The sequence below is a fragment of the Mesoplodon bidens genome, assembly GCF_964165515.1.
Source record: "Mesoplodon bidens genome assembly, chromosome: 1".
Taxonomy (NCBI): Eukaryota; Metazoa; Chordata; class Mammalia; order Artiodactyla; family Ziphiidae; genus Mesoplodon; species Mesoplodon bidens.
In genome coordinates this window covers 124,829,983-124,902,071 of record NC_138176.1, presented here as the reverse complement: position 1 = coordinate 124,902,071, position 72,089 = coordinate 124,829,983, and the positions used below count along the sequence as shown (strand labels likewise).

Sequence of the window (72,089 nt, the reverse complement as noted above, 5' to 3'; positions counted from 1 at the left end):
AGCAGCAGAAGTGAGAGGCATTTCACAGACATCTTGTTCATATGCAATACTTTTCAAAAATTACATTATCCTTTTGCCATTGCTCATGCTTATATCCAAGGAGAAATCAATCAGGATGTTAAATTATAACCCCTGTGCCTCAAATAACTACATTATATGAATAGTCACAGCTGTGGAAATCAAGTGAAAGGGCAAAGCATAGAACACTTCATGTTTATACTGGTGTTTAATATTATTTCAACAGTGCTATTATGCATCTAAAAGTTGATGACCTTGCACACGCAAATCAGTTATGTAAAAGAGAAAAATAGTGTAACAACAGTGGCAAGTGAGAGGCTTTTGTGTCTGTAGTCCCCTTGACACAGAATTAGAGATAATGTAACATCAACAGGATGGAGGGTTAGGAGGTCCCAACACTTGTATCGCCCACAAAAGCAACAAAAACAATAAATGAGCAACTACAAACCAATGTAAATTACTTTGGGAAAGCTCTGGATTACAATAAAGAAGCAGCAGAAACCCGGCCGATTGCAAAAACTGAGGATGGCCCTGTAAAAAGCTTGGGAAAGATTTTACCTCCATCACCTCATCCTCCAGTTCAGAGCAGCTTGGCACCCACAGAAATTCCTTCAAATGGATTTCACCCCATGGGGAGAAGAAGAGCAGGAGAATCTCAGCAAGCTTCACCATCATAGAGGTTTGCAGTATTTGCTACTGAGGACTTCCAGTCTTCACCAACACTGATTACAGCAGACACAGAGCTGCCCAGATTCCCTGCTTCTGTGTCTTTCCTGAGGCTGGAAATGTTGCTGTGGTGAGATCTGACACTTGGGGCCCCATCACTCCGGTACCTTGCTTTCCCTGGTTGAGTTGCTGCAATGCCTGACTATCTATGAGACTGGAGCTCCTGCTCTGTGCCCTGCCCAGAGGTATTAAGTCAGTACTTTGTCTTGCCATAACTGGGGCAATGCTGCTATTTCTTGGATTTCACTGTGTATTCCTAGTTGTGGCTTTGACTGGTCATTACCTAGGCTGAGCTGCTGAGTTACTCACCATTCCTGGAGCCTAAGTCACGGCTTTAACCTATCATTCCTGGGGCTAAAATGCTGCTACTTTGTACCTCACCCTGGGTCAGGGTCCTGATCCACAATTACCATGGCCACACTGCTGGGGCTCTGCACCCCAACCCATGGGTCCTGACTTGTGACTTTAACAGGCCATTGCTGGGCACACACTGCTGCTGCTCTGTGACTTCTACTAGGGCCAGAATTGGAATCTTGGCCCACCATTTCCAGGCTGTGCAGCTACAGGACCCTGGACCCCTGGACATAAACCATTGTAGAACCCTGTCATCTCAGGGCCTGTAACACTGCTGCATCCCATTCACCCCCCCAAATATATTAACTATATGTCAATGCCTAGGACTACAACTATATACATGTTTTACATGCTTGCTTTTTGTATTTATTAAGAGAAGAAAGAAGATATATGCATTTATACCGTCATATAATTACTTATCTCACCAGTTCTCTCTGTTTTATCATGGTGTTTAGAATTGCAATCTGGGTTTACTTCCTTCAGTTTGAAGACTTTCTTTTAGTTTTTCCTTTAAGGCTTATTTCCCAGCAATGAATTTTTTGGGGGAGAGTGGAGGGAGAGGAATATCTGTATTTTGCCCTCATTTTTGAAAGATAGTTTTGTTTGATATAGAACTTTTGGTTGACAGTTTTGTCTTTCAGCGCTTTGAATATGTCATCCCACTGCCATAGAGCTTCCACTGTTTCTGATGAGATTATAAGTGATGTCTTATTGGAGTTCCCTTGTATGGATAAATTACTCTTCTTTTAGTGCTTCAAGATTTTCTGTCTTTAGATTTCAACATTTCATTAGGTCTGTGTATGGCTCTCCTATGTTTATCGTACTTGGACTTGGTTGAAAAATTGGGGTACATAGGTTAATGCTTTTCATCATATATGGGATGTTTTCAGGCATTATTTTAAAAAATATTTTGCTCTGCTCCTTTTTCTCTGACACTCTCATTTTGTGTATGTTACTGTGCTTAATTATGTCCCACAATTCTCAACCCCTCAGTTCATTTTTCTTCATTCTTTTTTCTCTCTGTTCTTTGAGTTGTATTATCTTATTGATCTATCTTCAAGTTTGCAGGGGGTTTTTTGAATTTATTTTTGTCTGTGTTGGATCTTTGTTGCTGTGTGTGGGCTCTCTCTAGTTGCAGTCAGCAGGGGCTATTCTTCATTGTGGTGCACGGGCTTTTCACTGTGGTGGCTTCTGCTGTTGCAGAGCACAGGCTCTATATGCGTGGCTTCAGGAGTTGTGGTGTGCAGGCTCAGTAGTTGTCATGCACGGGCTTGTTGCTCCACAGCATGTGGGGTCTTCCTGGATCAGAGCTCAAACCCATGTCCCCTGTATTGGCAGGTGGATTCTTAACCACTGCACCACCAGGGAAGTCCCTTGCAGGCTTTTGTTTTGTTTTGTTTTTAAAGTTCAGCAAGATTTTTTTTTTTTGGATAGACATTGATGATCTGATTTTTAAATTCATATGGAAAGGAAAAGGACCTAGAATAGCCAAAGTTGTATATCAAACTTTAAAAAGGAAAACAAAGTTGAAGGACTAACATTACCTGATTTCAGGAGTTATTGTAAAGCTAAATAATCAAGAGAGTATGGTACTGGTGCAAAGACAGACAAATAGATCAGCAGAATAGAATAGCAAGTCCAGAAACTAACCCACACACATATGGCACACATATATGGACAATTGATTTTTGACAAAGGTGTAAAGACAATTTAGTGGAGAAAGGATAGCCTTTTCAACAAGTGGTGCTGGCATAACAGAATAGGCACGTGCCAAAAAAAACAAAAAAATAAACAAACCAAAAAAAGAACTTCAAATCATACCTTGTATCATATACAAAAATTAACTTAAAATGGATCATAAAATCAAATGCAAAATCTATAACTATAAAACTCCTGGGAGAAAACTTTCATGACCTTGAGTTGGGCAAAAATTTCTTAAATATGACACCAAAAGCATAGTTCAGAAAAGGCAAAACTGATCAACTGGACTTTATCAAAGTTAAAACTTCTCTTTGAAAGACACTTTTAAAAGAATGAGAGACAAGCCACAGACTGAGAGAAAATATTTGCAAATCATATGTCTGATAAAGGACTTGTATCAAGAATACATAAATAACTCTCTTAGCACTCAATTAGAAAACAAAAATATCATTTGTAAAAGAGGCAGAGGAGTTGAAAAAATACATCAGTAAGGAAGATATATGGTGGTAAATAAGGCACAAGAAAAGATGCTTAACATTATTAGTCATTAGGGAAATGCAAATTAAAACCATGAGGTACCACTATACACCTATTGTTTTTCTTTCGTAGTTACATGTTTTATTAATCACGTCTGAGAAAAGTCACTGATTTTCATTTTGTACAGCATTATCTTGTAAGGTCAAGATACAGTGAAAAATTCCAAGCTTTTTGCATATCAGAGCTGAAACTGAAAGCATCTCCATAATTGAATTTTCACTTCTTATTTGTAATAAGTTTATCCTTAGGAGGATACTACATAGTGTTTAATCACAGATGAGTTTGGGCATTGCTATCACTCAATAATTTAAGCATCTGTCAGGTTCTCTCCTATACTATATATTAATTTTTTCTCCGTTAAGCAAATATTTATTGGTGACCTGTGGGAATAAGATACATTTAGGTCCTCTTTCTTGGGTATATTCACAAAAGCCTCTGAAACTAAATTTCCAACTCAGGCTATACTAAGCCATGGCATAGTAAGTTTTCATCATTAACAGTTCTTTTTTTTTTTTAATTCAAACAGCAAGTCACAAAAATTATAATCATCCTCATCAGTTCATTCAGTCCCATGTAATTAATCTTTTTTTTAATATTGATCTTTTGTTAGCACTTTTATGAATTCATCAGTTTTCCATTAGAGTTCAGAAAATGCTTATTCATTCAGTTCAGCAGTATAGTCAGTTACCAGAAACCTGTGCTTGTCAGAGTCTTTTCCATGAATTCCTTGAAGATGAAACCCTTTTATAGGAACATTTTTGCAAAAGCATCAGAGTACACACAGAACTGTCTGTAAATGACAAAAGACTTAAAAATGATCACGGTTAAAGATTTGATGAAAGTTCATAATAATGCAATTGACAAGGAAATTTAGTTATTTCTGAGAAATACATTTTAAAATAATAAGTAGAATTATGACTTATAACATTATACCAGAATATATAAGATTTTTAGGAATTTCATGTAATGTCTGAAATATTTATATTAACATATTTCCATACAAATAACCCAAATGAAGTTTAGTATTAGTTGTTTTTTTGTTTTTAATTTTAGAATTTTATTTAATTTATTTTTTATACAGCAGGTTCTTATTAGTAATCAATTTTATACACATCAGTGTATACATGTCAATCCCAATCACCCAATTCATCACACCATCATCCCCACCCCGCTGCAGCTTTCCCCCCTTGGTGTCCATATGTTTGTTCTCTACATCTGTGTCTCAGCTTCTGCCCTGCAAACCGGTTCATCTATACCATTTTTCTAGGTTCCACATACATGTGTCAATATATGATATTTGTTTTTCTCTTTCTTACTTACTTCACTCTGTATGACAGTCTCTAGATCCATCCACGTCTCAACAAATGACCCAATTTTGTTCCTTTTTATGGCTGAGTAATATTCCATTTAATATATGTACCACAACTTCTTTATCCATTTGTCTGTTGATGGGCATCTAGGTTGCTTCCATGACCTGGCTATTGTAAATAGTGTCGCAATGAACATTGGGGTGCATGTGTCTTTTTGAATTATGGTTTTCTCTGGGTATATGCCCAGTAGTGAGATTGCTGGATCATATGGTAATTCTATTTTTAGTTTTTTAAGGAACCTCCATACTGTTCTCCATAGTGGCTCTATCAATTTACATTCCCACCAACAGTGCAAGAGGGTTCCTTTTCTCCACACCCTCTCCAGCACTTGTTGTTTGTACATTTTCTGATGATGCCCATTCTAACTGGTGTGAGGTGGTACCTCATTTTAGTTTTGATTTGCATTTCTCTAATAATTAGTGATGTTGAGCAGCTTTTCATGTGCTTCTTGGCCATGTGTATGTCTTCTTTGGAGAAATGTCTATTTAGGTCTTCTGCCCATTTTTGGATTGGGTTGTTTGTTTCTTTAATATTGAGCTGCATGAGCTGTTTATATATTTTGGAAATTAATCCTTTGTCCATTGATTAGTTTGCAAATATTTTCTCCCATTCTGAGGGTTGTCTTTTCATCTTGTTTATGGTTTCCTCTGTTGTGCAAAAGCTTTGAAGTTTCATTATGTCCCATTTGTTTATTTTTGTTTTTATTTCCATTACTCTAGGAGGTGGATCAAAAAGATCTTGCTGTGATTTATGTCAAAGAGCGTTCTTCCTATGTTTTCCTCCAAGAGATTTATAGTGTCCGGTCTTACACTTAGGTCTCTAATCCATTTAGAGTTTAGTTTTGTGTATGGTGTTTGGGAGTGTTCTAATTTCATTCTTTTCCATGTAGCTGTCCAGTTTTCCCAGAACCACTTATTGTATATCCTTGCTCCCTTTGTCATAGAGTAGTTGAGCATAGGTACGTGGGTTTATCTCTGGGCTTTTTATCCTGTACCATTGATCTATATTTCTGTTTTTGTGCCAGTACCATATTGTCTTGAGTACTGTAGCTTTGTAGTATAGTGTGAAGTCAGGGAGTCTGATTCCTCCATCTCCATTTTTTTCCCTCAAAACCACTTTGGCTATTCAGGTTCTTTTGTGTCTCCATACAAATTTTAAGATTTTTTGTTCTAGTTCCATAAAAAATGCCATTGGTAATTTGATAGGGATTGCATTGAATCTGTATATTGCTTTGGGTAGTATAGTCATTTTCACAATGTTGATTCTTCCAATCCAAGAACATGGTATATCTCTCCATCTGTTGGTATCATCTTTAATTTCTTTCATCAGTGTCTTATAGTTCTCTGCATATAGGTCTTTTGTCTACCTAGGTAGGTTTATTACTAGGTATTTTATTCTTTTTGTTGCAATGGTAAATGGGAGTGTTTCCTTAATTTCTCTTTCAGACTTTTCATTATTAGTGTATAGGAATGCAAGAGATTTCTGGGCATTAATTTTGTATCCTGCAACTTTACCAAATTCACTGATTAGCTCTAGTAGTTTTCTGGTGGCATTTTTAGGATTCTCTATGTATAGTATCATTTCCTCTGCAAACAGTGAGAGTTTTACTTCTTCTTTTCCAATTTGTATTCCTTTTATTTCTTTTTCTCCTCTGATTGCTGTGGCCAGGACTTCCAAAGCTATGTTGAATAATAGTGGTGAGAGTGGACATCCTTGTTTTCTTCCTGATCTTAGAGGAAATGCTTTCAGTTTTTCACCATTGAGAATGATGTTTGCTGTGGGTTTGTCATATATGGCCTTTATTATGCTGAGGTAGGGCTAAATCCCACTTGATCATGGTGTATGATCCTTTTAATGTGTTGTTGGATTCGGTTTGCTAGTATTTTATTGAGGATATTTGCATCTATATTCATCAGTGATACTGGTCTGTAATTTTCTTTTTTTTTTTGTAGTATCTTTGTCTGGTTTTGGTGTCAAGGTGATGGTGGCTTATAGAATGAGTTTGGGAGTGTTCCTTCCTCTGCAATTTTTTTGGAAGAGTTTGAGAAGGATGGGTGCTATCTCTTCTCTAAATGTTTGATAGAATTCACCTGTGAAGACATCTGGTCCTGGACTTTAGTTTGTTGGAAGATTTTTAATCACAGTTTCAATTTCATTACTTGTGATTGGTCTGTTCATATTTTCTGTTTCTTCCTGGTTCAGTCTTGGAAGGTTATACTTTTCTAAGAATTTGTCCATTTCTTCCAGGTTGTCCATTTTACTGGCATAGAGTTGCTTGTAGTAGTCTCTTAGGATGCCTTGTATTACTGCAGTGTCTGTTGTAACTTCTCCTTTTTCATTTCTAATTTTATTGATTTGAGTCCTCTCCCTCTTTTTCTTGATGAGTGTGGCTAATGGTTTATCAATTTTGTTCATCTTCTCAAAGAACCAGCTTTTAGTTTTATTGATCTTTGCTATTGTGTTCTTTGTTTTTATTTCATTTATTTCTGCTCTGATCTTGATGATTTCTTTCCTTCTGCTAACTTTGGGTTTTGTTTGTTCTTCTTTCTCTAGTTCCTTTAGGTGTAAGGTTAGATTGTTTATTCGAGACTTTTCTTGGTTCTGGAGGTAGGCTTGTATAGCTATAAACTTCCCTCTTAGGACTGTTTTTGCTGCATCACGTAGGTTTTGGATCATCATGTTTTCATTGTCATTTGTCTCCAGGTATTTTTTGATTTCCTCTTTTATTTCTTCAGTGATCTCTTGGTTATCTAGTAACATATTTTTTAGCCTCCATGTGTTTGTGTTTTTACGTTTTTATCCCTGTAATTCATTTCTAATATCATAGCATTGTGGTCAGAAAAGATGTTTGATATGATTTCAATTTTCTTAAATTTACTGAGGCTTCAGTTGTGACCCAATATGTGATCTACCCTGGAGAATTTTCTGTGCGTATTTGAGAAGAGAGTGTAATCTGATGTTTTTGGATGGAATGTCCTATAAATATCAATTAAATCTACATGGTCTATTGTGTCATTTAAAGCTTCTGTTTCCTTATTTATTTTCATTTTGGAAGATCTGTCCATTGGTGTAAGTGAGGTGTTAAAATCCCCCCCTCTTATTGTGTTACTGTAGATTTCTTCTTTTATAACTGTTAGCAGTTGCCTTATGTATTGAGGTGCTCCTATGTTGGGTGCATATATATTTATAATTGTTATATCTTCTTCTTGGATTGATCCCTTGATCATTATGTAGTGTCCTTCCTGTCTCTTATAACATTCTTAATTTTAAAGTCTATTTTATGTGATATGAGTATTGCTACTCCAGCTTTCTTTTGATTTCCATATGTATTGAATATCTTTTTCTGTCCCCTTACTTTCAGTCTGCATGCATCCCTAGGTCTGAAGAGTGTCTCTTTTAGACAGCATATATATGGGTCTTGTTTTTGTATCCACTCAGCATGCCTGTGTCTTTTGGTTGGAGCATTTAATCCATTCACATTTAAGGTAATTATCAATATGTATGTTCCTATTACCATTTTCTTAATTGTTTTGGGTTTGTTTTCATAGGTCCTTTTCTTCTCTTGTGTTTTCCACTTAGAGAAGTTCCTTTAGCATTTGTTGTAGAGCTGGTTTGGTGGTGCTGGATTCTCTTAGCTTTTGCTTGTCTGTAAAGCTTTTGATTTCTCCATTGAATCTGAATGAGATCATTACCAGGTAGAATAATCTTGGTTGTAGGTTCTTCCCTTTCATCACTTTAAGTATATCATGCCACTCCCTTCTGGCTTGTAGAGTTTCTGCTGAGAAATCAGCTGTTAACCTTATGGGAGTTCCCTTGTATATTATTTGTCATTTTTCCCTTGCTGCTTTCAATAATTTTTCTTTGTCTTTAATTTTTGCCAATATGGTTACTATGTGTCTCAGCATGTTTCTCCTTGGGTTTATCCTGTATGGGACTCACTGTGCTTCCTGGACTTGGGTGCCTATTTCCTTTCCCATGTTAGGGAACTTTTTGACTATAATCTATTCAAATATTTTCTCTGGTCCTTCCTCTCTCTCTCTTCTCCTTCTGGGACCTGTATAATTTGAATGTTGTTGCATTTAATGTTGTCTCAGAGGTCTCTTAGGCTGTCTTCATTTCTTTTCATTCTTTTTTCTTTGTTCTGCAGCAGTGAATTCCACTATTCTGTCTTCCAGGTCACTTATCTGTTTTTCTGCCTCAGTTATTCTGCTATTGATTCCTTCTAGTGTAGTTTTCATTTTAATTATTGTATTGTTCATCTCTGTTTGTTTGTTCTTTAATTCTTCTAGGTCTTTGTTAAACATTTCTTGCATCTTCTCTATCTTTGTCTCCATTCTTTTCCAGAGGTCCTGGATCATCTTTACTATCATTATTCTAAATTCTTTCTTTGGAAGGTTGCCTATCTCCACTTCATTTAATTGTTTTTTCTGGGGTTTTATCTTTTTCCTTCATCTGGTACATAGCCCTCTGCCCTTTCATCTTGTCTATCTTTCTGTGAATGTGGTTTTTATTCCACAGGCTGCAGTGTTGTAGTTCTTCTTGCTTCTGCTGTCTGCCCTCTGGTGGATGAGGCTATCTAAGAGGCTTGTGCAAGTTTCTTGATGGGAGGGACTGGTGGTAGGTAGAGTTGGCTGTTGCTCTGGTGGGCAGAGCTCAATAAAACTTTAATCCACTTGTCTGCTGATGGATGGGGCTGGGTTCCCTCCCTGTTCATTATTTGCCATGCAGTGACCCAACAATGGAGACTACCTGGCCTCTTTGGTGGGGCTAATGGCAGGCTCTGGGGAGCTCACACCAAGCAGTACTTCCCAGAACTTCTGCTGCCAGTGTCCTTGTCCTCACAGTGAGACACTGCCACTCACCACCTCTGCAGGACACCTTCCAACACTAACAGGTAGGTCTAGTTCAGTCTCCTATTGGGTTATTGCTCCTTCCTCTGGTTCCCAATGTGCACACTACTTTGTGTGTGTCCTCCAAGAGTGGAGTCTCTGTTTCCCGCAGTCCTGTCAAAGTCCTGCAATCAAATACAGCTAGCCTTCAAAGTCTGATTATCTAGGAATTCCTCCTTCTGTGGCCGGACCCCCAGGTTGGGAAGCCTAATGTGGGACTCAGAACTTACACTCCAGTGGGTGTACTTCTGTGGTATAAGTGCTCTCCAGTGTGAGTCACCTACTCAGCAGTTACGGGATTTGATTTTATTGAGACTGCACCCCTCCTACAATCTCATTGTGGCTTCTCCTTTGTCTTTGGATGTCGGGTATCTTTTTTGGTGAGTTCCAATGTCTTCCTGTCAATGATTGTTCAGCAGTAAGTTGTGATTCCAGTGCTCTCGTAAGAGGAGATGAGAACAAGTCCTTCTACTCTGTCATCTTGAACCAATCTCCTATAATCTTTTAAGTATGATTTTTTCAAGGTATTATCTCAGTTTTTTTTTCCCTTAAAGTTCCTAAGAGTGGAGTTATCCATGCACAGTTTTACACGTTTTTATAAAAAGCTAGGAACTGAAGAATAATACAAGTGATAAAATTTAAACAAAGACAATGTCACATTAATTTTCACTGACCATTATATGCTAAAATAGGCAAATTAGCAGTTTATGCTTTCAGGAGATCTAACTGCAGTTTATACAATGGAAAACACTAATTTAGAAAGTATCTAATATGCTATATCCAGCCCAAAGAATTCATGGATGCTGAAATTCTCACTTCTCAAAGGGATGAAATCCCAAGGAATCCTAGGTTAGTGGGGCAATTTTGTTTTTTAAGGCAGGTGACTGTCTATTACTTGTCAAGGCAGTTAGCCTGATTCCAGGCTGTAGAAGATAAAAAATGTGTGGGCTGTTTTGGGGCAGTTTAGATCATGCCTGAAGGTGGCAAGTAGTTCACAACTAGTGAGGGATCTCAGATGGATTTATACTGTCATAAAAATAACTATAGGATTTTACCAGAGAGCGCTTCTGTAATTTTCTCTGTGTTAACCCTGACTACCCCCATGCTTTCCAGTTTTTGCCTCTCCTCTTCCTCCCCACCTCTGAGAAAGTAGCTGTTAATCCAATTGGTCATAACCGTATGTTGATTAGGCCAAGTTGTTAATGGGCAGGACTAAGAGACCTTAAATTCAAAGCCTATGCCTCTTCCTGTCACCCTTTTCTGCTTTAACAGGAAACAAAGCGTGGCTCCCTGGGGTCTCTTTTGGTCTTTTACTCAACGACTGGGTTTAAGACACAGACCTACTAGAGAATGGACTTGAGGATACGGGGAGGGGGAAGGGTAAGCTGGGACAAAGTGAGAGAGTGGCATGGACATATATACACTACCAAACATAAAATAGCTAGCTAGTGGGAAGCAGCCGCATAGCACAGGGAGATCAGCTCAGTGCTGTGTGACCATCTAGAGGGGTGGGATAGGGAGGGTGGGATGGAGGGAGATTCAAGAGGGAAGAGATATGGGGACATATGTATATGTATAACTGATTCATTTTGTTATAAAGCAGAAACTAACACAGCATTGTAAAGCAATTATACTCCAATAAAGATGTTTTTAAAAAAATAGAAAGAAAAAAAAGATAGATGTTCTTTTCCTCTTGGGAAAAGAGAGAGCAGGAGCAGGAGGAAGGATTTGAATCTTTATGCTCCAACTCAGCCTTTTTCAAAATTCTATTTTGAATATTGAATATCGAGTGCAGCTACTAATTAGTACTGGATGTTCTAGCCAGAGCAATCAGGAAAGAAATAGATATAAAATCCATTCAAATTGAAAAGGAATAAATAAAATCTATTCATAGAAGGCATGGTCTTCTATGTGGAAAACGCTGAAGATTCCACAAAAACTGTTAGAACAAATCAACTGATTCAGTAAGTTTTCAGATTACAAAATCAATATAAAAATTGTTCCCTGGACTTCCCTGGTGGCACAATGGTTAAGAATCCACCTGCCAATGCAGGGAACATGGGAAGATCCCACATGTCATGGAGCAACTAAGCCCGTGAGCCACAGCTACTGAGCCTGTGCTCTAGAGCCCTCGAGCCACAACTACTGAGCCCACGTGCCACAACTGCTGAAGCCTGTGTGCCTAGACCCCGTGCTCTGCAGCAAGAGAAGCCACCGCAGTGAGAAGGCCGGGCACCACAACAAAGAGTGGCCCCCCACTCGCCGCAACTAGAGAAAAGCCCACACGTAAGTAACAACGAAGACCCAACGCAGCCAAAAGTAAGTAAATAAATACATTTAAAAAAATTGTTTCCTACACACTAACAATTAACTATCTGAAAAGGAAATTAAAAAAACAGTCCCATTTATAACAACATTGAAAGGAATATACTTAGCCAAATATACTTAGGCATAAACTTAGCCAAAGACGTGAAAGACCTGTATAGTTAAGACTACAAAACATTGATAAAGGAAATTAAAGAGGACACAGATAAGTGGAAAGACATCCTATGCTCATGCATTGGAAGTACTAACATTATTAAATGTCCATACTACCCTAAACGATCTACAGATTCAATGAAATCCTTGTCAAAATCCAAATGCAAATTTTTACAGAAATAGAAAAAAATTCTAAAATTGATTTGGAACCACAAAAGGCCCCAAATATCTAAAACAATTTTAAGAAAGAATTACAAAGCTGGAGGCATCACACTACCTGATTTCAAACATATTGCAAATAGTATGGTTTTGACTTAAAGACGGACATAAAGGCCAATGAAACAGAATAAAGAGTCCAAAAATAAACCCACACATATATGGTCAGCTGATTTTTGACAAGGCACCAAGAATACACGGTGGGGAAAGGATAGTGTCTTTAAAAAATAGTGTTGTGGAAACTGGATATATACATGCAAAAAAATGAGATTGGACTCTTATCTTACATCATGCACAAAGATTATCTCAAAATGCACTAAATTCTTAAATGTAAGACCTGAAATTGCAAACCCCCAAGAGGAAAACAGAGGAAAAGTTTCATGACATTGGTATTGACCATGATTTATTGGATACAACACCAAAAGCACAGGAAAAAAAAAGGCAAAAATAGGCAAGTAAGATTACATCTCACTAAAAACTTCTGCAAAACAAAGGAAACCATTAGAAGATTTAAAAGACAATTTAATGAAATGGAAAAATGATTTGCAAATCACATATCTGATAAGGAGTTAATATCCAAAATATATAAGGAACTCCTACAACTCAATAGCAAAATTCCCCACAAAACTTAATTACAAAATAGGCAAAAGACTTGAATAAATATTTCTGCAAAGATAATATACAAATGGTGAACATGTATGTGTATATGAAAAGATGTTCAACATCACTAATAATTAGGAAAATGCAAATAAAAACCAGTTTGATATCACCTCATACCTCTTAGGATGACGATTATAAAACAAACAAACAAACAGAAAATAACAAGTATTGGCAGGGATCTGCAGAAGTTGGAATCTTTATGCACTGTTGGTGAGAATGTAAAATGGTGTGTCCACTATTAGAAACAGTAAGGGGATTCCCCCAAACAGTAAAAATTGAATTACCATATGATGCAGCAATTTCTCTTCTGGGTATTTATCCAAAATAATTGAAATCACTATCTCAAAGAGATATCTGCACTTACATGTTCATTGCAGCATTATTCACAATAACTAAGATATAGAAGCAAACTAAATGTAAACCCACAGATGAATGGATAAGGAAAATGTGGTATATACATACAATGGAATATTATTCAGCATCAAAAATGAAGGAAATCCTGTCACATGCTACAACAGGGAAGAAACTTGAGGACATTATGCTAAGTGAAATAGGCCAGTCATAGAAGAATAAAATACTGTGTAATTCCATTTATATGAGGTATCTTAAATAATCAAACTCATAGAAGCAGAAAGTAGAGTGGTGGATGCCAGCAACTGGAGGGAAGGGACAATGGGAGTAGCTATTCAAGAAGTATGAGTTCAGTTCTGCAAGATGCACAAGTTTTAGAGATCTGTCTTACAACATTGTGCATATAGCTAACAATACTGTATTGTACATATAAAAACCTAAGAAGGTAGATATCATCTTTTTTCTACTACAATTAAAAAAAAAAAAGAATATCCAAGTGTACCTGCTGTGCTTATAGCAGATAGCAGAGAGTTAAATAAGCATTTGATAAGTGTCAGAAAAATAGAAGTCCTAGGATTCTGGAGCACTAATATGACCTATTTTTTCTGATGTCTCTTCTCCATTAGAAGAAACAGTCCCTGGCTTGTTATTGAGCTCTGGTTGAGAATGAATACCTGATCATGGGTACCAAAGTGACCATGTTACTTATGATGACTATTATTTTGCAATAACAAAAATATAACTGAACATTAGCAGCAACATTCTACAATTAAATAGATATAGTATATATGAGAACAGGCCAAAGCAGTTCCAGGAAAACAAGTAAATTGTCTCTGCAGGTGGCTTAGACTTTTGTGGAGCCTACTAATGCTTTTAAAACCTCTCTATAGTATTTCTGCCAGCATCACAAACCAGGGACATAGTCTTAATAAAAATCACGGTAATGGGCTTCCCTGGTGACGCAGTGGTTGAGAATCTGCCTGCTAATGCAGGGGACACGGGTTCGAGCCCTGGTCTGGGAGGATCTCACATGCCGCGAAGCAACTAGGCCCGTGAGCCACAACTACTGAGCCTGCGCGTCCGGAGCCTGTGCTCCGCAACAAGAGAGGCCGCGATAGTGAGAGGCCCGCGCACCGCGATGAATAGTGGCCCCCGCTTGCCACAACTAGAGAAAGCCCTCGTACAGAAACGAAGACCCAACACAGCAAAAATAAATAAATTAATTAATAAACTCCTATCCCCAACATCTTAAAAAAAATCATGGTAATGATATCAACATTGTGTATGAGCAGGAAACATATTTACAGCTGAGGAAATTCCACAAAGTCTAATATCCATGGAATTTGCTGATTTTACCAGGTACCGCATTAGGTAATGAAAGCTTTTCAGAGTTTTAGCTGGGGGCTAATACCTTGTATATTTTAGGTTCTGTCTTAAAGAAGGCAGTGTATGCTTTAAATTATGGCCTGATATACGATATATTCTGAATTGCAGTTTGAATACATGGGTTACGATATCAAGGGGTTGAAAGTGGGAATGGACCCTCTAACAAGTATGCTTCCCTATTTCCCTTAGACAAGTTTGTTTTTCATTACTACAACTTGGAGACAGGCAGTTTGGAGGTTGTATTTCTCAAGAGAGCAGTGATTCCACCCAGGCATATAGACATAATTTACTTAGATTGGAAGCATGCATACTTCTTAATTATTTTGAGCTCCTCTGCATCAGAATTCACTTAGAGAAGGGTTTACTCTCCTGGCTGTGGTAATTTATCCAAAATACCAAAGATAAACTAGGTTGCTGACACATGATAAGTGTAGGCAAAATTATGACCAGTATCCATCTCAATACTCTGATGTCCAATAGTAAAAGTCAGTGGAAAGCTGTGGTAAACCAGTCAGACAAGACATATTTTCACATTGATTTGGAGTGGAGAAAGATTTGGATCATCCTACCAGGTAAAGAACCCTGACAAGAGGATAAGTGGCATGCGGAATATTTATGAACAAAATAAGTAAAAATATTAAGTTCAGTCTCTTGGTCATAACTAAGGTATGAGAAAGTAAGATTTATGTAAAAGTACCTGGCTGATGGGACTTGGTTTCTGCCTTATTATCTTAGAATGAACAGTTTTATGAATGATTGCTAAGGAAAGTCTGTTCTTAACCTTTTTTTAAAAAATCCAAATATATGCTGCAGTTATTCTAGCTAATGCAGTTGGTATCACCCAGGAATTTTTGCCAGATGACTTCTGATGATCCTCAGGCAAGGGAAGAAACCTGTAGATGACCAGAGGGCAGAAAGGGAGAAATCAGGTGAGCAACAGCTATGGATCTGAAGTAAGTCAAACCAAATGGGTGCCTGCACTTGGACAGTGTTCAGGGCCAGGGATGGCCAGCCCACCTCTCATTAGATCTTAGCTGTTTGCTACATTCTAATTACCAAAAATAAATTGAGCATAGAACAAACACAAACAGCTCTTCTCGAAACATAATTGTAAAAGTCAAAACGTATCCGTATGAATCACTCTTTTAGAAAGAAAACATTTAACAAACACATTTTCAGCCTTCACAAAAAAATTTGTAGAATTTGTTTGCATATTCAGTTATGTACATATTCTAGAGGAAATACCTGTATGTTCTGGTGATACAATTATTTTTAAATTGGAAGTAATTTTTGATATACCATATTGAAATAAATAAGAATTTCAAAAAGTTCAGTAAGCTGATAGATGTCATTTATTTCTTCAATTATATATCAAATACTGAAATTAAAACTCTAATTAGACATGTCATTAAGTTTATGATGGGTAAAGAAAGTAAAATCTTTAATCTATTTGTTAAATTAATGCAAAACTGAATCCAATATGAACATTTTGCTTTAGTGCTTTGTTTGCATTGATGCATGTTTACTACAACATATCTTTGGTCAAACAGGTCTGCTAACATATCCTTGGCATAACAATTATTGATGAATTTAAATTTGTAGGAGATAGAGACTGAAAACTAACATAATAATTGTATCTTTCAGGTAAATATTTGTTTTTGACAGAAAACTACACCTTTGATTATAAATAGCAATTGTAGATTATGAGCATTAATGATTTTTAAATATAATGAATTGACATTTAACTTTAAGGTTATCAATTGTACTGTAAATTAAAATTTTCATAAAATTATTTTAAAATTTTCCTATATTCTAAAAATTATCTGTTCCCCCTTAAAATATTGCTTACATTCTCTGTCCCTGAGAAAAAAATCAATGATTCAATCGATCTCTTGTTTGAAGGCAGTGCTCAGTCTCTTGCACTAAAGGGCACACACGAATACTTGCTGACTAAAGGCAGGAATGTGGGTATGATTATCTATGTATTTAATGGAAATTTGTAGACCTTTCCTGGTGTGATGTGTCATCACAATGATTATCAATTCGTGCTCTGACCCCAGTAACACTGGGGAAGCAGAAAGACTTATTTTTATGACAAATGAAATCATTACTCTTATACTAGTCTCCTGTGATGGTTTCCTAATTTGTATGTTCTAGAGGAACTTGTGAATTTTTTCCTCTGTGGTCCTTGCATCTATCAACTTTGGCTTACCTTTTGTGTGTTCCCCAGGATTCAGCATATTGTCAGTCAGCATATCACTTAAGGTTAAAAGGAAAGAAAAAAATGATATTATTAATAGAATAAACATAAAATTATTAGTGAACCTTTGTCAGGAATGTTTGAGGAAGAGGGTAAAGCCACCTGGAAAAAGACAAAAGTAGAAGGGGACATGCCCACCAGTTAATGCTATTGTTGAATTCTAGACCTTATCTCTAGCTTAAGGCAGAGAGGAATGGGAATTTTGAAAACAGGATGAAGATGTTATGTTTTCATTAAGGCCATTGTGGCTAGAATGAACAGAATTGCCCATACAAACCTTTACCAAACTTAGAAAGATCTATTCTCTCTTTTTCTTCTTTCCTGTTTTAACAAATTTTAGACAAGAAAACAAATAACATTTTGTGACCAAGAATACAGCAGTTGCCACACAGGCCAGCAAGAACGCAATCACATCCAAAGAGTGGTACTGGAACCAGGTGAGGTCGTGGGCAGCTGGCCGCAGGTGCTTGGCTCCTTTGTGGCTCATGACAAACTCGATCCAGAAGACTGCTCGGTCCAGGGGCTTAACAGGCTGATCATGGTGAATCCGTGATAACCTCATAGCATTCTCTTTATAACTAGTAGGCAAAAACAAACAAAAACATAGAAATTATAGAGCTTTTGCTTTCATTAAAAGTAAGTATACAATACATGATATGTGCTATGCAAGCCAAAAACCATAGGTGTGTTGAGAAAAACATTTTAATTCTTGCTGTAACGTGAACTTTGCTGGTCACATAGCATGTTAAGAGTTGTGAAAGAGGGGTGTGGAAGAAATATATTCTTAACGGAGTGTGGTAAAATGCAAACATATAAAAAAGATGGAATAAGTCAGTTGTAAATGTATAGCCTCATTTTTCCAAGAAGGAATTTTGATATTGTGTGAATTATAGTTTCCAGGACAGTTCCAGACCAAGACTCTGAATAACCCTATTTTGAGAGAAAATACCCATTAGAGAGTCCATAAGCATGGCCTCTAATGTCAGACTAATTAATGATGACAGACACAGAAACTGATAGTCAACAGTAGTGAGACATTTTTGCAATGTCTGAGATCGACACTGTGATAATTCCTCCATTGCACACACCTGTGCTTTTATGATGCAAAAGACAGTGTCTATATATTGGCAGTGCCAAGATTGGATGAAGATACTAAGGTAATTTTAGAAATGGCAAGGACATGAGTTTTGAGCTTTTAAGATAAATAGAAATATCTCACTAGCATAAAGCCCATAATCAATGTGGCATCACAAGAGCAATAGTTAACAACTCTAATAGTCTCTCAAAAAACAATGGTTATAAGTATGTCTTCAAAAGACATGTTGTGTCTTCACTGGAGATTTCTTGGTGGCTGAGCCAGAATTAGTATGTTTATCTTTGGTTTTGCATTAGAGATAAAAGTTCCAACCTGCAGACATGAAGATGACAGAAGTTAGAGATGTGAAGAGATGTCCTGGTGCAAGTTGGACATTGTTGAGATCAGAGAAGAAGAAATGTAATCATCATTCACCAGTGAACGTGATACACAACATCCAGCAGCAAGAGGTAATTTACTTGTGTTCTTTTTTTGTGCACAGTGAGAAAGAATAGTCATACTCTCTTTTTGTTTTGTTTTTTTGTTTGCTTTGTTTTTTGTTGTTGTTTTCATACTCTCTTTCAACCGGATTGAAATAAAGGTAAAAGAGTAGTTACACAAGTTTCATCCTAATACATTTTAGGTAAACTACAGTGGTTATAAGAGACTACCTGTCCAAATCATATTTTTATTCAAGGTTTTCTCCATTTATAGATAGAGATTTAAAATTTGAAATATGCATATACTTGACAGACACACTTTACATGTGAATACAAATAAAAATACAGTAAGCTTTCCTACAAATGAGATAGGATAAAATATGACTATGCTCATTAAGATGATTACTTAATATTTGTTGTACACTGTTTTACGACTCTTATGTTAAAATATTATGAAATTGCTATGGTTTATGTATTTAAATGTAAACTTCATGTTCCTTAATTCCTTTAAGGAATAAGAAAATGGAATACAAATATATTATATATATACTCTACACTAAACACTTTTGTTCCCAGATAATTTCAGACTTAGAATTAAGTTTAGGGTTAAAGTTAAGGTATTTTTAAAGTAAATAATTTCAGGTATTTTCCTGGGAAATTCTAAGAGTATAATTTTTTCACATCAATAGTTTTCAAATCAACAAGAAAACTTAGTAAGCCTTCTATAAAATGAAGAAGAATTTTTAAAAATTACAGAATTTACCTACTCTGATATTTAGTAAAATGAACCAAATTATCAGCAATTATACCAATTATTAGGTAATAGCCTAATAGATTAGACATCAAGATAATCATTTATGAGAAACAAAAGATCAGAGTAAGCCTTGCTGAAACTCCTAACCTCCCTTTCCAGATCCTGATGATATCTATAATATTCTGAAATTTATGATTTGAATATGTATCTTAACAAAACTCTTTTGACTGCAATGTGAGTGGGAGGGAAAAACGGACCACAAGGGCTGACTTTTTAGGATGAGTTCAAGGCAGATATTGAGTGTCTTCCCTTTTGGAAATGAATACATTGACCACTTTGTCTAGAAAACCTTGCTGCCAGGGTTTTAACAGATGGTTTTTCATAGACTAGTTCCACTAAAAAAAGCTGCAAAAAATTCCATTTAAGTTGACCTTCTCTCCTACCTCCTAAATTTCAGGTTTCAGTAATGTGAATGGAATATTACAACTATCCTTCAAGTTTTGCCTCTGAATAAAAATAATTGAGTCTGAGATAAACTGGAAACAAATTTAAAAATAAGGTATCTATACAAATGTGGAGCAAATAGTGAAAGGAGGATGAAAAACATGACAGCAACTTACACAATATTGGGGAAAAAACATAAAAATGATAGACTTAGAATGTAATTAGGCATAATACATAATTCAAAAGAAGAGGAAAGTTTGAGTAGATTAAGAATGTGAGAGTTATGAACAAGATCTCCAGGATCAGATTATGAAACAAGAGGAGGTAACAAAAGACAAGGTGAGCTATTGAAATTAGTTGTTAAAAATAGGACTTTAAAGGATTAATAAGAAAATTACAAACTGTAAGCAATGTTCATGAAAAAGTGAATTTACTAATATATGGACTATTTGAAGGAATCTCAGTAAATTAAGAAAAGCAAAAAATGATTAGAACAATTAGAAAATAATAGAGAAAGAAAACAAACTCAAATATTTTAACATAGAGAATATTAAAATCTGATGTCCCTGAAATAGAGATAAAAAATGGAACTAAAAGACATTTTAATAAACAAAATAAATTAATTTCTGAAAAGAAAAATTGGATAATTTTCATCCTAGGTTAACAGTGGTAAAAGAACACACTATAATCCCAGGAAAATGTAGAAAACAAATGATAAGGATATGACATGTTTAAGTTTCTGAATTTAAAAAATACTATCTATTTCCAGGCTGAACAAGAAACTCTTAAAAAGTAATACTGATCAGAAAGTCCTCAGAACCCTACAGCAGTATTTAAAGCCAGAAGATCATAAGTAACCCTGCACAGTTCAAAAAGAAAGAAAGTGAGATCTAATTATGTTATATTCAGATAGGTGTCATTCTCCCATCAAGGCAATGAGCAAATATTGTAAACTGTGATTTCAGGGAGTCCATGACTCTTTTTTTTTTTTTTTTTTTTTTTTTTTTGCGGTACGTGGGCCTCTCACTGTTGTGGCCTCTCCCGTTGCGGAGCACAGGCTCCGGATGCACAGGCTCAGCGGCCATGGCTCACGGGCCCAGATGCTCCGCGGCATATGGGATCCTCCCGGACCGGGGCACGAACCCGTATCCCCTGCATCGGCAGGCGGACTCTCAACCACTGCGCCACCAGGGAGGCCCCATGACTCTTTGATGAAAGAAAATTCCATATGAAGCATTCAGTTAAGAATGAATTAAAAATATTTTGAAGAATCTCTGATTCAATGGTGAACATTGATTCTCTTAAAATATGTGAAAAGATTAAATTACTGTGAGGAAAATAAGTGCCATAAATATTGACAAATTAAAAATTTAAGTAACATATATTAGAGATGAAATAACTTCCAATTTCAACTATTAGTGGCTAAAATTAAAACACATTGTTAAAAATAAACACTGTGTATACATATATTAATTCTTAACCTTGGTGAGACCTTTCAGAGAAAAATATTAAGATATAATGATCTATATCTAAAGTTCATATAGTTTATAAATGTAGTTTACAAATTTATTTTATCTTTAGCTAAATCAGATAAAATTTAGTTTAAAAATATATATATAGTATCAATTGATATTTATACAAATATTAACTACTTTAACTACTCCCTGTATATATGCATATACTGATTAATGGTATACACCGAGTGTTAACAATGATTATTTTTGAATGATCAATATTGGGTGAATTATCACTTCCATTTTTGTACTTACTGAATGGTTATAATATTTAAATAAACATATATATTATTTATTAAAAAAGCAGATTATCCAGAAAAATATCTAAGAATTTATGTAATCACCATTATTTATTTTGAAAAAACATTAATATAATATTTGAAATCTTTGTTTTTTCATCTCAGATAATCACTTCAGGAATTTGGGAAATGAAATAATAAAATGGTTTTTAAATGGTCATGTTATAGTTGTTATTTGAAACTACACTAGTTAGAAATGCATGAAACATTGGACATTTTTGAGTATGATGGGTAGCATAATTAATGACAAGCCTTTAAAAGTAGTCGTACTTAGGAAGGTTCATTAATGACTGTTCTCAAGGCATTGAGCAAATCTCCACTTGTCATTGTGTTTATGTTCACCTCCACAGCCGCTCCTTTGGCCTTCATGTGAGCAATGTTGTCAGGCTGATCAGCAAACATGGGAACTCCCACCATAGGCACACCATGATAGATAGCTTCATAGATCCCATTGGTTCCACCATGAGTGATAAAACCTTTTGCTTTGGGATGACCTAGTTTGGGGATTGGATGAGAAGCAGGTGAGGATTTCATGATACATAATACATTAACAGAATTTCAGAGAGAGATGGGGAAAAAACTATTGGATAACTCAATGAAGAAGGTAGTGTTTTCTACAAAAACCAAGAACATGGGGAATTGCTATCTCAGAAAATTGTGATCCCTGAAAAAGGTGAAATTAACTTCCTCTGCATTGTCTAGAAAGACTTACTGAGGAGGCCATATCAGAACTGAAATTGAAACTTGGAGAGTGATGAGAGTCTTAACTGAAGATTCTCTTTTATGAACCAGAGTAAGCATCAATCTATAAAATTAATGGCCAATTCTTTAATTATAATCTTCTTTAAAACTGCAAGTAAAATGTGGAAATTTAAATATTTAAAATGTTTATTGAATTTACTTGCTGTTAAACAGTTACTTGCTCATCATCCAACTGTACAGCTTTTTTTTCTTGGTCTTACCAAGAAGATCATTCTGTGGTATCCAATCATAGAGCCGAGTATTAGCTCCTAATGTGGCTGGTTTCTTTCCTTTGTATCTCCATAAAACCTGTGGAAGACAATGCTTTAATTTTGCAAGTAAAAACACAAAATTAAGGCATTTTAAGGCCATAGAGTTATGTAGAAATCATATAGTCCATCTTAGGTTTTTTTTTTTTTTTGACTATTTGAAAGCCTGTGTTGAGGTATTACATGAAGTATACAGAAGTTCATAAAAAGTTCAAACAACTGATGTTCATGTATATCTGTTACAGCAGTTAACTTTAAGTCATAAACAAAAGAATATTGTGAAGAAAGTTTTTCAAGAAAAAGTATACTAAAATCTGAAAACAGCAAATACCACTTGATGTTCTGAAAGGATAAAAATTATAATTTGTAAGTTTTATTAATTTAAGAAACATAGATTGTGTTCTAAATAATTTGTTGGACATTCAAGATATAATGTATCATATTTAAATCTATAACCATTATTTTTTTTCAGATATTTTATAGCTGGTATGAGTGCAGATTACTTTTCTTGCATAAAAATATAATTGAATAGAGAGGATCATGAGCACAATGTTCTTCCTTATTTCTTTGTATTTTGAGAGGAATTGATAAATGAGAGAAAAGTGCAGTTTGCTTCCCTCCCTGACAAGTTCCAAGGCATGACAGTTGTATTCCACATGCTTCAAATAGCTCCTGCTTTCTTGGAATCAACTCTGGGCCTCAATTCCCAAATGGAGACAAGTCCAAACATTTTTCACTTTCATCTTCTGTTTCAATTATTTGTGAAACTGATCCAGGTTGCATAGTAGTTTATCAAGGAAGATTTTATTCTAAGCAGAGCTGCAGGCCTCTGTGCCTAACAGGCTGAAGATCCAGTGGAGAATCTGATGGTGGAAACCAGAAGCTCTTTTCTAGGGAGAGGATAGAGGGTTTTTTTTTTTTTCAGGTAGCATAAAAGGCTGACTCTCTTGTTCCCCAGGTTATGGCTCCAAGGAGTGAGGCACGTCCCAGGCAGGAAACCAGGCATGACTGGAGCAGAGCATCACCAGTGTCAGCAGCAAAGAGTCTGGGACATTGACATATTGAATGACTTAACATCCCAGCCAGGTGGGTGTGAGGGGTGCACATGTCCTCCAAATTCTGAGTTCTAAGCATCCTGTTCTGCACTCAATGGCCGGCAGGTGGTGCACAAACCAGCCCTTTCTGAGCCCATCCTCCTTTATGTGATAGTTGAGAGGAACATACAAAAGAGGGAGTTTGCAAACATTGAGAGATAAGGTAAAACTGTTTGCCCTTACCTTTTTTGAAAGGGCGTGTACTAATAGTCTATTAAATATAGTATTATCACTTAAAAGCTTTTGGAAGTGAGATTATGAGTGAAGAAATAGAAAATAAATTGGACTAGTTTAGGCAGAATATGAGGGTTAAAAAGCATTAAAATGAACATGAATACTACGTAACTTTACTTGTCATGAGGCCATCCTAGTTCTTAAGTTTCAAATGTAATGTTTTCCAAAAATATAATTAGCTTTAAAAAATTTTTGGCTGCTTTTTGAATGATTTGTTGCCTTTCTGCCATCCCTGCCTTCATTCCTCCCTTTCTTTTTCCTTCTTTCTTTCTTCCTTCCTTCCTTTCTCTCTCTCTTTTTCTTTCTTTCTCCCTTTTTGGTTTTTTATTTATTTATTATTATTTTTTATTATTAGTTTCTGCTTTATAACAATGTGAATCTGTCATACATATACATCTGTTCCCACATCCCTTCCCTCTTGCGTCTCCCTCCCTCCCACCCTCCCTATCCCACCCCTCCAGGCGGTCACAAAGCCCCGAGCTGACCTCCCTGTGCTATGCAGCTGCTTCCCACTATCTACCTACCTTACGTTTGGTACTGTATATATGTCCATGCCTCTCTCTCACTTTGTCCCAGCTTACCTTTCCGCCTCCCCATATCCTCAAGTCCATTATCAAGTAGGTCTGTATCTTTATTCCTGTTTTAACACTAGGTTCTTCATGACATTTTTTTTTCTTAAATTCCATATATATGTGTTAGCATACGGTATTTGTCTTTCTCTTTCTGACTTACTTCATTCTGTATGACAGACTCCAGGTCTATCCACATCATTACAAATAGCTTAGTTTCATTTATTTTTAAGGCTGAGTAATATTCCATTGTATATATGTGCCACATCTTCTTTATCCATTCATCCGATGATGAACACTTGGGTTGTTTCCAACTCCGGACTATTGTGAATAGAGCTGCAATGAACATTTTGGTACATGTCTCTTTTAGAATTATGGTTTTCTCAGGGTATATGCCTAGTAGTGGGATTGCTGGGTCATATGGTAGTTCTATTTGTAGTTTTTTAAGGAACCTCCATACTGTTCTCCATAGTGGCTGTACCAATTCACATTCCCACCAGCAGTGCAAGAGTGTTCCCTTTTCTCCACACCCTCTCTAGCATTTATTGTTTCTAGATTTCTTGATGATGGCCATGCTGACTGGTGTGAGATGATAACTCATTGTAGTTTTGATTTGCATTTCTCTAATGATTAATGATGTTGAGCATTCTTTCATGAGTTTGTTGGCAGTCTGTATATCTTCTTTGGAGAAATGCTTATTTAAGTCTTCTTGGACTGGGTTGTTTGTTTTTTTGCTATTGAGGTGCATGAGCTGCTTATAAATTTTGGAGATTAATCCTTTGTCAGTTGCTTCGTTTGCAAATATTTTCTCCCATTCTGAGGGTTGTCTCTTGGTCTTGTTTATGGTTTCCTTTGCTGTGCAAAAGCTTTGAAGTTTCATTGGGTCCCATTTGTTTATCTTTGTTTTTATTTCCATTTCTCTAGGAGGTGGGTCCAAAAGAATCTTGCTGTGATTTATGTCATAGAGTGTTCTATGTTTTCCTCTAAGAGTTTGATAGTATCTGGACTTACATTTAGGTCTTTAATCCATTTTGAGCTTATTTTTGTGTATGGTGTTAGGGAATGATCTAATCTCATACTTTTACATGTCCCTGTCCAGTTTTCCCAGCACCACTTATTGAAGAGGCTGTCTTTCTCCACTGTACATTCCTGCCTCCTTTATCAAAGATAAGTTAACCATATGTACCTGGGTTTACCTCTAGGCTTTCTATCCTGTTCCATTGATCTATCTTTCTGTTTTTGTGCCAGTACCACACTGTCTTGATTAGTGTAGCTTTGTAGTATAGTCTGAAGTCAGGGAGCCTGATTCCTCCAGCTCCGTTTTTCGTTCTCAAGATTGCTTTGGCTATTCGGGGTCTTTTGTTTTTCCAAACAAATTGTGAATTTTTTTGTTCTAGTTCTGTGAAAAATGCCAGTGGTAGTTTGATAGGGATTGCATTGAATCTGTACATTGCTTTGGGTAGTAGAGTCATTTTCACAATATTGATTCTTCCAATCCAGGAGCATGGTATATCTCTCCATCTATTTGTATCATCTTTAATTTCTTTCATCAGTGTCTTATAATTTTCTGCACACAGGTCTTTTATCTCCTTAGGTAGGTTTATTCCTAGATATTTTATTCTTTTTGTTGCAATGGTAAATGGGAGTGTTTTCTTGATTTCATTTTCAGATTTTTCATCATTAGTGTACAGGAATGCCAGAGATTTCTGTGCATTAATTTTGTATCCTGCTACTTTACCAAATTCATTGATTAGCTCTAGTAGTTTTCTGGTAGCATCTTTAGGATTCTCTATGTATAGTATCATGTCATCTGCAAACAGTGACAGGTTTACTTCTTATTTTCCAATTTGAATTCATTTTATTTCCTTTTCTTCTCTGATTGCTGTGGCTAAAACTTCCAAAACTAAGTTGAATAAGAGTGGTGAGAGTGGGCAGCCTTGTCTTGTTCCTGATCTTAGTGGAAATGGTTTCAGTTTTTCACCATTGAGGACGATGTTGCCTGTGGGTTTGTCATATATGGCCTTTATTATGTTGAGGAAAGTTCCCTTTATGCCTACTTTCTGGAGGGTTTTTATCATAAATGGGTGTTGAATTTTGTCGAAAGCTTTCTCTGCATCTATTGAGATGATCATATGGTTTTTCTTCTTCAGTTTGTTAAAATGATGTATCACATTGATTGATTTGTGTATATTGAAGAATCCTTGCATTCCTGGAATAAACCCCACTTGATCATGGTGTATGATCCTTTTAATGTGCTGTTGGATTCTGTTTGCTAGTATTTTGTTGAGGATATTTGCATCTATGTTCATCAGTGATATTGGCCTGTAGTTTTCTTTCTTTGTGACATACTTGCCTGGTTTTGGTATCAAGATGATGGTGGCCTCATAGAATGAGTTTGGGAGTGCTCCTGCCTCTTCTATATTTTGGAAGAGTTTGAGAAGGATAGGTGTTAGCTCTTCTCTAAATGTTTGATAGAGTTCGCCTGTGAAGCCACCTGGTCCTGGGCTTTTGTTTATTGGAAGATTTTTAATTACAGTTTCAATTTCAGCACTTGGGATTGGTCTATTCATATTTTCTATTTCTTCCTGATTCAGTCTTGGCAGGTTGTGCATTTCTAATAATTTGTCCATTTCTTCCAGGTTGTCCATTTTATTGGCATAGAGTTGCTTGTAGTAATCTCTCATGATCTTTTGTATTTCTGCAGTGTCAGTTGTTACTTCTCCTTTTTCATTTCTAATTCTATTGATTTGAGTCTTCTCCCTTTTTTTCTTGATGAGTCTGGCTAATGGTTTCTCAATTTTGTTTATCTTCTCAAAGAACCAGCTTTTAGTTTTATTCATCTTTGCTATCGTTTCCTTCATTTCTTTATTATTTATTTCTGATCTGATCTTTATGATTTCTTTCCTTCTGCTAACTTTGGGGTTTTTTTGTTCTTCTTTCTCTAATTGCTTTAGGTGCACGGTCAGGTTGTTTACTCGAGATGTTTCCTGTTTCTTACAGTGGGATTTTATTGCTATAAACTTCCCCCTTAGAACTGCTTTTGCTTTGTCCCATAGGTTTTGGGTCGTCGTGTCTCCATTGTCATTTGTTTCTAGGTATTTTTTAATTTCCTCTTTGATTTCTTCAGTGATCACTTCGTTATTGAGTAGTGTATTGTTTAGCCTCCATGTGTTTGTATTTTTTACAGATCTTTTCCTGTAATTGATGTCTAGTCTCATAGCATTGTGGTCGGAAAAGATACTTGATACAATTTCAATTTTCTTAAATTTACCAAGGCTTGATTTGTGACCCAAGATATGATCTATCCTGGAGAAGGTTCCATGAGCACTTAAGAAAAATGTCTATTCTGTTGTTTTTGAATGGAATATCCTATAAATATCAATTAAGTCCATCTTGTTTAATGTATCATTTAAATTTGTGTTTCCTTATTTATTTTCATTTTGGATGATCTGTCCATTGGTGAAAGTGGGTTGTTAAAGTCCCCTACTATGAGTGTGTTACTGTCGATTTCTCCTTTTATGGCTGTTAGTATTTGCCTTATGTATTGAGGTGCTCCTATGTTGGGTGCATAAATATTTACAATTGTGATATCTTCTTCTTGGATCGATCCCTTTATCATTATGTAGTGTCCTTCTTTGCCTCTTCTAATAGTCTTTATTTTAGTCTATTTTGTCTGATATAAGAATTGCTACTCCAGCTTTCTTTTGATTTCCATTTGCATGGAATATCTTTTTCCATCCCCTTACTTTCAATCTGTATGTGTCTCTAGTTCTGAAGTGGGTCTCTTGTAGACAGCATATATATGGGTCTTGTTTTTGTATCCATTGAGCCAATCTGTGTCTTTTGGTGGGAGCATTCAGTCTGTTTACATTTAATGTAATTATTGATATGTATGTTCCTATTCCCATTTCCTTAATTGTTTTGGGTTCGTTATTGTGGGTATTTTCCTTCTGTTGTGTTTCTTGCCTAGAGAAGTTCCTTTCGCATTTGTTGTAAAGCTGGTTTGGTGGTGCTGAACTCTCTCAGCTTTTGCTTGTCTGTAAAGGTTTTAATTTCTCCATCAAATCTGAATGAGATCCTTGCTGGGTAGAGTAATCTTGGTTGCAGGTTTTTCTCCTTCTTCACTTTAAATATGTCCTGCCACACCCTTCTGGCTTGTAGAGTTTCTGCTGAGAGATCAGCTGTTAACCTGATGGGGATTCCCTTGTGTGTTATTTGTTTTTTTTTTTTTTTTCCCCTTGCTGCTTTTAATATGATTTCTTTGTGTTTAATTTTTGACAGTTTGATTAGTATGTGTCTTGGCATATTTCTCCTTGGATTTATTCTGTATGGGACTCTCTGTGCCTCCTGGACTTGATTAACTATTTCCTTTCCCATATTAGGGAATTTTTCAACTATAATCCCTTCAAATATTTTCTCAGTCCCTTTCTTTTTCTCTTCTTCTTCTGGAACCCCTATAATGCAAATGTTGGTGTGTTTAATGTTGTCCCAGAGTTCTCTGAGACTCTTCTCTGTTCTTTTCATTCTTTTTTCTCTATTTTGCTCTGCATCAGTTATTTCCACTATTTTATCTTCCACCTCACTTATCTGTTCTTCTGCCTCAGTTATTCTGCTATTGATCCCATCTAGAGTATTTTTCATTTCATTTATTGTGTTTTTAATCGATGCTTGATTCATCTTTAGTTCTTCTAGGTCCTTGTTAACTGTTTCTTGCATTTTGTCTATTCTATTTCCAAGATTTTGGATCTTGGAAATAGAATCTTGGATCATCTTTACTATCATTATTCTGAATTCTTTTTCAGGTAGACTGCCTACTACCTCTTCATTTGTTAGGTCTGTTAGGTTTTTATCTTGCTCCTTCACCTGCTGTGTGTTTTTCTGTCTTCTCATTTTGCTTATCTTACTGTGTTTGGGGTCTCCTTTTTGCAGCCTGCAGATTCGTAGTTCCCGTTGTTTTTGGTGTCTGTCCCCAGTGGCTATGGTTGTTTCAGTAGGTTGTGTAGGCTTCCTGGTGGGGGGGACTAGTGCCTGTGTTCTGGTGGTTGAGGCTCGATCTTGTCTTTCTGTTGGACAGGTCCACGTCTGGTGGTGTGTTTTGGGGTGCCTGTGGCCTTATTATGTTTTTAGGCAGCCTCTCTGCTAATGGGTGGGGCCGTGTTCCCGTCTTGCTAGTTGCCTGGCACAGGGTGATGAGCACTGCAGATTGCTGGTCGTTGAGTGAAGCTGGGTGCTGGTGTTGAGATGGAGATCTCTGGGAGACCTTCACCGCTTGATATTATGTGGAGCTGGGAGGTCTCTTGTGGACCCGTGTCCTGAAGTTGGCTCTCCCACTTCAGAGGCACAGCACTGACTCCTGGCTGCTGCACCAAGAGCCTTTCATCTACCCGGCTCAGAATAAAAGGGAGAAAATGTAGAAAGAAGGAATTAGTAGAAGAAAGAAAGAGAGAAAGAAAGAAAGAAAGAAGGAAAGAAACGAAGGAAGGAAGGAAGGAAGGAAGAAAGAAAGAAGGGAGGGAGGGAGGAAGGAAAGAACGAAAGAAAGGACGGAGGGAGGGAGGGAGGAAGGAAAGAAAGAAAGAAAGAGAAAGGAAGAAATGGAGGGATGGTGGGAGGAAAGAAAGAAAGAAAGAAAGGAGTGAGGAGGGAGGGAGGGAGGAAGGGAAGGTATGAAAAAGAGAAAGAGCGAAGATAAAGTAAAGTAGAATAAATATGATAAAATATAGTAGCGTTATTAAAATAAAAAAGTAATTATTAAAAAAAAAAGGACGGATAGAACCCTGGGACAAATGGTGGAAGCAAAGCTATACAGAGAAAATCTCACATGGAAGCATACACATACACATTCACAAAACGAGAACAAGGGGGAAGAAATCGTAAACCTTGCTCTCAAAGTCCACCTCCTCAATTTGGGATAATTTGTTGTAAAAAGAGGAAAAGGGGAAAGAGTCTTAAATCTTGCTCTCAAAGTCCACCTCCTGAATTTGGGATAGTTCGTTGTAAAAAGAGGAAAAAGGTGAAAAAATCTTAAATCTTGTTCTCAAAGTCCACCTCCTCAATTTGGGACGATTCGCTGTCCACTCAAGTATTCCACAGATACAGGGTATATCAAGTTGATTGTGGAGCTTCAATCCGCTGCTTCCGAGGCTGTACAGAGAGATTTCCCTGTCTCTTTGTTCTCACAGCTCCTGGGTCTCAGCTTTGGACTCGGCCCCGCCTCTCCGTGTAGGTTGCCAGAGGGCGTCTGTCCTTCGCTCAGACAGGACGGGTTTAAAGGAGCCGCTGATTCGGGGGCTCTGGCTCACTCAGGCCGAGGGGATGGAGGGGCACCGAGTGCGGGGCGAGCCTGCGGCGGCCGAGGCCAGCGTGACGTTGCACCAGCCTGAGGCGCTCCGTGCGCTTTCCCGCGGAAGCCGTTCCTGGATCCTGGGACCCCAGCAGTTGCGGGCTGCACAGGATCCCCGGAAAGGGGGCATGGACAGTGACCTGCGCTCGCACACAGGCCTCTTGGCAGCGGCAGCAGCAGCCACAGCGTCCCATGCCCGTCTGTGGGGTCCGCGCCTTTAGCCACGACTCGCGCCCGTCTCTGGAGCTCCTTTAAGCAGCGCTCTTAATCACCTCTCATCGCGTACCAGGAAGCAAAGAGGGAAGAATAAGTCTCTTGCCTCTTCGGCAGCTCCAGACTTTTTCCCCGCACTCCCTCCGGGCTAACCGTGGTGCACTAACCCCTTCAGGCTGTGTTCACGCTGCCAACCCCAGTCCTCTCCCTGCGCTCCGACCGAAGCCTGAGCCTCAGCTCCCAGCCCCACCCGCCCCGGCGGCCGAGCAGACAAGCCTCTTGGGCTGGTGAGTGCCTGTTGGCACCGATCCACTGTGCGGGAATCTCTCCGCTTTGCCCTCTGCACCCCTGTTGCTGCGCTCTCCTCCGTTACTCCGAAGCTTTTCCCTTCCGCCACCCGCAATCTCCGCCCGCGATGGGGCTTCCTAGTGTGTGGAAACCTTTCCTCCTTCACGGCTCCCTCCCACTGGTGCAGGTCCCATCCCTCTCCTTTTGTCTCTGTTTATTCTTTTTTCTTTTGTCCTACCCAGGTATGTGGGGAGTTTCTTGCCTTTTGGGGGGTCTGAGGTCTTCTGTCAGCGTTCAGTAGGTGTTCTGTAGGAGTTGTTCCACGTGTAGATGAATTTCTGATGTATCTTGTGGATGGTGCGTGCAGCCGCCACGCACTGGGCAAACTCGGGCGTCCGGTGGTTCCAGCAGTCTCACTCCGAACCTCTCCTTTTTCTCTCGAGCTTTACCAAAGAGCCGCTTCTCACAGCACCTGGCTTCGGGGCGCATCGAGCCTGGGCGCTGACCCCTCGGGCGCCCTTTGCCCTCGTGGTGACCCTGGGCTGCAGCGGGAAGGAGCTGGGAGCGCGGTGCACAGGGCGTCAGGTGCTGCGTTCCGCCACGTCTGGGCGCCCCGACTGGAAGAGGAGGCGAGAGCGAGAGTGGGGAGGAGGAGACGGACCAGGAGAGGAGCGGTAGTGGGGCGCTGTCTGTTAAATTGACCGGTAAGTTGCAGCCGTCCAGGACACCCTTGAAAGGAGAAGGGGGTGGGTGGGATGAAGAGGAGGGCAGTGCGGGGGTGGTGGTGGACAAGAACAGGGGGCCGGAGCTCCGAGGTGCTTCAGGTCTTGCTTAGGCTCCCTTTTTGGTTTTTGAGGGGGAATGAGATAGAGGATTTGTTTATACTCTATTATTTAATGAAGTATCTTGTTAGGATGCTAACCTTTTGTTACATGATTTTTTTCTTTCTTTTTTTTCTTTTCTGTATGACGATTTTCAGATTAAATACTAATAGATGGCAAACTCTTTAACAGAAAAGTTTAAAAATAAAACTCCAGAGTTTTAACAGGCCTAAATAGTACACTTACAATTATAGAGTTTTATATACTTTAATTTAAAAATATAAAGAGACAGGGTATTTTGTGAATGGAAGTATATAAAGAGTAGAAATATAGAATTAACAAAGTTAAAGTTAATTGAATGTCATAAATTAAAAATATATACTGTTTGACAATAACATTAGGATCTTTAATTGTTTTAACTGTAGAAAATTTATCTTAGAAAGATTAGGCTTCTATTTCTAAACCAACTATATTTTAATTGAATCCTAATAAAGCCTAGAAACATAAAGTATATTCTTGAATATGATTCTACTCTACTCTATGTGTAATCTCTCTTTTCCTGGACCTTGAAGCTAACACACTTTAGAACTTTTGGGAAGAGTCAGTGCAAGTCATAAGGTTTCAAAGAGTAAAAAAGTTATTAGAATCTTAACATTTTCATCAGTATTTCATTGAAAATAAGTGACTTCATAAAAAGATGTATTTTCATAGTAATGAGAAGTCTCAATAGGCAAACGGTAAAATGTGCCCAAAATACATTTTAATGTTTTGAGACATTTTTGCTTAAAGGTGGTGCCAGTTCTGCTCAGTGTATGATGAGTTACAACTTTCATCTAGAAAGAGTACTATTAGCCACACACTCTTTCCAGTTGGCAGAGTGGCTGCCTACCATGACTGGAGTTTGTACTAACCTTCTGTGGAATCTGGGCAAGGGCTGAGGCAATGAGATTGGCTTTTTCTTCTGTGAGGTTTTTGACCATTGACCCCAAAGAAAACACCACAATACCATCTTTGCCTGAACTTTGGACACATTCTTCCATTTCCTGCAGAGATAAAATTCTCTCTCTTACACAAGTGCAGAATCACAGGGGGGAAAAGGCTCTCTTACATTTCTAAATAGGTAGACTCAAGAGAAGTGTCAGGGACATTGTTAGACGGATTCTGTCTTCTGCCACATAGAACCATCTAGTCTCTTTAAGAGGAAATGTATTTCTGAAAACTATGGCTTATATAATGAGTGATTACACATAAGGACATGGGACCAAACCATTATACAAAATGAATAGGCGATAAGAGGCAGATGTTCTCATGGTACATGGAACTGTTACTCACAAGGATTAACTTTATGAACCAACAGAGCTGTTTGCAAACTTGTAAAAATATTCCTTGGAAGGAAACTCAAAGAAGAGTTCTGAATGAGGCTTTAAAAATTTTTAGCATGCCAGTTTACATCCAATAAATTATGAATAACTTGATCTAACTTCCTGTTAGGTGTTCAGAATATTTTTCTCATGTTTATTATTTCCCTGATTAATAGGACTAAAAAAGATTTTTTAAGAAATGGTATATATAGTAATACATTTGAAAAGATGATAATGCAGTTAAATTCCTGCTACAATCATGATAACACGTATGAGACAGTGCTTCTCTGCCTTCCCACAAGAGTGTGACACTAACTGCGTGCCCAAAATTTGAGCCTTAGCACAGATTCTCTGCAAATAAAATTCTCTTGATCATCTCTTCCAGTTGTGCAAACTAAGCATAGCAAAGTCTGGGATTGGGGTGTTTCACATAATCAATGTAAATGTCACCCTCTAGAGATATGTCATCTTTTTGTAACTATTTGTGGTCACCCTGCAATGACTATGTTTCTCAGTTTAAGGCTAGTAAAATTACAAGGGGAAGGACAATGCCATAAATGAAAGTAGACTGCTATTTTTACTTAGTTAATGTTAAGAGAATATCTGATGCTCCAAGAATTGGTATTTTACCATTTTGATTCAACTCCCTAAACAGATAGTGATTGAATAAAAAAAAAAATGACACACACACACAAACACATATGCACATATACACACAGGTATATTAAGTTTTACACACTTACCTGTTTGATTTGGATTCTTGATTTAACTCTCATTTCTTTTCTATTCTGTGTATCCAGTGACTGGCATAATTCTTTCATCAGAGATATAAGCCAAGATTGGTATTGCCCAAATATCTATATTAATAATTGGGTTTGGGATGGAATAATTTTCCTACCTTGTGAAACATGTCTGAGTCATTTTTGTGAAATTGTCTGCATGTGAAAAGTGGGGTTGGAAGGATAAACATAGTAGTGTGGCAAGGTATTACCTAATGAGCCATGGGATATGTCCTATCTCTTTCTGTACCTTTATTTATTTTAGATATTGGTTTACTATCTCCAATAATAACACTCAATAGAGCTTGTCTTCAGCTATACCTTAGTTGGTATGAAAAGCGTATTCAGAATCCTGAAGTAAAGTTTTAAACTTCAATATCCATCTTACCCTAAACAGAAATCAAGACCTCTCCTGGGAACACCATTTAACCTGCTATCTTCTACAGAGATTATGTTTGTTTACCCCCAACCCAAGCAAATGAATATCTGTCTCTTCACTGCCTATTGATAAAGATATTTAAATACAATATTCTTACTGTATTTACCTATTATTTTCCTTTGTTTCTCAATATTGTTTGCTTCCAATATTTATGGCAGTCCATATTTATTCTTTGATAACATTGGAATATGGGTATATGATTTTCTCTTTTACTCCAAAAAATCCCCTGATATCATGGTCATAAAGAACCAATTCAGCGTTTGGGTTTCTCAGTTTTATGATTTCTACTTTATGTTGATGACTCCCAATTTATTTCTAATGCTCTCTGCTGAGACTGAAAACTTGTATTAACAGATGATTCCTAGAAATCTCCACCTGAAAACTCTTTAGACTTCTTAAAGTGAATTTGAAATTGAACTCATCACTGCCATCTCAAAAAAACTTTTTCAACTAACAGTTTCCTGACTCAGTAAATCTCATTGCTCTCCAAGAGGCCCTGTCTGATTCCATATCTTCCATAAGCACTTAACTTCTTCTTACTGACCAAAGCCTGTCAGTAAGAGTCTGCCCAAGACTCACGAAAGCATCTTTATCACTCAAATGATCATAGTAAATGTCCCTATTCATAACTCTATCATGCTTGTTAGGAAGACTACAGCAGTCTTCTTAGTGATTTCCAAGGCTCTAGCTTCCTGTTCTTCAATCCAATATCTATACTATGGACACAATGATATTTTTAACATGTCACATGGCAGACTTCGTTCTCTGTTTAAATATCAAAGTAAAGTAAAAAAAAAGAAGTAATATCATTCATAAAAGACCCCTATGATTTTGAAATTAGATTTGGTGTAGCAAACTGAAGACATCCAGCAGCATAGCTCTGTTATTGACACTGTAAGCTTTAAGGGAAAATCAGGATTTTATCATAAGATACAAAAAAGCCCTCCACTGTAATAGACTTACCTTAGGTAATGGTTTGGCAGGTTTACAATGCAATCCTCCTACAAACTCAAAATTAGGTAAGTATGGACGAGGAAATTCAAAATCCCAATATGTCCTGATAAGCCAAATTTCTGCTTTCCCCATAGTCTCACATAACGTAGTGGGTCTTCCTGGAGAAAATGAAGAAAGTTGTCTAGAAGTTATTAGCATAAATATTTGCTGGGGAAAAATTGCGCCATTAATTTTCTGATGTGCTATTAAGGAAAAAAAATAAATCTAGTTTCTCTAGATTACTTATCACGTCTAGATGTTAAAAGGAAAGGGAATTTAAAGTAATAAGGAAGGAGGAAGAAAGGGAGGGAAGGAAGAAAGGAAAGAGGATAGGAAAGAAGAGAGGAAGATGGGAGGTGGGAAGGGGGGAGAAAGAATGTTTGAGTAGTGAAAGAACAGTAATATTTAAAATAAAAATAAAATCAATAAAATCAAATAAAAATAAAGTTCTTTTACAAAAATAAGTTCTTTCAGTAAATACATTTGATCAAAAATTTTAGCCACAACTCCAAGTACTGATGGATTTAATACTCACTGTTTTTCTCCAATTAAAGGACAGATGACAGATTAGCCCCAACATATTAACACCAGATCAACTCTCAGTGGCTTTCTAATTTCCAGTCAGGACTGTATTTCTACCTTTCAGCTTGTTACAATTCCTGGTTCACTCGTATTGTTGAAGAATCCCACCAATATCAGTTTACCTTATCTTGCTGAGTCAAATCTCATCACTAATGGCAAATAATGATTTGCCATTATTTTCTCAGTGGGAAATCCCTGAGTAATTTCTACCTAATACAACCCCTTTTGGAATGTAGAGTACACATGCATGCATTATTAATATCACACACTTATTTTAGTGTTACCTTTAAATGATGTTTTTTGAAAGGAACAGATTCTAAGTATTCATTTTAGGAGATTTGTGGAGAAGAAAGAGTATTTGCAAATTACCAAGTCAATCATTCGTATACACAGAAAACGTGTTTTGCATCTAAGTAAAGAAAAATTCAGATGAGAATCTTCCTTTCTTAAGGATTCTATTCAGAATTGGTGATCATGTATACCCCAGGTTGGATAGCCTCTTTTTAGAATCATACTACTTTGTAGTGCTTGGATATATGTCTGAAGTTATATAGACAATGATTTAATTTGATAATAAAGAAGCAAATTCCAAGGACACTCAGCGTGAAATTGCCAGAGACTGGATGAGAACGCTGCCTCACAGTTTCCCCCCAATATGTTATTGTTCTTTAGATGTCTTGTTCCATGCGTGTGACATCCTGCCTTGATTACTAAGTACTTAGGTGAAATTATTGTGTAAACCTGTAGACCACATTTTAAGAAAGACCTAGCTTAAAGTATTCACTAAACTTCTATACTTGAAACAGTTATGCGCAGTATGAAATACAAAGCCAATCAAATGTGAGAACAAAACTGAGCAAAAGTATGCAAAAGTTGTTAAATACTTTCATAAGACATTCTAAATGTTATGCTGAGGACTTGTAAAACAAAAATATGGAATTAAACTTTACCACCAATCTTTTTCCTATAGTTATATTATTACACAAAATGAGTTATGAACACAGTGGAAAATTATATAAATAATTGATAAATAGTCATTAAATTTGAATTACCATATAAATATTGTTATTGTTTGAATCTATTACTTTAATCCTACATGGTGAGTCTACTGAGATGCCTTTCAATTTCAAAGAATACTTAGAGGTAGCCTGAATCTATGGCAAAAGCCTTAATGTAGGTGAGTTGGATGGAGGGAATTCAGCAGAGGACAGTTACCAATCTCTCAGTGGTAAGTCATGCAAGCCGCAGATATCAACCTAGAAATAACTCTTCTAGGCTCTTTAGTTTATTCATTTCTTTCAAAGGCATGTGAGGAAACTAATATGCATAATTTCTGTATCACTTTTAGAAAATTAATACTTTACTTTTTTAGGGCAATTTTTGTATCACAGCAAAACTGAGGGGAAAGTGGAGATATTTCCCATGTACCCTTGTCTTCACACATGCATAGACTCCCTCAGTATCAACATCCCCCAACAGAATCGTACATTTGTTGCAATTGATGAACCCACACTGAAACATTATAATCATCCAAAGTCTGTTGTTTACATTATAATTAACTCCTAGTATTATAAATTCTGCGGTTTTGGACAAATAATAAAGACATGATCAATCATTATGGTATCATACAGAGTATTTTCACTACCCCAAAATTCTTTCATGCTCTGCCTATAAATCCCCCATCCCCATCTAACCCCCTAGCAACCATTGATTTTTTTTTTTATGGTCTCCACAGTTTTGCCTTTTCCAGAATGTCAGAGTTTGAATCGTACAGTAGGTAAACTTTTCAGATTGGATTTTTTCCTTAATAATAGGGACTTAAGGTTCTTCCATTGTTCCACGTCTCTTTGTGGCTCAATAACTCATTTTTTAGAGCTGAATAATATTCCTTTTCTGGATCTGCACCTTGGTTGCTTCCAAGTTTATCCATTCACCTACTGAAGGGCAATGTGATTGCTTCCAAGTTTTGCCAATTATGAATAAAGCTTCTATAAATATCCACGTGCACATTTTCATGTAAACATGTTTTTAACTCCTTTAGTTAAATACCAAGGAGTGTGGTAGTATGGTAAGAGTATGTTTACTTTTATAAGAAGCCATCAAAGTGTTTCCTAAGTGGCTGTACCATTTTACTTTCCCACTAGCAATAGGAGAGTTCCTGTTCCACAACTTTCCATCTTTTGGTGTTGTCAGTGTTTTGCATTTTGGCCATTCTGATAGATGTGTAGTGGTATCTCATTATTATTTTAATTTGCATTTCCCTCAAAACAAATGACATGGAGCACTTTTTATATGCTTATTTGCCAACTATATATATCTCCTTTGTGCAGTATCTGTTATTGTCTTTGGTCTACTTTTTAATCAGGTTTCATGATTTCTTCTTGTGGAGTTTTAAGTGTTTTTAAAAAACATTTTGGATAACAACTCTTTATCAGACCTGTCTTTTGCAAATATTATCTCCCAGTCTGTGCCTTGTCTTTTCATTCTCTTGACATTGTCTTTCACAGAGCAGAATTTTCTAACATTTTGTTGAGGACCTCTGCCTCTATGTTTATGAGAAATATTGATCTGTGGCTTTCTTCCCTTGTAATGTCTTTGTCTGGTTTTGACATTTAGGTAATGCTATCCTCATAAAATGAGTTAGAACTTATTCCCTCAGCTTTTATCCTCTAAAAATGACTATAAAGAATTAGTATAATTTAATCTTTGAATTCATTTTTGTTACAATTTTTTGTCTCTCCTTTTTTGGTTTTTCTTAGGATTTGCATCTCTCTGCTTACACAGTTCATCTGTTTTTACATGCTGTCCACTTTATCCATTTAGAGCCTTTAGCATGTTAATCAGAGTTGTTTTAGGTCCTTGTTTTGAAAATTACAACATTCTTGCCATCTCTGGTTCTGATGATTGTTCTGACTACTCAAACTATGTTTTTGCCTTTTGGTATGCCTTGTAATTTTTCTTCATAGCCAGTCATGATGTACTGGGTAAAATAAACTATTGTAAATAGGCCTTTTAAATGTGGTGGTGAATTTTGGGGAGAGAAGCAGTCTACAGCCCTAAGATTGGTCTCAGTATTTTACTGAGTCTATGCCTCTGGACTCGTCACAACTCTTTCTCAATTTTTTCTCCCACTTTATTTGGGGAAGGATGGTCTAGAGTTGGGTATATCCCTTTTCCATGTGGTAGTCTAGAGGGACCTGGAGTTGGGTATTTTTCTTCTGCAGGTCAGTTAGGCTCTGATAATATCCCCAACACATTGTGCACTGGTTAACTAGTTTACCCTGAGAACAGACCTTTTTAGGAAGAACAGAGTGCTCTAGCTTCTTTCAAAATGATTCATTTTCCCCTCCCCTAACTGGAAGTAAGGGATTTTTCTTTGATATTTACTATGGAAAATTGGTTGAGCTCTTGGAAGTAAATCTCACAATACTGTGGGGACTCCCCTATGACTGAGTCCCACTGGATTTTTTAACTCTCAGATTTGTCCACACTGAACCTCCAGCAATTCACCAATTATAGTTCAGGTGTTCCTACCCAGGGATTGGTTCCTGTGGTGATTTCCAATCCTGAGTCTCTGCTCTTGAGTGTTCAGATAAGCTGAAACTCTCTGTATATTCCAAAAGAATATACAGATACATTATTAGAATAGAGTTTGATAATTTCAGTGGATACAAAATATTGTGAAATGGCAACTGCAATTTGTGTGTATGAATAAAAGAAAATATAAGTAAAATATATACCTCAACTTCTAATTGTTGAATAATTGTATAAGAGTTGTATAAACTATGTCTGATTAGAATTATAAATTCTTATTAAAACCCATTGTAGAAAAATAAATAGAGCTATCATGTTCATTGATAGGAAAATCAAAATTCATAAAGATGTCCATTCTCTCCAAATCAATCTACAGATTCCTTGTAATTCTTATTAAAATCTCAAAATCCCAAGGTTCATGAAACAATAATTTTTGTAGAATTTTACATTGAATTTTTAAAATCTATAATAGAAGAGCAAAGAGCTAAGGATAACCAAGGTGCTTTAGAAGAGATACAAGGGGAGAGGGTATCACCCTTCCAGGTATTTTGAGCAGGATGACCAAATAAGATGTCTCTCATGTATCCCCCTACTCCTCAACAACAATGATTTGGCATTTATCCACAGACAAATGTGCCTTTGTGGGAGATTCAGGATACAGATAGGAGATTGTGAAATCCAGGTGCAGTACAAGACAGACAAAGACCTTTTGAGAAGGCAAGTTTGCAATCAGGTGACTGACCCATAGAGTGTGATTCTGGTTGCAGACATGGAAAAAAGCTCTGTACCCCTGAGAACTCAACTACAGCCTGTTTCTCTTTGGTTCTGTCACCAACACCATAAGCCAAGGAACCCAAGAAGAGTCATGTTCACCTGCATGTCGAGTAATAAACACACAAACCTCAGTCTCAGCTGTGGGCCCTGAAGTGGCCCATGGACTGGCTCGAGCACCTATGGGATCCCTGGAGGCAAGTTTGTTAAACTTGGTCAGACTGTAGATTCTGAAAGGGCCCTGTAACTGGGCTGCAGCCCCTCCCAACCACAGTCCTCAAGTAGCCTTGCTGGCACAGCAACCAGGCAGGAGACACTCCTGTCTGCACTCCAGGAGATCCTGAAAGGCTCCTATACTTAACTCCAGCCTGCTCACAGCCACAGTCTGCCTGCTGTCCTGAGGGTTCAGGGTCCCAGAGGGAGACACCTTGACCTACAACCTGGAGATTCTGAAGGGTCCCTAACTTGGCTCTAGCCCCTTCTAGCCACAATCTGTGAAAAATTCTGCTAACTTGCAGACCTAGCAAAATACGCTCAAGGCTGTGTCCCCAGAGATCCCGAAGAGTTCCCTACTTAGCTGCAAACTCCATCACAGTTACAGTCCATTAGCAGATCTGCCACACAGGGACCCAGTAGGAGACACTCATGTCTGTGCTCTCAGAGATACTGAAAGGGCCATACACTTAGTTCCAACCCCTCCCAGCCACAGTCCATAAGTCTAATTTTTGATGGGTGGGTAAAGAGAATGTGGTACACACACACACACACACACACACACACACACACACACAATGGAATATTATTCAGCCATGAAAAAGAAGAAAATCTTGACATTTGTGACAAAATGAATGAAACATTCTAAGTGAAATAAGTCAGAGAAAAACAAATACTATATGATCTCACTGAAGTGTGGAATCTTAAAAAAAAGGCTAAATTCAAAGAAATGGGAAGTGGATTGGTGATTGTCAGGGATGGGTGTGGGAGGCTTAGGGAGATGTTGGTCAAAGGGTATGAACTTTCAGTTATAAGATGAATAAGTTCTGGGGATCTAATATTCAGTATGATGACTATGGTTAACAATACTGTTCTATATACTTGTAAGCTGCTAAGAGAGTAGATATTAAATGTTCTCACCACAAAAATAGTAAATAGGTGGGGTGATGGATGTGCTAACTAACAATACTGTAGTAAACATTTCGCTATACTTCTGTGTATCAAGTCATCATGTTGTGCGCTTTAAACTTACACAATGTTATATGTCAATTATGTCTTAATAAAGCTAGAGAAAAGAACAAGTACAAAAAAGAAAGATAATGAATAGAAGAAAAACCACTTAAGTAGTGAAATTTCTGAATGATAAAGCAAACATTGTAGTTAACTAGGGAAAAGAAGAAGCCTTGAATAAATAGTAATGGTACAACTCCTTATCCCTGGGCAAGGGTAAGAAGAAAGAAAGGAGAGGCGAGAAGAAGAGAGGGAAGGAGGCAGGAAAGAAGGAAGTAGGAGGAACAACAAAGGAAGGAAGGTGAAAAGAAAATAAACTGCGAGGTTCCCTGGTGGCTCAGTGGTTGAGAGTCCGTCTGCCGATGCAGGGGACGTGGGTTCGTGCCCTGGTCCAGGAAGATCCCACATGACGCGGAGCAGCTAGGCCCGTGAGCCATGGCCGCTGAGCCTGCGTGTCCGGAGCCTGTGCTCCGCAACGGGAGAGGCCACAAGAGTGAGAGGCCCACGTACAGCAAAAAATAAATAAATAAATAAATAAATAAAAATAAAAAAAGAAAAGAAATTGAGCCCAACCTACAAAATACACAAAAATAAATTAGTAAGTAAATTAAAATCTTCAAAAGCAAAGCAAGACCATAGCTTCTTTGGAGACAATATAAAAGGCAATCTTTATGCTTTCAGAGTAAGAAAGGATTTCCTCAAGTGCATAAAGAAATGGTTAATTAATTTGACTCCATTAAGTTTAAAACCTGAAAGTCTTCATATGATATTTAGGAGAATGAGAAGCACATCATAAACTGCCAAGAAGATGTTTGCAATACATGAAACTAACAAAGGCTTATATAGAGTATACAAGGAATTTATTGAATCCATAATGAAAGCACAAGCAAACCCACTAGAAAAAATGGACAAAAGACATGAGAAGGATATTCACTGAAAAAGAAATAAAAATGGCCTATAAAATATGAAAAGTTACTTAATCTTAGTAATAGAAATCTAAATAAAACCTAAGATGCAATTTCAGACTTACCATATTGACCAAACTTAAAAAAAATCAATATTTTGAGGAATTATAAAATTAGAACATGGTGACAGTTGCTGATGACTGTTAATAAAAGTCATTCAATCATATGCTAAGTAAGGATGTGGTACTGTGAGTACTAAAATGCTGTGTTGGTTAAGGTAAAATTTTGTATAGTCTTGGTTGGAGTATAATTTTTTGAGAAAAGTCTGAAAATACCTAGTAGGGGAAAAATTATATATATATATATACAATTTACATCCTATTGATACTATTGCTCTGTTATTACAACAGAGGACATATACAAAAATGTTCATAATAGCAGCATTATATTTAAAAAAATTGTAAATAGATAGTTGTCCATCCACAGAATGTCATGATGTAGTCACACAACAGAACATTATCTATAGAACTTAAAAAAAAATAACATGATTGCATCTTTAAGAGTATTGAGCATAAGTAGCACATCTATGCTTGTATTTGTATAATATTTAAATAAACTAAACAATAGTGTTGAGGAAATCACATATAATGGTAGACATCCAATTTCCAAGAAAATGTTCACCAAAGTCAGACTTGTGGTTTTTACTGGAAGAAGCATGTTTCTAAGAAACTGATGACTATCTATTTCTTAACTTGCTTGTAGGGCACACAGAAGTTTATTTTATTATTTACACCAACTGTATACTTACATTTTTTCACTTTTTATTGGAATGATATTTTCTAAAATCTGAAACTTCCTGTGTAATCTTTTAAAATTTATAAAAATATTTTAATGTTGATGTAAGATAGTTTAACATTCCTAAGCCAATTGATGGGCTTAAAAATATGTTTGTAATGCATATCATAGACAAAAAGGCTTTAGATTCCCTAAAATTCCAGACCAGTTAGAGATCAATAGAATAAACAGCCCATAAGAAAATGGAATAATTGCTGGCCACTTAAGAAAAGGTCTGAAGATAAAGGTTAAATGTTTCAAAAATTTTAGAGGACATTGTAGCAGAGATATAAGTACCAAAGTTTAGGACAATTTTTTTTTGTAACACGAGAGCTGGAACAATCGAAGTATATAGCTTTCACACTAGACCAGTTCAATGATTTGTTATACCCATTCATATGAATATCACTAAATCAATATAAAGGATAATATAGATTTTAAAATGTTGTGTGGAAAGATGTCAAATCTATATTAAGTGAAAAAATAGGTAAACATGAATATTTAGTCATCATTCCTAATGGTAAAAGAAAGAAAAAAATGTATATTTATGTTTAATAATACATAGACAATATCTTGATGTAAAAACAAGAAAAGTTAATAGTGCTTATGTAGGAGAAACATGACGCTAATTATCATTCATTATATATACTTTTGTTCCATTCGAATTATTTAGCAATTTGTATTAGTTATTTTTATCATGACATCAGGAATGAAATTATACTCATAGTGCACTCAGAATTGCTTAATAAAGAACATGAGAGTACAGCAATGAAAATCAATGACAGCACTTACAGTAAAAGAAAAACCTATTAAAGATGTTAGAGTTAAAAATTTGCCATTGATCCTAAGGATTATATTTGTTTCATAATATGTATACATACAGAATCCTATACCTCTCCTCTATTTATCTATAATATGACAAATGTCTTAGAAAGTTATTGATTAGAACTAGGGCAACATCTCTAATAATCAGAGTATATTTCTAATTCTGTGTTTTGTGTTTATTTGTGAGGGAAGAAATGAGGCCAAGGCCCTAGTCTTATTTACCTTAAATCCACACATTGCCTATACCCAGGAAGTTCTTATCAGTTGTTAAATTATTTATTGTGAAATCAATTCAGTGTCAATTCAAAATCGTGTGTAAATCTAAGGATTTTTAAAGTGGGTTCTTTTGAGTATTAGTTCTGTGAAACAATGTTTCTATTAAAAATCAGTGTTATGGACTGAACTATGTTCCTCTAACATTAATATATTGAAGTCTGACTGTACTTGAAGATAGGTCCTTTAAAGAGGTAATTAAAATTAAATGAGGTTATAAGAGTAGGGCCCTAATCCAACATGACAGATCACCTTATAAGAAGAGGAAGAGACACTATGAATGTACATATACAGAGGAAAGACCATGAGAGGACATAGCAAGAAGGTGACCATCTACAAGCCAGAGAGATAGGCCTCAAGGGAAACCAGCCTTGACAACACCTTGGTCTTGGGCTTCTAGCTTCCAGATCTGTGAGAAAATAAACTTCTGTTTTTTTATGCCATCTAGTCTTTTAGATTTAGTTATAGCATCCCTAGCGAACTACTACATTAAGGAAGTTAAATTAGTTAATATTTCTAATACCCAGTATGATCTTTTGTTTGTTAGTTCATGTTTCTTCATGACTCTCAAAAATATTTGGAGTGATAACAAATGCTGGAGAGGGTGTGGAGAAAAGGGAACCCTCCTACATTGTTGGTGGCAATGTAAGTTGGTGCAGCCACTATGGAAAACAGTATGAAGTTTCCTCAAAAAATGAAAATTAGAACCATATGGTCCAGCAATCCCACTCCTGGGCATATATCTAGAGAAAACCATAATTTGAAAAGATACATGCATCCCAATATTCATAGCAGCACTATTCACAATAGCCAAGACATGGAAACAACCTAAATGTCCATCGACAGATGAATGGATAAAGAAGATGTAGTACATATATACAATGGAAGACTACTCAGCCATAAAAAAGAATGAAATAATGCCATTTGCAGCAACATGGCTGGAACTAGAGATTATCATCCTAAGTAAGTCAGAAAGAGAAAGGCAAATACAATATGATATCACTTATATGTGGAATCTAAAATATGACACATATGAACCTATCTATGAAACAGAAACAGATTCACAGATATAGAGAACAGACTTGTGGTTGCCAAGGGGGAGGGAGGTGGGGAAGAGATAGAGTGGGAATTCTGTGTTAACAGATGCACTATTATATATAGAATGGATAAACAACAAGGTCCTACTGTATAGCATGAGAACTATATTCAGTATCCTGAAATAAACCATAATGGAAAAAGAATATAAAAAAGAATGTATACATATATATAACTGAATCACTTTGCTATACAGCAGAAATTAACACAACATTGTAAATCAACTATACTTCAGTAAAAAAAAAAAAAAATTTGAAGTGAAAGCCAGCCTCAGCTGATGGGATCAGATAAGAGCTAGATTTGTGAAAATTGTAAAGCAAAACCATTCTTTATTAGAAAAGGCAAGTGATTAAAAATAGAACGTATGTAACTACTGAAGTGAAAAATATGCTGTTTTTAACACCTCAAGCTGTAAACTCTTTTAAGTTTCTACTTAATTTTCCAGGTTTCTGTATTATGTTCCCCCAAGAAACATAAAACATACTAGGAAACTTTTCAGTATGACCAGCTATGATGAAGCAGTTCACATATTTCATTCATGAAATTTCATCCCAAATTTATGAGAGAGATAGGAATAAAAGGTACTCTGGTCCAACAGGAGAATGGTATAAAATTTAAATCTAATAATCTATGATTTTCAAAATTTGTAGAGCAAAATTCAAAGAAAGTTAAATAACAAATTTAATCCCATTGTTAATATAGCTTAGGTTTCAGTTTATTACTGGAACCAGGCAAGAAGATTATCTTCCTCTTTCAACAAACATTACACTCTCTTTACCAATAAGAAGTCAAATATCCTCCTTTATGAAAACTCAGTGTACTAGACTTATTTGTGATATCCTGCATCTGACAAAAATACATCTTCCACTGGATTGACATTTAATAGCATGTTTTATATTTCATTTTGTTTTGGTAACAATCTTTTAAGTATTGAGGTATCCTACAAAATAGATGACTGTAAAGAAAGAGTAAGCATAGCAAGATATTTCTTGCCTCCCCTTCACAATTATTTATTGAATAACTGTTCATTGTTATCAGTTGTGGAATTTTATGTGGAAGTGAAAGTTTAAAAAATATGTTCCTTTCATCTTCCTAGACTTTTCTTAAACCTCCTTAGTTTCTTCTGATATCTACTTTAGAATGAAAAGCAGAGTCTCTTACCTAATACTTTACTGTAAAACTGGTCCCAAAGCTGAGTGTCAGTCATATTGTTGGAGCCAGAAGTCAAATAAAATGGAAAGCATTAATTTTTTTACCCTTTCTGGAAATGTCATTTTGTCTGTTAGTCCTACCATGGCAACAGGCACATAGGAAGGCGGAGCTGGAAGTTTCCCACAATATTCCTCCATTGTGCTACCCAAGGAGAGCCTTAGCGTGTACACAAAAGGGACTCCCAGAAACTCAGCAATCAGCTCTCCACAGGGCATCACAGGGTCTATAATCATAACATTATAGTTGGTTTCCTGGAGTTTCTTCTTGATTGACTAGTTGTAGACAACACTCTCACACAGAAGTGTTAAATGTCTACTTATTTGAAGAAAAAATTCTTGCAGTTGTTTTGTTGATTGTTAGGGTGACAATGATGGCATGACGTTAACAGACAGTTCTGAAAAGTCATTTAGTGTATTTTCAGCAGTCTCTCTGTCCTGTGGCACAGGGACCACCTCAAAGTTCAGTGTGGAAGGCTTGTTGTGATCAATGATGAGATTTTGTGGAGACACCAACACAGTTACTTCGTAGACCCTTTTTGTGAGTTTCTCCAAAATAACCTTTAGATTGAGCCAATGACTCATGTCACAGGGCCACACCAGGACCTTCTCACAGAATCCACAGCCAGTGTAGCTGAGCTGCAGCAGTAGAATTGCTGAAACCCATTTCTCAGACACCATGACAGCAGCTGCCTCACTCATTGCTCTACAAAGTTTGACTATTTGCTGGGCACAGAAATGAAGTGACAATTTAGACATAGATCAAGTCAAAAATTAATTTCTAGAGTTAGGAAATGGCACTTACATGAAGAGAACTTTGCCAGTGTTTTTAACTGTGCACAGTACTATATGAAATTTGTTCAGGAGGAGATATGAAATATTTATATATTTTGGAGGAAATGATTGCCACATTCTAGGAGTTTGTTTTAAATATGTTAAAATAGAAAAGATATTTTTAAATGACAATTTTAAAATGTGATGGAAGAAGCCATTTAAGTGAGTCTAGTAAATAATATGGTATATCTTTTGGAACATGATGATTAACAATTTGGGAAAACATAAAATGTAGGTCTTGTCATAAGTTTGGTCACATGGTAGTATGTGGATAAAACACATACATCACATAATATAGAAGGAATATATTAAATGCTGTTCAAAGGTACAGAGTTTCAGGGCCTCAGAAAATGCTGTCACTGTATTGTGAAGAAAACCAGACAAAGCTTCAAGATGGAGGGGACATTTCAGCTGAGCCCAGAAGCAAAGATTACAGGAGAAGGGTTCTGAAGGTGAATAGAAGAGCAGGAGAAAAAGATGAATATGTAAGTCATGGTCATTTAAGTATACAGTTATTAGCTCAGTATGTATGGAGCAGAGGCTATCACAAAAGAACTGTGCAGAAAAGGAAAATATTAGTTAAAATAAGACACTTTGGAGAGCCTTGAATGCTATACTCTGGGTTCACTTTTAATCTCCATAAAAATATGTCTACTCAAATTTTCAAATCAGGTTCAGAAAATGATCATATATATCCTTTAATAAAACTATTCTGGCCTCTAAATAGGATTTGAGTTGTAGAGAAAAAAGAATATGTAAGTGGTTAAAAATTAAATATTCAGAAAGCAAGATTTGATGAGAGTATCAGGGAGAATATAATATTGATTTGTGAATGGAGAGCATAGAAAGAAAGTCTTGATGACTGATGGGAAGAGAAAAGTGACCAGTAGTTAACAAGGAAGTGCTTGGTTTATATTTTGAGCAACCAGAGTGTGATAATGACACTAGCAAAACCATGAAGCACTAAAGGAAGAGTAGCTATCAGAAGAATTTTTTACCTGCAGTGCGTGAGTTAAAGACTGGACATGTCTGTGAATCCAAGAGAGGGGTAAAATTTAGAAGTACAGATTTTGTGTCTAATCATCCATCCGTATTTCAATCCAATTCCAATTCTTCTCCAAATTCTTGATACTTCATACCTTCAACAAGCAATTTTTAGCACTTATTATATACCAGATTCTATATTATTGGCAGGGCATAAAGAGACAAGTAAGATACAGTTCTAATTCAAAATGATTCCACAGATTATTGGAGAAAATAAGTTAACCAGTTAACTAATACTTATTCTACAAGTATAAAGGAGATGGATCATATAAGGTAGAGATGAATTGAGGAAGGGCAAAGCCCATGAAGGAGGTTGCTTAGTGGAGGAAGGGAATGATGGAATTATGAGTTAGCTAAGTCTTTAAGAGTCTATTTAGCAGGTTGAAAAGTATCACTTAGAAGTAAAAGATAATATTAATGTATCTGTGTTCTAAGAAGTGTGGCATAGTTATATCAAGGGTTATATTCATTTACAAAATTATACTGATTTCAATAATTTGAAAGAGATATATTGAAATTCCAAACCCCTTGAGAGCTTATCTGTTTTGCTAAAATGAAAACACAGAGTAGGTTTGCTTAGAAGATGTCAAGATAAATCCAGGACCAAGGATTGAGGGTTGTGCTGTGTTGCACAGTTAGGCTAAGTTCTGGTAGTAATTGGTAAAAAGCAGAATCCAAAAGAGAGTCAGAAAACAAGAAGATAGGACAGAACCATAAATCCACGAAAAGAAAAATTGAGATAACATTATAATCTTAAAGGAGGAAGGTCCTTTTATACAGGATAAGTAACCCAGAAGTGATTTGAGAAAAAAGACTGATAAATTTATCTACTCACTATGACAAAATTCATATGCTGTAAACAGCTTAAACAAAGTCAAAGAGAGAGCAGAGATATATAATACAGTTCAGAAATTGACCATAACATACATGTGTAATTCGGTAGAGAAATATTTCTAAGTTCTATTATTATATGAGAAAACTAAGGTAGAACTCAGATTTTGAAGAAGGATTTATTTGCATACATTTAAAAGTATAGGCATTTTTTCACTTATGTCAAACTGTAACATTTAAAATTCTAGATAAAATATAAAATTGCCCCATTAAAATTCATTTTTGATTTGGCAAGAAAGTAAAAAGGCAGCAGAATCCCTAAACAAAGTCAAAGCAGGAATTCTTATGTTCAAGCTTGTCATTTCTTTGAAGAATACACAGTATAGGGCAGGAGTAGGGAGAAGGAAAGTCTGAAGGTTTGCCTAAGACCCCACGCCCTGCGTATGTTCATGTAATGTTAGATTCTCACGATATGGCCTCACTTTTATGAATAATTCCTTTACACAGAAGTTTACAGCAAGGAAAATTGCTATTTTTGACTTGGCATTGTATGGATGAAAAAAAATCTTCCCTTAGAATTAACACAGTCAGCTTCTGTATGGATTTCCAGCTCAAACTAGAAAAAGCTCTTTGAAGAAACTTTGACCTCAGCTTCAAAGGTCCCCACAGATAAAATTTCAAGGGAAATAAACAGCTCCTTTTCACAAGGAAACAAGGCTTCAGGACTGAGAACCAGAAAAAGCAACAGAGACCAGAAATATTAGCACAATGATTTGAAATATTATTATTGTTTGAAATGAAAAATAAAAGTATTTTGTACAATATATTTAAGGCTATGAAAGTGAAGTCCGAAAATATGGGCAAGGAACAAGAGATTAAAAAGAATAATTGTGAAAATTTGCTAAAGAAATAAAGTGAATTTCAGGAAATTAAGAATTCAACAAATAAAATTTAAAAGTCAATTTTGACTGAAGAGCAGATTAAATGCAACTGTACAAATGAACAGTGACCCAAAAGAGAAATCAGAAGATGTTATGTAGAATTAAGTTCTGAATTAAAACAATGAAATAGGAAATATGATAGAATGGTGAAGAGGCTTGGAGAATAGACTTAAGACTTGAATCTAGTTAGTGGTTTTGCCTACTTGGTGCCTCCTCTCTCAAGTCTTTTTTCACTCTTTAAAGCTTGTGCATTTTTTATGCAACCAGTCTGCACAATTAAGCCTTACATTTATGTTCCTTTAACAAAATCTTTCAATTACTTTAAATTTTTAACTAAATAATCATTTTAGACATAAAAAGTTTCAAATTAAGTATAGAGATTTCTGTATACCCTGCAGTAGTTATTACTATGTGTTTGCCTAATAGTGATTTTCTATTTCCATTACTCCTTCTGTAACTATTAATTGGAAATTTACTGTAAAGCATTGTAAAAATATGTGCAAACATATGAATAGCATGATTTGCATAGTCTCACAGTATCTCCCTTCAAGATACTTATTAATTACAAAGGGTGAAATAGGGAGAATCCTGGCAGACACCATCTTAACTAAGTGATCAAAATATGGTCACTAGTAATAACCTATCTCTATGATGTACCTCTGCTATGTCACACTGTGAAGGACACAAGATTGCTTCAGTAGTATTCTTACCCCAAATGCATCATCTCACCCTAATCACAAGAGAATACCAGAAAAAAAATTGAGGGATATTCTGAAAAATAACTAGCCAGTACTCTTCATAAAGGAAAAAACAAAGAAAGACTGTGGGAACTGTCACAAATTTAAGAGTAGGGAGACTGGACAAGTAAACAAAAGGGGGAAACCTGGATTGTATATTGGAAAGAAAAAAGGGTATCATCAGGATAATTGACAATGTTTTAATAAGAATTCCTAGTTTTGATAACTTTATTATGGTTGTGTAAATGTAATATTAAAAACCCAGTCAATTAAAAAATTCAATTATTCCTTCTATATTTATTAATTAGAATTTAAAGAATTTCCTACTTATTCATTTATTTATTTACTTACATCACTATAACTCAAAAATTTATTTTTATAGATTCTATCTAATTTATTATCATTATTTTATTGCTCAAATTGTCACAGATTTTGGAAAGTTTTTCATATATTAGTTCCTATGTCCTTTTGATATGACCCCATCATTTTCAAGCACTCTTTACTTTCTGATACCACAAAATGTTTCAGGAACTTCTACTATTTTCACAGCCCCAACCTTAAAATCAACCATTTCTTCAGTGAATGCTTGTTTATTTTATTAGAGAATGGACTTAAAAATCAAGATATATTAGGTGTGTTCAGTGCTACTGGGGTTTTAGTCTTATTCAGAAGACAAAGTTAGTAAATATACTTGCACATACTAATACTCACATAACAACATGGGGAATGTAGCCAATATTTTGTAATAACTGTAAATGGGAAGTAACTTTTAAAAATTGTATTTAAAAAAGGATGCACTATGGGAAAAAAAAAGAAAATAAAACTGCCATAACTTTCAAATGCTATAGTTATCTATATTGAAATTCAAAGAAACATATAGCCACTGCCAAGTTACAGCTCTGCACTTGGGGAGACAAACTTTCAACTTATACATATATATATATAATATTATATATAATGTATAGAGAGATGTTCTACATATGTAATGTTTTACAAACTTGAACATATCCATAGTATAATATTGCATACACAAACATATATATTATATATATGTAATGTTTTTAAGTTGATATGTCTAGTTTGGTTCCTGTAGAATGAATGGCCCTTCTGCTTCCTCAGAGCTATCGTCCACTTGGATCTTGTGGGTCAGCTCTTAATTGGGTGGGGAGGTGACATATTTAACCTATTTTGTACTTAGTGTCTTTAGTGTTATATGTTACTGGCGGTAATAAATGTCATCTTATGAAAAGAAAAAAAAAAAGAATTAGCTCAACTTTGACTCCCTATGCAAAGAATTACCAATCTCCTGGTCCTTCATGTATAACGTTTAGCTTTAACAGGGTCAAAAAAAACCTGGTCCACTTATTGTTTAAATATGAAAGGTTCCTACATTGAATGGGGAGATTGAGTTCATCATTTGATAAACCAACTTCCATATTAATGCTCATTCAGGGAGTCAGTGCAGACTGTTAAAAATAAAATTCTTTTTAGGGAGAGGGAAGGGAGGAGAGACAAGATAGGGGTAGGGGATTAAGTGATACAATCTACTATGTATAAAATAAGCTACAAGGATATATTGTACAGCACAGAAAATATAGCTAATATTTTATAATAACTATAAATTGAGTATAAGCTTTAAAAATTGTGAATTACTATGCTGTACACCTGAAACCTGTATAATATTGTAAATTAACTATACCTCAATAAATTTTTTAAAAAGTAAAAAAAAGACATTAATAAAAATGTTTTGATAAACTGAAAAAAAGTTGATATCTCATAATATACACTATATATATTGTATAATATATAATACCACTTTATATAGATAGATGCATATGTTCAACTTTAAACAATATCTACAACATCAATATCAACATAGACACACACACATATATATAATATTGATAATTTTGGAATTAGAAAAACAGTAAGAATAATAAAACATTATGGATAATTCAATAAAACAAAGTGTAATTCAATATTGCAATGTAAATTTCTGTGTAAAATGTTTTTCCTGTACCCATTTATTGAAGAGAGCATCCTTTCTAGATTGTACGTTCTTTGCTCCTTTGTCGTAAATTAATTCTCCATATATGTGTGGGTTTATTTCTGGCCTCTCAATTCTGTTCCGTTGATTTATGTATCTGTTTTTCAGTCAATTCCATGCTGTCTTGATTATTATAGCTTTGTATAGTTTGAAATCAGGGAGTGTGGTACCTCCAGTGTATTGAATTCTTCAGCTCCAGAATTTCTGTTTGATTCTTTTAAGAGTTTAAATCTCCTTGGTAAATTATTCTTTCTGTTAATTAAATCATTAATTTTATCCTGAGCTCATTGAATTGACTTTCAGAGTACTCTTGTAGCTTGTTGGGGTTTCTTCATGATAGCTATTTTGAATTCTCTATCAGATTGTGATATTTAGTGATTTTAAGATTGGTTTCTGGACAACTGTCATTTTCTTTTTGTGGTACAATGTTACTGTGGATCTTCATGGAGCTTGATGAGTTGTTCCTCTGCTGGCACATTCGAAGTAGTGAATGTCTTTCTATTGTTTTCCAGTACGTGGCACTATAGCAAAGGTATTTCATTTCTCTTACCTGCGCTGACTGGTTATATTTGAGAGTAGGCACTTTCCACCCTCTGCTAACTCTGTCATGGGTGTTGCCTAGAGCTGGCATTGTCGCTACTTTGGAGTCCTTGGTGCCTTGCTGCTGCTGATGTCACTGGCATTGCTGCCTGAGGCTCCAAGATAGTGGGTGCTTCTGCTCTGTCTGCCATCTCCCGAGTCACACACGGGTTTGTTCTCCACAGTGGGTGGGGGAAGATGGAGGGAAGTGGGGGGGTCACAGGTTCCTCTTCTGTGTTCAGGGTTATTGGATTCACAGGCACTACCACTGGAGACAGGGGTGAGGGCTTGGAGTTGTGGGTGTCTCCATGGTTAGAGGGACAGAGTCATAGACACTGCTCCCGCTGCTGCCCGGTTACCTGTGGCTGCAAGCACCATTGCAGCCAGGAGGCCTGAGTCGTGTGCATTGCCTTCCCTGCTGTAACCATGTTTTCTGCGGCTGAGTTCCTGGGATTACAAGCATCACCTCTGCTGTTCCCTTGGTTACACCTTCTCTAGGTATTCTAGTCCACTCACATTTAGATGTACACTTGGTACATCTAGGAAGGGCATTAGCTGCCAAATCACTGAATAGAAAACTAGACCAGAGATGCTTGATGGATCACAAATTGAACATGAGTGACTATGTAATGATGTTACTTTTACAGTTAAAATGATTATAGGGTGTATTAAAAAGCTCAAAAAAGAAAAATGGAAGTCCAAAGAAAACAAAAACACTAATTCAAAAAGATATATGCACCCCAATGTTCATAGCAGCATTATTTACAATAGTCAAGTTATGGAAGTAATCTAAGTGTTCACCAACAGAAGAACGGATAAAGAAGATGTGATGTGTATATATATATACACACACATACATACACACAATGGAATATTACTCAGCCATAAAAAGAGTGAAATCTGCCATTTGCAACAATGTGGATGGACCTAGAGGATATTATGCTTAGTAAAATAAGTTGGACAGAGAAAGACAAATGCTCTAAGTTATCACTTATATTTGGAATCTAAAAAATAAAACAAACGAATGTACATAACAACAAACAGACTCACAGATATAGAGAACAAACCAGTGGTTACCAGTGGGGAGGGGGAAGTGGGATTAAGAGATACAAACTACTATATGTAAAATAAATAAGCAATAAGGATATATTGTACAGCACAGAGAATATAGCCAGTGTTTTACAACTTTAAATGGGGTATCATCTATAAAACTATTGAATCACTATGTCATACACCTGAAACAAATATATTATAATATTGTAAATCAATTATAGTTCAATAAAAAAAGAAAAATGGAAGTAAATAAGAAAACTGAACTAAATGGTAGGAGTTATTCAGTCTGATAAGTGTCTAAAAAGTTCTGGACAGCTGCCATGTTAGAAATGGATCTTAGAGATTGACATGTTTGTTACAAAGGTATATACATCTGATAAAACAAAGCACTCTGTGCTTTATGTACTTTTAAAAAAAAACAACATGTAAATTAACCATTAATAAAAAATAATAATGAGCACATCAACAATATGGTTACAATTAAAATAAAAGAAAAAAAGAAAATGCCCAGTGAGATGAAAATGGAGAACACTTGGAATCCTAGTAAATAGTTGATGAGCTTATCAATCTGTACAAGTGCTTGAGAATCTAAACTTTAGCAGTATCTTCTAAAGCTAAACAGATACATAACCTATGACTTAGCAATTCCACTCTTATGTATATACCCCATACTATGACATACATGTATTCACCAAAAGACATGTACAAGAATGTTCATAGCAGTGTTTATCATACATAACCAAAACCAAGGTAGCCTACATGACCATCAACAGTAGAATAGATAAATAAAATGTATATTAATTCAATAGACAGATTTGAGAATGAACATACTATATGTACAACGACTTGGACAAATAAAAAAAAAAACATGATGTTAAATAAAAGGAGCAAAATACAAAAGAGCCATAATGTGTGGTTCAGTTATACAGTTTAAAATCAGGCAAATTTAATCTGTGGAGTTCGAGGTCAAGAAAGTCGTTACCCTTAGATGAGAGTTGTAGGGACTGATGTGAGGAGGTATAAGACGTTATGGGTATAATAATGTTTTGCATACTGGCTTGGGTGCTGGTTGCATCGGTGGCTTTATATTGCGAAACTGCAATGAGCTGTACAATTTATGATTTATGGTTTACCTCCAAAGAAAGGTTACAGAGAATTTTAAAAATGTCACAGCACTGGCCACAGGAAAACCGTATGTGAGAAGAAATTAAAAGCCTACATGAGGGATTCCCTGGTGGCTCAGTGGTTGAGAGTCCGCCTGCCGATGCAGGGGACACGGGTTCATGCCCTGGTCCGGGAAGATCCCACATGCCGCAGAGCGGCTGGGCCCGTGAACCACGGCCGCTGAGCCTGCGCGTCCGGAGCCTGTGCTCCGCAATGGGAGAGGCCACAACAGTGAGAGGCCCGCGTGCCGCAAAAAAAAAAAAAAAAAAAAAAAAAAAAGCCTAAGTGAGAGCAGATTAACAGAAATCCAAATTTTCCAGGGAAAGGATGAGATGTTGGCAATGAGGATTAGAATGGGAGTGAGTTACAGAAAAACAAATTAAAAAATATTGGGCCCAGAAAGGGAGCCAGAAATCAAATGTAAAAAATGTAGTGAGTAACCTAGCCCAGTTTCAGTCAAGTGGGGTAGATGGGAAATGTTATGAGGCTTATTTAATTAATTAATTTATTTATTTTAATCGTCTGGGAAAAGGTAGGGTTAGTTCTAGGGAATCCATCTAAAATTTAGCAGCAGGGAAAGAGGGACCAACATGGAACCCACATGGTACTATGGTACTTAGAGGTAAAAGCAGGCTACACTGGTTGAGTGTTACATAGATTAGTACTGAGCTTTCCTCTCTCCTGTCTGCAGTGTGATGGGAAAAATGGATACAGATCAGGAAACCAAAAGACACAGGCAAAATGGGACTATTCAGTTTCTTTACCGGTTTAACTATTTTCATTACAACATTCAAGTCCTTGGCCTTCCTATAGCTGTAGCAAAGGCTAGTCTCAAATCCTTCCCACATGAGAACTACCTATGTGCTATATGTATAGCAAATCTCTCTGAGGTTGGGGGAGAGATCCGGCTCAGTGCAATTTGAAAATGCCTTGCAGAACAATTAGCCAGGGCAAGATTTATTAATAGATTCACTCCTTAATATGAATAACAATATCGGCATATTCCCAGATATGCCTGTTCCATTAGGTGTTAGAAGCGTATTTAAAATTGAATTGATGATCATTTTAATTTACTTCATTCATAAAAGATTTCCTCACTGATAAAGAAAACAGGATTTTTAACCAATGCAGTTAGATATTTCCTTGTTACTTACTTCTATTTCTTTCAGAATAGATTTTTGAGGGTTTTTGTTTGTTTTTTAACCACATTTAAGCATGCTATTTTTCTAGTCTATTTTTCTCACAGAACTGAAGAACAGTCATTGAAATGGAAACTTCTCAGAAATTTGACGTTATGAAATCTCGTGTTCAAAGATAATAATATCAAATATAAGGTACCTGCCCTATTTCAGTGTCAGTTTACAGTTAACTGGTGTCTCTAATACTTTAAGAATGTAATTGAAAACAAAAGACACATTAGATTTTACCAGTTCTTCTTGGAAATATAGCTTGATTTGAAATAAAATATTCAAGGTAGTTATTTGTTGCTCAACTACATTTAGTAACATGAGGAGCCTAAAGGATTTAAGTAAATAAAATATTTAATTTCTTAATATGTGGGATTTCTGAAGCTAGATTAGTATACTGTGCAAATGAGAAGTTGGGAACATTCTGTTTCACAAAGGCTTTTTCACACGTTATATAATTTGTCATGGTTTCCTTTGAGAAGGGAGATTTAGTATATCCCAGAGGCCATTTATTTTCTACAAATATTTACTAACTACATTCTATGTACATAGCCCCATGATAGTATAATTAGGGCATTGTCATTACAGAGTTCTTGTGTAGTTTGGTGTAAATAATATTCAGCATAAGTATAATCCTTCATAATTGACATAACATTTCCATCCATAAAGTGTCATATGATCATCCTAAAGAGTACTGTGAAATAATTTCCCCATTTTAAAGAGAAGGATGTGCTGTGACTCGAGTTTACCTGCCTGAGATCACACATTTAGCAAATGGAACTTGAACCCAGAATCTCCTGTGTTTTGCAAGGCCCTTCACCATTTTATTTTTTACATCTCCCTATTTATAGACAGTTACCTTATTCAAAACCCGCAGTAGTTGGTATATATGCGCAGTGATAACTATTATAGCACACATTTCAAATGTCTTGGGAAATAATCATGTGAATAACATGATTAATAACAGATATAAAATTAATACACAGAAATCTAATTTGAAATTTTAAACTTAGGTGAACTTTCTTTTTTTCCCTTTGTTTTACCCTGTATACACTGAATATTGTCAAAAGCTTTCTTTTTCGCCCTGGGTCTGGCATTAAATCCTTCACCACTTCCTTGATTGTAACCTCAGGCAAGTTACTCAGCATCATTACAAAATAGAGGAGAATGATGATGCTTATTTTCTGTAGTTATGAGGACTGAATGAAGCAATGCATGGCACTCAATAAATGTTAGCTATATTTGATATTGTAGGGAGAGAATCTGACTTAAAATGATCAATTTAACCAGATCAGATCACCTAGATCTCATCACTTAGACCCACCTCCCCTCTTCCACTCTTCAGACAATGACCCCTGGGGCACCTGAGCTTTAGTGCAGATGTTCCCAAACACTTGCAATTTTCTCCACAAGTGTCAGTCATGTTCAATATCCAGGCACATCACAAATGATCTATCACTAACAATATATTCAGTTGCAAAGTTCAAAAATGATTTAAGAAATACACAGATATAAAGCTAAAGATTATACCTACAAAGATTATAACGTTCATTCCCTTTCATTGAGTGGGAGCAAAAAAGAGTGAAAGCTCTTTCTGGGAATTGTGCATGTCCCACAGCAAGTTCCATCTTGGTTGTCACGCCGCCTATGGCTATCATCTGGCTGATGGGTAATTGTGTAAAAGGGAATGCTACCAGTGGTGATTTGAAAAATTCTAACCAATCAAGATTAATTTAAATTTTGAAATAGAAGAAGAAAGGAAGGAAGGAGAGAGGGAAGCAAAGGAAAGACAGAAAGAGAATAAGAGAAAGAAAAAGAATGTTCCAAACCAAAATGTATTACTCTTCAGGGAAAAGAAGAGTATATTCCAATATATTTTTTCTCCTTTAAAATGACAACTGGAAATCAAGCACTGTGCAGATACACACACTCAAATGTCTCGTTTCTAGCGCTTTATTTTACATTCATTACCTGTGCTTAGTGAGTACCTCGTTCATGTGAAGATCTGAATACTACGGTCAAGCTTTTTTCTTTTATGAAGGTCTACTGTTTTTCCTATTGAACTAAATATATTTGCATGATTGTCTATTGTTATTATAGATGGCATTCGTTTTTAGAGATTATTCATATATAAAAATACATTGTATATTTATATAAATCTAATATGTAAAAGTTACTCACAAAAAAAATGTTTGTTTTTATAGTGACCACAGGGTAAAACTGTTGGTATCAAGAAGTAATATTTATGGATTATAAATATTTTTACTGGCATTAAAATGCTACATTATCATTTCCCTAAATGTTTCCCCAATTTTGGTGGCAGCTTTTTTGTTGTTAATATAAACAAAAATAAAATTTACCTGGATCATCTTTAGACAAATATATTTGAAATCTGCAGAAGCCGTTTCTAACTTTCAGTTAAAGTGAAGCTCTCTTAAGACCAGAAAGCTCTCCTCAGGCAAATTACCCAAGGCAACAGAATTGCTATGCCTAAAGGAATAACAAGGTGCCTAGTGATAACATGGCCCAATTAAATTCAATTCAGCAAATTAAATAGGTGAGAAATAGAATAGCAAATTGTAAAAACTAAATATATTGAAAGGAAGAAGAAAAGTACCCAAGAAAGTTTAAACCTAAAATATTCTGAATAATTAATGAATTTGTACCTGAAGATTTTAAAGGAAAGAAAAATTGTTCTAGGCGCTTTGGTGTCAGAAAGAATTGTTTGAAAATTCTCTCAACCTAGTAGCTATATGATTTGATTTTAACAAGTTCACTATTTCTAAGCCTCAATATTCTCATTTGTGATAGTAGATTTTTCTTCACAAGTTCATTGCAAGGATTAAGGTATATATTACATGTGAAGCACTTATCAACAAATATTGCCTGCTCTTACTATAATGATATCCACGTGTTTCAACCAAATACCTGTTACCTGAAATAAAAGAAGTAATTTTCACATGATAATATCCAATTCCTAGCAATTAGCAGAGGTGGACTCACTCTGAGGTCTTATAGCATACCACTGCAGAAAAATAATCTTATAGAAAGAAAGTTGTCCTCTATTTATTTACTCAGCTGTGACAGTTTGAGAACTGAGTAGATATGGATTTGTTGCAATGACTTTGATTAGAGCAGTCAAGCTAAATTAAAAGGTAAATTCAAATTACAAATTGGAAATAAGTTCTTTTTCCAAGTCAGTTCCGTTCATCATCTTCATTTATCATTCCACATGTACAAAGTCTTGCAAAAAAATAAATTACCCTGTCATGTCAGTACTTTTATTTCTTACCTGACCTTTTGAATATGAGTCCTCAAGTGCCTGGACATCAATAAGAATATTGTGTTTCAGTAAAACAAAGTTTAAATAGCCATTCTAAGTCGGAAGAGTGTAATTTGATTAGAAACATGAGATTATCAAAATCAGAGGGTAAGAACCTTTCTAGAAATCTTCATTACATTCCCATGAACAAATTGTTAAGAAAGATTATTCTAATTTCTTAAGATGGGAAAATAGTGTGGTTTTATTACCAGTATTAAATTACAAGCAAAATAAAATGAAACGTGATTTTGAGATTGCCAGCATGGATAAAGTTTATCTAGGGATAATTTCACCAACATAAATAAAGAACATCATAATCCTGATAATTATTACCTCAAGTTGAGAACAAGTAGTTGATAAAAAAATAAGTGATGAGATGAAAATGTAGACACATACTGTGACCAAGGACCTCTCCATGTACATTCCTCTAGTTCATTAACTGAGATTCTGCACATGTTCAGATGTCACTGTTAGTTTACTACATGCATGAGGAGATTAAAGAGTTTTCAAAATCTTGACAGGTTTGCTGCCTTATAAAATTGCCATTTCTTTGTCTCTTTCTTAATTTTTAAGGCCCAGTTTTAGCCCTATGATGTTGACCATTCACTTTTATCTTCATAGGGTAGTTCACGATTGTCATAGTAGCTGAGCTTATTCTCTCTAAGAACCAGAACAGGTAGACTTTTGTTTGGATTCCAGGAGATAAATATCTGTTTTTGAGTTTGGGGGCAACTATTTAATATATCCAGAGAATATGATGAGCCAGTTGTAACTTACATCCCTCTTAATACTCCTCACCCATAAACCCACTCATATACTGCCAATTAATTTATAACAAAGGAGCCAAGAATATACAGTGGAGAAGACAGGCTCTTCAATAAATCATGTTGGAAAAACTGCACAACCACATGTGAAAGAATGAAACTGGACCCCTATCTTACATCACGTACAAAAATTAACTTGAAATGCTTTAAAGACTTTTGTGGTTTGAACTGAAACCACAAAACTCCTAGAAGAAAACATAGGCACTAAACTCCTTGACATAGGTCTTGATGATGTTTTTTGGATTTACTACCAAAAGCAAAAGCAACAAAAGCAAAAATAAACAAGTAGGACTACATCAAACTAAAAAGCTTCTGCACAAAAAAGGAAACTATCAACAAAATAAAAAGGCAACCCATCATATGGGGGAAAATATGTGCAAATCATATATCTGATAAGGGGCTAATATCCAAAATATATGAAAACTTATACAACTTAGTAGCAAAAATACAAACAATATGAATGAAAATGGGCAAAGGATCTGAAATGACATTTTTCCAAAGACATACAGATGGCCAACAGATACATGCAAAGGTGTTCAACGACACTAATCATCAAAGAAATGCAAATCAAAACCACACTGAGCAATTACCTCACACCTCTTGACTGTTACCGAAAAAATAAAAGATAAATGTTGAAGAGGATGTGGAGAAAAGGGAACCCTTGTGCAATGTTGGTAGGAATGTAAATTGGTACAGCTGCTATGGAAAACAATATGGAGGTTCCTCAAAAAATAAGAAATAGAACTACCATATGATCCAACAATATCACTTCTGAATATTTATAGAAGGAAATGAAAACTAACTTGAAAAGATATCTATACCCCCATGTTCATTTCAACATTATTTACAATAGCTACATGTGGTTGTCACATTTTCTTTATTTATCCACCAATGTTGTTTTCATATCTTGGCTACACACACACACACACACACACACACACACACACAAATAATGGAATATTGCTTAGCCATAACAAAGGAGGAAATCCTGCCATTTGGGACAACATGGATGGACCTTGAGGACATTATGCTAGGTGAAATAAGACAGAAAAAGACAAATACCATAAAATCTCACTTATGTGTGTAACCTAAAAGAAAAAAAAACCCTTATCTCATAGATACAGTAGAACATATTGGTGGTTGCCAGAGGTGAGGGGTAGAGGGTGGGTGAAATGGGTGAAGGGGGTCAAAGGGTACAAACTTCCAGTTATAAAATAAATAAGTCCTGGAGATATAATGTACAGCATGGTGACTATAGTTAATGATAATAAGCTGTATTGTATATTTGAAAGTTGCTAAAAGAGTATATTTTTAACTATTTTGTAACTATGCGTGGTGGCAGATGTTAACCAGACTTACTGTGGTGATCATTTAGCAAATATATACAAATCATTATGTTGTTCAGATGAAACTAATTAATGTTATATGTCAATTATATCACAAGAATAAACCACTTTAATCTCTTCCTCATCGTTATTAATACTCCACACCAATCAATTGTCACCTCATTAATTTTACCTGATAAAGAGTTAACACTAATTTGAATGGTAACTAGTTCCTAGACACTATCTTAAAATCCTTTTATATGTTAACTCATTTAGTTCTTTCAGTAACCCTGTTAGACATGGGATAAATAAATGCAGGTACAAGAGGCTTAATTACCCCTCCATGATCACACACTCTTAATTGAAACTGGTTATCAAGAGCCTCCTCTCCTAATTGCCTTACTTTATAGTCTCATCTGCATTATTTTTCTCCATTTATAAGCTACTTCACTAGTGCATGCTCTTATGGCATCTTTCCAGGAGGGATGCAATAACCTACTGTCTAACAACCCTCCCACTCTAGGTCCACATCTATCCAAGTATTTTACATAAAATGCAATCCAGTCATAATGAATCTCTTTCTCATAATGCAACTTTCCCTAGTTGTTTTTTAGCTAAACACTAAAATGCTTAGCATGACATACTAGAGGTTTTGTAAATACGTACTGAATAAATTCATTCTTGCAATCCTGACATCTCCCAAATTCTTCCCCATGCTTCCTGACTTTATACTTTGACCTTCATAAATACTGAATCATTAGTAATACCCAGCACACACATGCTATTTTAAGACTCCACAATATTGGGCACACCGTTTCCTTCCCCACATTTAATTTGCAGGAAAATTTATATTCACTGTTTAAAAATTTCCTTTTGAGGTGCAACACTCAACTCTGAAGTTTTTCAGAACACCACTCTCTCTCATCACATACTGCCTGTCTCCTTTATACTATCTCTGTCCTTTATACATATTTCCATTACTCACCTTATTTATACCGTAAGTATTCCTTTTCATGGCTGACATCTCTTCTGCTTGACTGTGAAATCCTTGAATCCAAGAACTTGGTCACAGTCTTTGTTGTAACCTCTCTATCTAAGGGAGAGCCTAGTAAACAGTAGGAAATCTATGTGCAATAATCAAACATTTTCCATAAACATGTATGTTTTTAAGTACACACGCACAAATGTTTATAATAATGGGGTTGTAGAAAGCTTAATTTCTTCCAGCTTTTTGCATACCCCACTGAAGTTTCTAGGCAATTTCTGTTTTCAGTGCAATATCTAAATGAGAATTTAGTCCTATTTTTAAACTTACGTATTTGTCACCAGATGTTATCCATAAAAGAACTTATGTGGTACATTCAAGTCTATAAAATTAGAAAACAACACACTGTAGTTGCAAAGCATAGTGTCTTTTATATTCTTTCCTGCTGTCAAATGATAGTAATAGACAGTAATCAATACGTAGGATTGAAGAATAGCCATAGGGAAATAGAGAAGAAGTGATACAAAGCTCTGTTCGTTCAAACTAAATAATAAAAAATGTTACATATCCAAAGCTTTACTATAGTAGGAATCCCATGATTTCCAAAGCATATTAAACATGTAGTCCTGTAGATGGTAGGAAATGAAATTTCTTATTCTGTCGGTGAAAGAAATCTGGTCAGTAAGTTCTGATAAAATATCAGGAACATAGGAAGGAGGGTATGGTACCTCCCCACAGTGTTTTTCCACTGTTGAGGCTGGAGAAAACCTCAAGGAGTATATAAATGGAATTCCCAGTTTTAAAGCTGTTATATCACCACAAGGAAATACTGGATCTGATACCAAGACCTCAAATTTGCTTTTCTTCAGATTTTCCATTAGATTTTGGTTTTTGAGAACACCATCACAGACTTCTCTAGCCACCATATGGAAGTCCTTGATGACTTTGGCCATCTCCTGATAGAATCTCCAAATGGTTAAAGGAGATGGTCTATTTTCCATCCATGTCAAAACAAAGTCCTTGATCAATCCTTCTATTCTTTCTTTGCCAAAGGGCACCTTATATATTTCAAATATCAGAGATGGGTTAGAGGTCGGTGTGATGAAAAGTGCACCAGAAGCAACTAGGACAGTCACATTATGATCTTTTTAAATTAGCTCATCTATAATTATCTTAACATTTAGCCAATGACTACCTTCCATTGGCCAAATCAAAACATTCCCACCAAGAGTGGTTCCTAAGAGACTTATCTGAAGAGCCAACAGCAGAATGTTCTTGTTCAACATGATGTCACTTGATGTAGAAGATTCAATGAGGTGTGGCGCAAATGAATTTCTCTGCTTTTTAAGCAAAAAAGGAGAGACAAATTATTTATAAGTTTTGATTCAAACCATTGATATTCTTAAGAGCCTTCTCTCTACAAAATGATATTAGTCATGGTAGCCCTATAATCATAATTTTGTGATAATTGGAGATTTAGGGGTGTCATGCGTCTTGTCTCTCAACCTGTTGCTTTAGCTTTGGTGATGATTCTTGCTCTCTGATCCTTTTCTTGAAGTTGATCCTTCAACCCTTTCTTTGCATCTTATAATTGTTAAATTATTACTACTAAGCTGCTTAAAGCCACTGTGTATCTCAACTCTACACTCAGGCCTAGGTACCAAAACCTCAGACAGGGCTATAACTTACTCAGAAATGTAGAGTTGCTAATGCTATAGATTTTCCAAAATTTAATACATTTTATATAATGTCATTAGTAGCAATTAAACTGTCTAAGTAGTTCTTAGTTGTTAATATATAAGATTATTGCAAAGAGAATACTTACAAAATGCAAAGTACAAAGAAATATAGTGAGTGCAATATTTATTGCTACTTTAATAATATGTTTAGGAAAATATTTTATGTTAATGAATTACTGAGAAAAAATTACAAGTAAATAAATAAACTATGTGCAAGTAATATATACAAGAGATGATGGGTAATGTTACATGTGAATACGAGCTATTTGAAGAGAATTGCTAATTCAAACATCCTTCTATTGAAAGTGCTGCTCAAAAGCTAGCTAAGCCTATGTGAATAAACTATTTTATATCTAGACTCAGATTTTTAAAATTGTTACTAGCATTTAAGTGTTCACTATGTGTATGACATCGTGCAAAGTGTTTTACATGTATTAATCTCATTTACTTCTCAATAAAGAAAAGATCCAGTGAAGCAGTTACTATAATTATTCCCACATAAAGAAAGAACCATTGCTCAGAGAAGTTGAGTAACTTGACAAGTTCATACAGCAAAATAAAGAAGGAACTGGTATTAACAGCTTTAAGGCTGCTTGTCTCCCATAGCCTACTGTGTTAAACACTAGGATAGATTAGCCCATGAGAGTATATCATGTCCCCTTATTAACTATAAGACACCTATGTATATGAACCATAAACTGCCCCAAACATGCTGAGACAATATAAACGGCACAATATACATTTGTGTAAGTCACACTGAATAATGTAGGATCAAGTCATCCCAGCAACATAATCTCTATGAAAACTGTGTATGTGCATGCATATGTCTATGAGTAAGCAGAGATAAATCTTTTTGTTTTAATGTCTGTTGAAAGCAGAAATCTTATTTATTTATTTTTTTTAGTGATGTCTCTTCTGAGCTTCCCATCACCAAAGATAATCTGTAGTGAAACATTAACTGCTTCATTAAAACAGTTACTACCTTTTACAAAGTACTATTCAAAGCTTAGCAGAGTAATGAGACAGTTCATGGGGTGGATTTCAATGCAAGTCTCTGTGCAGTAGGACTTTATGGTATGCACAAAACTTCTGTCTGCTGGTGTCACCCTGGTCCACAGTTACTTGCCAGTAGACTTTCAAATAGTTGATCCACTAGGATGAACAATGGGTCACAGTGTACTACTATTTTATTCATTTTATTTACTAGCAGGGAATCAGATCCAGTTTAAACAACTAAAATATAGTCTTTTTTAAATTTTGTTAAATTTTTTTATTTTTCCCTTTTCCAATGTGCTTCCTTTTTTTTTAAATTTTTTTTATTAGTTTCTGCTTTATAACAAAGTGAATCAGTCATACATATACATCTGTTCCCACATCCCTTCCCTCATGCATCTCCCTCCCTCCCACCCTCCCCATCCCACCCCTCCAGGTGGTCAAAAAGCACAGAGTTGATCTCCCTGTGCTCTGCGGCTGCTTCCCACTATCTATCTACCAAATGTTTGGTAGTGTATATATGTCCATGCCTCTCTTTCGCTTTGTCACATCTTACCCTTCCTCCTCCCCATATCCTCAAGTCCATTCTCAAGTAGGTCTGTGTCTTTATTCCCGTTTTACCCCTAGGTTCTTCATGACATTTTTTTTTAAATTCCATATATATGGGTTAGCATACGGTATTTGTCTTTCTCTTTCTGACTTACTTCACTCTGTAGGACAGACTCTAGGTCTATCCACCTCATTGCAAATAGCTCAGTTTCGTTTCTTTTTAAGGCTGAGTAATATTCCATTGTATATATGTGCCACATCTTCTTTATACATTCATCCGATGATGGACACTTAGGTTGTTTCCAGCTCCAGGCTATTGTGAATAGAGCTGCAATGAGCATTTTGGTACATGTCTCTTTTTGAATTATGGTTTTCTCAGGGTATATGCCAAGTAGTGGGATTGCTGGGTCATATGGTAGTTCTATTTTTAGTTTTTTATGTTCTCCATAGTGGCTGTACCAATTCACATTCCCACCAGCAGTGCAAGAGTGTTCCCTTTTCTCCACACCCTCTCCAGCATTTATTGTTTCTAGATTTCTTGATGATGGCCATGCTGACTGGTGTGAGATGATATCTCATTGTAGTTTTGATTTGCATTTCTCTAATGATTAATGATATTGAGCATTCTTTCATGAGTTTGTTGGCAGTCTGTATATCTTCTTTGGAGAAATGCTTATTTAAGTCTTCTGCCCATTTTTGGATTGGGTTGTTTGATTTTTTGCTATTGGGCTGCATGAGTTGCTTGTATGTTTTGGAGATTAATCCTTTGTCAGTTGCTTCATTTGCAAATATTTTCTCCCATTCTGAGGGTTGTCTTTTGGTCTTGTTTATGGTTTCCTTTGCTGTGCAAAAGCTTTGAAGTTTCATTAAGTCCCATTTGTTTATCTTTGTTTTTATTTCCATTTCTCTAGGAGGAGGGTCCAAAAGGATCTTGCTGTGATTTATGTCATAGAGTGTTCTGCCTATGTTTTCCTCTAAGAGTTTGATAGTTTCTGGCCTTACATTTAGGTCTTTAATCCATTTTGAGCTTATTTTTGTGTATGGCATTAGGGAATGATCTAATCTCATACTTTACATGTCCCTGTCCAGTTTTCCCAGCACCACTTATTGAAGAGGCTGTCCTTTCTCCATTGTACATTCCTGCCTCCTTTATCAAAGATAAGTTGACCATATGTGCGTGGGTTTATCTCTGGGCTTTCTATCCTGTTCCATTTATCTATCTTTCTGATTTTGTGCCAGTACCACACTGTCTTGATTACAGCAGCTTTGCTGTATAGTTTGAAGTCAGGGAGCCTGATTCCTCCAGCTCCGTTTTTCGTTCTCAAGATTGCTTTGGCTATTCGGGGTCTTTTGTTTTTCCAAACAAATTTTGAAATTTTTTGTTCTAGTTCTGTGAAAAATGCCAGTGGTAGTTTGATAAGGATTGCATTGAATCTGTAGATTGCTTTGGGTAGTAGAGTCATTTTCACAATATTGATTCTTCCAATCCAAGAACATGGTATATCTCTCCATCTATTTGTATCATCTTTTATTTCTTTCATCAGTGTCTTATAATTTTCTGCACACAGGTCTTTTATCTCCTTAGGTAGTTTATTCCTATATATTTTATTCTTTTTGTTGCAATGGTAAATGGGAGTGTTTTCTTGATTTCATTTTCAGATTTTTCATCATTAGTGTACAGGAATGCCAGAGATTTCTGTGCATTAATTTTGTATCCTGCTACTTTACCAAATTCATTGATTAGCTCTAGTAGTTTTCTGGTAGCATCTTTAGGATTCTCTATGTATAGTATCATGTCATCTGCAAACAGTGAGAGCTTTACTTCTTCTTTTCCAATTTGGATTCCTTTTATTTCCTTTTCTTCTCTGATTGCTGTGGCTAAAACTTCCAAAACTAAGTTGAATAAGAGTGGTGAGAGTGGGCAGCCTTGTCTTGTTCCTGATCTTAGTGGAAATGGTTTCAGTTTTTCATCATTGAGGACAATGTTGGCTGTGGGTTTGTCATATATGGCCTTTATTATGTTGAGGAAAGTTCCCTTTATGCCTACTTTCTGGAGGGTTTTTATCATAAATGGGTGTTGAATTTTGTCGAAAGCTTTCTCTGCATCTATTGAGATGATCATATGGTTTTTCTTCTTCAGTTTGTTAAAATGATATATCACATTGATTGATTTGCGTATATTGAAGAATCCTTGCATTCCTGGAATAAACCCCACTTGATCATGGTGTATGATCCTTTTAATGTGCTGTTGGATTCTGTTTGCTAGTATTTTGTTGAGGATTTTTGCATCTATGCTCATCAGTGATATTGGCCTGTAGTTTTTTTTCTTTGTGACATCCTTGCCTGGTTTTGGTATCAAGGTGATGTCGGCCTCGTAGAATGAGTTTGGGAGTGTTCCTTCCTCTGAAATTGTTTGGAAGAGTTTGAGAAGGATGGGTGTTAGCTCTTCTCTAAATGTTTGATAGAATTCGCCTGTGAAGGCATCTGGTCCTGAGCTTTTGTTTTTTGGAAGATTTTTAATCACAGTCTCAATTTCAGTGCTTGGGATTGGTCTTTTCATATTTTCTATTTCTTCCTGATTCAGTCTTGGCAGGTTGTGCATTTCTAAGAATTTGTCCATTTCTTCCAGGTTGTCCATTTTATTGGCATAGAGTTGCTTGTAGTAATCTCTCATGATCTTTTGTATTTCTGCAGTGTCAGTTGTTACTTCTCCTTTTTCATTTCTAATTCTATTGATTTGAGTCTTCTCCCTTTTTTTCTTGATGAGTCTGGCTAATGGTTTATCAATTTTGTTTATCTTCTCAAAGAACAAGCTTTTAGTTTTATTGATCTTTGCTATTGTTTCCTTCATTTCTTTTTCAATTATTTCTGATCTGATCTTTATGATTTCTTTCCTTCTGCTAACTTTGGGGGTTTATTGTTCTTCTTTCTCTAATTGCTTTAGGTGCAGGGTCAGGTTGTTTACTCGAGATGTTTCCTGTTTCTTAAGGTGGGATTGTATTTCTGTAAACTTCCCCCTTAGAAGTGCTTTTGCTGCGTTCCATATGTTTTGGGCCGTCGTGTCTCCATTGTCATTTGTTTCTAGGTATATTTTAATTTCATCTTTGATTTCTTCAGTGATCACTTCGTTATTGAGTAGTGTATTTTTAAGCCTCCATGTGTTTGTATTTTTTACAGATCTTTTCCTGTAATTGATGTCTAGTCTCATAGCATTGTGGTCGGAAAAGATACTTGATACAATTTCAATTTTCTTAAATTTACCAAGGCTTGATTTGTGACCCAAGATATGATCTATCCTGGAGAATGTTCCATGAGCACCTGAGAAAAATGTGTATTCTGTTGTTTTTGGATGGAATGTTCTATAAATATCAATTAAGCCCATCTTGTTTAATGTATCATTTAAAGTTTGTGTTTCCTTATTTATTTTCATTTTGGATGATCTGTCCATTGGTGAAAGTGGGGTGTTAAAGTCCCCTACTATGAGTGTGTTACTGTTGATTTCCCCTTTTATGGCTGTTAGTATTTGCCTTATGTATTGAGGTGCTCCTATGTTGGGTGCATAAATATTTACAATTGTGATATCTTCTTCTTGGATCAATCCCTTCATCATTATGTAGTGTCCTTCTTTGCCTCTTCTAATAGTCTTTATTTTAAAGTCTATTTTGTCTGATATAAGAATTGCTACTCCAGCTTTCTTTTGATATCCATTTGCATGCAATATCTTTTTCCATCCCCTTACTTTCAATTTCTATGTGTCTCTAGGTCTGAAGTGGGTTTCTTGTAGACAGCATATATATGGGTCTTGTTTTTGTATCCATTCAGCCAATCTGTGTCTTTTGGTGGGAGCATTCAGTCCATTTACATTTAATGTAATTATTGATATGTATGTTCCTATTCCCATTTCCTTAATTTTTTGGGGTTCGTTATTGTAGGTATATTCCTTGTGTTGTGTTTCTTGCCTAGAGAAGTTCTTTTAGCATTTGTTGTAAAGTTCGTTTGGTGGTGCTGAACTCTCTCAGCTTTTGCTTGTCTGTAAAGGTTTTAATTTCTCCATCAAAGCTGAGTGAGATCCTTGCTGGGTAGAGTAATCTTGGTTGCAGGTTTCTCTCCTTCATCACTTTAATTATGTCCTGCCACTCCCTTCTGTCTTGTAGGTTTTCTGCTGAGAGATCAGCTGTTAACCTGATGGGGATTCCCTTGTGTATTATTTGTTGTTTTTCCCTTGCTGCTTTTAATATGATTTCTTTGTTTTTAATTTTTGACCGTTTGATTAATATGTGTCTTGGCGTATTTCTCCTTGGATTTATTCTGTATGGGACTCTCTGTGCCTCCTGGACTTGATTAACTATTTCCTTTCCCATATTAGGGAAGTTTTCAACTATAATCTCTTCAAATATTTTCTCAGTCCCTTTCTTTTACTCTTCTTCTTCTGGAACCTCTATAATTCGAATGTTGGTGCGTTTAATGTTGTCCCAGAAGTCTCTGAGACTGTCCTCTGTTCTTTTCATTCTTTTTCCTTTATTTTGCTCTGCATCATTTATTTCCACTATTTTATCTTCCACTTCACTTATCCGTTCTTCTGCCTCAGTTATTCTGCTATTGATCCCATCTAGAGTATTTTTCATTTCATTTATTGTGTTTTTAATCAATGCTTGTTTCATCTTTAGTTCTTCTAGGTCCTTGTTAACTGTTTCTTGCATTTTGTCTATTCTATTTCCAAGATTTTGGATCTTGGAAATAGAATCTTGGATCAACTTTACTATCATTATTCTGAATTCTTTTTCAGGTGGACTGCCTATTACTCTTCATTTGTTAGGTCTGGTAGGTTTTTATCTTGCTCCTTCACCTGCTGTGTGTTTTTCTGTCTTCTCATTTTGCTTATCTTCCTGTGTTTGGGGTCTCCTTTTTGCAGGCTACAGATTCGTAGTTCACGTTGTTTTTGGTGTCTGTCCCCAGTGGCTAAGGTTGTTTCAGTAGGTTGTGTAGGCTTCCTGGTGGAGGGGACTAGTGTCTGTGTTCTTGTGGTTGAGGCTTGATCTTGTGTTTCTGGTGGACAGGTCCACGTCTG

At 35.9% G+C, this 72,089-nt stretch overlaps 2 protein-coding genes across 2 annotated transcripts in view; both read right to left on the bottom strand.

Annotated features, from left to right (window-relative positions):
• The window catches only part of LOC308627349 (UDP-glucuronosyltransferase 2B4-like), a gene marked incomplete at its 3' end in the record, with an annotated part of 4,997 nt that extends 4,825 nt beyond the window's left edge, over positions 1-172 (bottom strand). The window contains exon 1 of the mRNA XM_081253393.1: positions 1-172. This exon is cut by the window's left edge and continues 689 nt beyond it. Within this exon, the coding sequence (XP_081109519.1) occupies positions 1-41 (41 nt within the window). The 5' untranslated portion in view covers positions 42-172.
• A 17,072-nt stretch (positions 173-17,244) lies between these two features.
• Positions 17,245-47,548, bottom strand: LOC308617139 (UDP-glucuronosyltransferase 2A3-like; the record flags this gene model as incomplete). The annotated part of the gene is given in 10 exon segments (XM_081233893.1): positions 17,245-17,524; positions 21,743-21,744; positions 21,746-21,966; positions 22,435-22,522; positions 32,956-33,087; positions 35,587-35,735; positions 46,821-46,861; positions 46,863-47,143; positions 47,147-47,227; positions 47,231-47,548. Coding segments are annotated over 10 exon segments (1,593 nt in total).
• Between the last annotated feature and the right edge of the window lie 24,541 nt (positions 47,549-72,089).